General features: G+C 39.9%; 3 protein-coding genes across 20 annotated transcripts in view; all 3 read right to left on the bottom strand.

The window, feature by feature from the left end:
• Positions 1 to 769: 769 nt before the first annotated feature.
• nphp3 (nephronophthisis 3) lies at positions 770 to 24,601 on the bottom strand. 3 transcript variants are annotated; one of them, XM_079862622.1, is made up of 29 exons: positions 24,528 to 24,601; positions 24,320 to 24,433; positions 23,178 to 23,559; positions 22,234 to 22,359; positions 21,794 to 21,944; positions 21,292 to 21,444; positions 21,085 to 21,218; positions 20,842 to 21,002; positions 18,658 to 18,835; positions 14,410 to 14,484; positions 13,621 to 13,776; positions 10,763 to 10,866; positions 10,554 to 10,668; positions 8,668 to 8,811; positions 8,054 to 8,151; positions 7,847 to 7,949; positions 7,684 to 7,766; positions 7,328 to 7,466; positions 7,076 to 7,240; positions 6,803 to 6,897; positions 5,980 to 6,102; positions 5,704 to 5,893; positions 5,382 to 5,623; positions 4,009 to 4,084; positions 3,757 to 3,884; positions 2,497 to 2,737; positions 2,199 to 2,324; positions 1,978 to 2,093; positions 771 to 1,381 (listed from the first exon to the last, which is right to left on the bottom strand). In XM_079862622.1, exons 3-29 carry the CDS (start codon positions 23,499 to 23,501, stop codon positions 1,216 to 1,218), a joined length of 3,912 nt encoding a protein of 1,303 aa, XP_079718748.1. In that variant the 5' UTR covers positions 23,502 to 23,559; positions 24,320 to 24,433; positions 24,528 to 24,601; the 3' UTR covers positions 771 to 1,215. The 3 variants fall into 3 exon arrangements, with proteins under 3 accessions (XP_079718749.1, XP_079718748.1, XP_079718747.1); XM_079862623.1 differs by having other exon boundaries at positions 770 to 1,381; positions 23,178 to 23,556; positions 24,320 to 24,597; XM_079862621.1 differs by having other exon boundaries at positions 24,320 to 24,597.
• Positions 24,602 to 54,863: 30,262 nt separating this feature from the next.
• Positions 54,864 to 57,000, bottom strand: LOC307153318 (uracil nucleotide/cysteinyl leukotriene receptor). Of its 2 annotated transcripts, none has more exons than XM_079862694.1 (2): positions 56,884 to 57,000; positions 54,864 to 56,426 (listed from the first exon to the last, which is right to left on the bottom strand). In XM_079862694.1, exon 2 carries the CDS (start codon positions 56,394 to 56,396, stop codon positions 55,452 to 55,454), a length of 945 nt encoding a protein of 314 aa, XP_079718820.1. In that variant the 5' UTR covers positions 56,397 to 56,426; positions 56,884 to 57,000; the 3' UTR covers positions 54,864 to 55,451. The 2 variants fall into 2 exon arrangements, with proteins under 2 accessions (XP_079718820.1, XP_079718821.1); XM_079862695.1 differs by having other exon boundaries at positions 55,089 to 56,423; positions 56,884 to 56,944.
• A 3,847-nt stretch (positions 57,001 to 60,847) lies between these two features.
• Positions 60,848 to 60,948, bottom strand: part of kiaa1217 (KIAA1217 ortholog) — a 128,810-nt gene continuing 128,709 nt past the window's right edge. For all 15 annotated transcript variants that reach the window (XM_079863249.1, XM_079863251.1, XM_079863239.1 and 12 more), the window contains one exon: positions 60,848 to 60,948. This exon is cut by the window's right edge. The gene's annotated coding sequence lies outside the window, so the exon portion shown is untranslated.

Raw genomic sequence — 60,948 nt, 5'->3', positions numbered from 1 at the left:
CGGCGCGGCAGCGCGGCGGGGAATGCAGGCTCTGAGAAGAATGCCAGGCGAGTCCGCAGAGTCACCATCGGCAAAAGCTCGCAGTGAGGGCAGCCGCCGTCAGCGAGTGCGAGCGCTGCATGGTCCTCACCCAGACAGGAGACGCAGACGACATGGTGGTCTCCCTCGGTGAGTGGGGCTCGGCACGAGCCGCATGAAGGCATCTTTAAAAAGACGCAGCTCTTTTAGGGGGTGAGTGTCGCAAGGCGAACACACACACACACACACACAAGAACAGTAGAAGGTAATGAAAGGATATGCGTCGGAAAGCGCAGCAGGTACGGCAGTAGAAGGCGGCGTTGGCCAGCGGCTTCAAGTGGCTCGTCCCGCTGAAGTGCTTGCCTCAGACGACGCTTGCTTCCTCGTGATCCAGCGATGCGTGCGCTTCGCTGAAGAGATGAAAATCAAGTGAATCAGCCTTTTCGAGCTCCTTTTATAGAGGTTAGCCACACCCGTCTCGGCGGGAAATGGCAAGGAGGGCGCGAAGCGCCCTCATTGGCCTGACGTCATCTCAGGCCTCGCTCGATAGGCTTATGCAGTTGCCGCAGAGCAGCCAATGAGCGAGCAAGCCGTCTCGCCACAGCTGACTACTGCTGCAACGCGCTTTACATGTATGAAAATTAAGGATAATTTTTTGCTTCAGTATTTCGTGAAAAGAGACTTTTCCCGTAGCGTTTTGATAAAAACGCAGTACGAGAGGACTCTCGTAAGAGAACACCATTCTGTTCATGATGATTTCACTGAACTCTATTTTACAACACCTCATTGCGTAACAGCAGTGCACTTGAAATGTCACTGGTATGCTGATGCGATAGAGTGATGTGTTACAACAGTAACACATCGCTTTCAACAGTGTGTGGTGTATGTGATGCACATACAACACATACAACAGGAAAATCACAAGTATAAAATGCTTACTTTCTCAGGTTTTGCCTTTTTGACAAAAGAGCACCCAGTGGCAGTGAGCAATACATTTGAAACACTGATAGTTTATACTGTAAATTACAGTAGGAATTGGAACGGAGTTGGATCCCAATGCATATTTGATTGTTCCATGTAGACTTCACATGCCTGAGGCATTCAAGCACAGGCCTGAACATAAGTGTAGCCGATATGGATTCATTAATAGAGGCCAGAGTACACCGTAGTTAAGTGTAGAGGGGTCCCGTTCAGGTGTCACCTTGAGGTGTGAGGAAGGGCAGGGCTCCGTAGGCTAAAGGTGTCGCCGCTGGATGAGTGATGTGAGGGGGCCTTACCACACACCAGAGACGGCTCTGCCTCCTTTATTTCCATTGCTCGCTTGTATAGTTCAGCAGCTTTCTCGAAATCTCCCTCTTCATAGCTGAAAAAGAGAGTGGTTGCAATGGTGCTGTTACTAAGGTGTTCTGGATAGTTGCCATGTGGCTACTTACTGGTCCAAGTCATGATGGATATGGTTTAGACAAGACTTTTGCTCTGTTATTTACATTAAAATATATTATTTACAATAAAATAAAATATACAACAATATTTCCAAGGGACAGCATAATGAAAACAGCAGGGGGCCTAATACAGACCCTTGAGGCACTCCATATTTAAGTGCTGTAAATATTATACTATTTGAAAAGACTACAGACAATGCCAACCCTGATGAAGACTCCAGATGATGCCAACTTTGGATCAGCATTCAAAACTATCATATTAAAATGTCATATTATCCTTACATTGTAATATTACATTATAGCTGTACATTACTGTCATATCGACATTACTTTGATTCGCTCATCAGTCTGATGACAGAATACTTCATAACTGTAATACTGAAAGAAGCATTTTCTGTAAAGCTGCTTTGAAACAATATGCATTGTAAAAAGCACTATACAAATAAACTCAAATTGAATTGAATTAAAATGATTGTGCCATGAATTGGCACAGCTGAGCTAATACAATATGGCACACCTTAGTACAGCCAGGTTTTTCAGAGTCTCTCCGACACGCGGGTGCAGTCGGCCAAGACTGTCCTCATATACCTTTAGAGCGTGCTCATACAAAGGCAGTGCATCACTGTGCTGCTTCTGCAACATAAACACACATCCCATGAGTCACATCATCAAATAACAGAGTGGACCGGATACGTTTTACAAATAAACAGGAGGCCAAAACCAGACATGTTTTCTCACTAGTTGGCAGTAGAGCACGGCAAGGTTAACCAAAGCGGTGGCCACACTGGGGTGTTTGGGCCCGAAGCTCTTCTCTCTGATCTCAAGAGCTAGTTCATACAGAGGAACTGCCTTTTCCAGCTTCCCCTATCACACACGCACACACACACACACACGCAGCCAATTAAAAAGGGTCAGGAATTCATTAACAATATTAAAAAGATAAAACATTGCAATAATAATCTATGCATAATCGCCACTTGATTGCTACATGTTCTGCAGAGCTGGTGTGTTGTGAGTCTTTCCTGTGGTTTCTCACCCTGCGTTTGTAGAGCATTGCTAAGTGTTTGAGGGTATAGGCAAGAGATGGGTGATCTGGGGCGAGCGCTCGTTTGCGGATGTCTAGTGCTTTTTCGTACAGCTCCTCTGCATTCTCATACTCCTTTCTTTCGCTGTGGAGCGAGGCCAGGTTGTTCAGAGACTGGGCACAGTCGGGGTGATCCGGCCCCAGCACGCGCTGACGCATCTCCAGGGATCGGGTCAAGAACATCTTTGCGGCGCTGGGTTATAAAAAACCAACATGTTAAAATGCCTATTATATGACTGCAAATGGGAAATGCATATTGTAAATAAACTACTACTGGTTTACAAACTCATTTAATAAAACTCAAGCCTTTTCAGAAAAGGACACTTCTTTTCAACTGTCTTCAAGGCACATTTATGTGCCCAACAAGTGCAATACAATACTCAAGTTTTAATGCTCCTCTTTTTAGCCTCACTGATCTACTTGACATTACATTATTATCTCTTCACCAGAGACTGAATTGAGTGATCATTTATTATGTATAAGGCTGTATTATTAATATCAGAGCATTTTGGTGTTGAGTAAAGAAGAAACTCTGAATCTCACATGACCTCCTAATACTCAGAGAATGGTATGTCATGCTATGATGTCACTGCTGTGATGATTCCGTGATCAGATGACATGTGCAAAGCTTTTGTGAGTTCTACAATGAAACTGTGCTTTGCACAAAGAGCTTTTTGTGAACAATCTTCTTTGAAGAACAATCAAAATGGCAATGTCCTACAATTGGTTTTCAGGTGAGGATAATGGTCAACCAAAAGACCAGGGGTCATTGCTTGAGAATAATTTGCACTCAGATGTAAATGAACAAGGGTTGTAAGCCATTCGGACCAATCTGTTATTTGCGAGAAATACAATAAACAACTGGTCTCGTGGGTATGGTTTTTTGACCTTTGAACACTGCCTTGATACAAAAAATGCCATTGAGGTTCAGAATTTTTAGGAGATATTCAAATCTAATCAATATATAAATGATATATAATCAATTTGTATCAAGAATAGTTGCATTTTACTGATATTTGTAATGCTACTGAAATGTTGGTAACGTGAACACTAAAGTGTGTACAAATTGTTTTAGTGAAACATTTTATAACACTAAAATATTTTCCAAGACAAATAGTTATTTTACAGGGCATTTAGATATTTTTCTTATTTTCCATGACTGGAAAAATGAACGGCAAAATCCCAGATCTTAAAATATAAAGATTTACTCACTCCAGGTTGTTCTGTAGGTAATAAAGCACTCCAAGCTCATTTAGAGTCTTGGCACAATCTGCTGAGTCTTTGCCAAGAGTCAGTTCCTCCAACTGCAGTGCCCGTCGCTTCAAAAGAGTGAAACCAAACTAGAGAGAACACACACAATTACAGTATAGGAATGACAATTATATGTTTTTCACTTCTCTGAATTCACACTCCATTGAGTAGGACCAAAATGTCCCTAAAAATTACTATTTGACCTTTACTCACCATGTGGCCCTTCTGTCGTGCTGTCTTCTGTCTGATCTTGACTGATCTCTTTCTCAACTTCTCAGCCTGCTCATATCTAGATAAAATTTTACACATTTTACACAAAAATATTAAGAAGGAAAACTGTTTCGACTGTTTTAGAATGATTTCAGATGGATCATTTGAGAATGAAGACTGGAGTAATGGCTGCTGAAAATTCAGCTTTGTCATTTTAATAAATTACATTTTAAAATATATTAAAATAGAAATTAGTCATTTTAAAATGTAATAATTAACAATATTGCTGTTTTACCATATGTTTTGCCCTTGGCGAGCATAAGATACTTCTTTCAAAAACATTAAAAAAAAATCTTTAGAAAAAAGCTTAGCAACTTTTGACCAATGAATTTTCATGATTTTCCAGTTATCTATAAATATAGAATATACAAAGAACAATTTCTAGTTTATGAAATATTTGACATACTAAAACAATTTATATTAGCTATTTTTAAGATTTCCAGGCCTGTAAATCAAAATGAAATATCCTGATATTTCCACATTTACTAGCTTTACATGGTTCTTGAATTCATTTGCTGGCTATATAAAGGGTTTCAGTTTAGTCACCCATTTCGGACAGGGTGCTGCCTCAGAAATAGTTCCCCACATAGACAGAGAGGCAGCTCGCTAGATTTAGAAACAAAGTGTCTGTAATATATATATATGCATACCAGAGTATGAAATTAAATGTGCAGTAAGCGATTTCTGAGAAACGTTGTTGAAAGTAGATCGGACTGAGCACCAAAACACACTTGTAGCCAATCAGCAGTAGGGGGCGTATACACTCATGATGAGGGAGGAGAGAGAGTGAGAACAGGGAGATTGAAGAAAGACTGTAGAAAGAGAGATGCCTTAGAGACATTACAAAAGAGAAATGGTCAGAGGAATATCACTGGAAAAAGAAGGGCTATGATCAGGCATGAGCTTTAGGACCCGTGTTAATATTAGAAAAGCTTTTCAGCCCCGGAGAGACCCAAGCGGAAATGCCTGAAAACAGATGCAGAGGTTGCTTTGTTTCTGTTCCTTATGAGAGTAACACTAGTTTTGAGTGTCATCTCCGCAGCTGGTGTGCTGGAAAATATGAATAACAATGCACTATGTAAATTTTTTGTTCCTCCTTGTCGTTCATTCATCATCTTCGCATTCATTTTTGTGAAGCTTTATTTCGCTTCGTTTCTGCTGTGATAAAGAGACACTTGCATTGCATGTTTGTGCATTTTGGGGGCGGAGCAATGAAGGGAGGGGTGTGGTTGTTTGGATTGTTTCCAAATATCAACAGTGTTCAATTATGATTCTCAGAAATCGTTTACTACACCTACAAGAAAAAAGTTGTGTACTTGTTTTGTTTCTGGTAGAGGAGCGAGAGCGAGTCTAGTTCTCTAGCGACGGTGCTGTGTTCGGGGCCATAAGCGTTTTCACAAATCTCCATAGCTTGTTTGTAGAACTGCTCTGCGTTTCCAAATTTCCTCCAGTGGACGTAAACCCCTGCCAGCTGGTGCAGGGACTGAGCCACACTCGGGTGGTCCGGGTCCAGAGCCGTCTCACGGATCTCTAAGGAGCGCTGCAATGGGGCCACCGCCTTGAAACAACACATTCACATCATTTATACACGCTTTAAAATTAAATACAGATGACCATCAGTCTTTTTGTCTGCATCACCTGGCTGAGCAGTCCCAGGTCTTTGAGGAAACGGCCCAGCGTCTCGTACAGGTTGGCCAGTCGGCTCATGCTCTGCTCACTCTCACATGTCTTCTCAAACTCCTTCAATGAGTCGAAATACTCCGTCGCCATCGAGCTCTTATCCTTACCAACAAACTGCCAGTACGCCAGCAGCTCTGAGAAATGACCCCTAAGAACACACATCAGACAGATGTTATTTCAGACACATTTAGAGACATACAGAAGAAAATATAGAGCAGGAACATGAGAATGCACCTCTTGTAAAGGTTTTGGGACACGAACAGGTTCAGCAGACTCATCTGGAGTTTACTTCGATCCTCCTGCTGCTGAAGTAACCATGGCAACTCATCAGCCACCCTCCACGTCACTCGGTCTTGCCTGAACCGTCAAAAAATATTCGACAAAACAATTTAACATGGCAGCTATTTTTTAGATAAATGCTTTGTTCCTAGACAATATCAGGCATGTGATCAGCTTAGGTCAGAAAACCTTTTTACCCCCATTCAAGATGACTATGGACAATAATAACGACAATATCTAACAACAACAATGATTTTAATCATATAAATATTATTTTTTTACTTTTTTTATTATTATTTAATTATCCAAATTAAATTGCTACTGCAATAATACTATTGTACTGTAAAATAAAAATGTAATAATTATTGTATTATTATTATTATTATAATATACTTTTATTTTACAGTACAATAATATTATGAACCAAAACGCAATGAGACATTATAAAACACTTGATCATGAGGTGCTCGCTTGTAAATAAACATGATACCATTTATAAAAAAAAAAACCAATTTTTATTACATCCCTGCAATACACATAAGGCCTGGTTTCACAGACAGGATTAAGCCAGGATTAGGCCTTAGTTCAATTAGGGCATAAAATAGCTTTTATAAATGTGCCTTAGAAAAAAACATTACTGGTGTGCATCTTGAGACAATACAATGATGAATTTAAGGTATGTCAGTGCAAGTTGCTTTTCAGTTAAAACAGCTCAAACATGCATTTTAGTCTGGGATTTAGCCTTGTCTGTGAAACCGGGGGTAAGAGATGTTCTTACTCCAGCTGTTGACTAAAGAACTGGATGATTTTCTCTCTGTAGGATCCACAGCATTTGCCCCCATCCAGAAACTCTTGGTTGACCGCTTCACAAGCCTGGAAATGATACACGGTTGAACATACAGTACACCAGCACAAACCAGTTTCACTTTAATTTACTTCTGTTTCAGTTATTTCTCCGTCAATGGGATGTGAAAGTGAGATCTTCACCCAAGAAAGATCACAGTACCATATTTAGGACATTTTTGTACAGTTAGGTCAGAGACACACACACCTGTGGGTGCTGAAAGCGAATGAGTCCACAGGCGTAAGTAATGATGAGGAGTCTCTCCAGATTGTAGAGAAGTGAGGTGAGAGCGGGAAAACTGAGGTCTGGGAACAGCTCCAAAGCCTCTGATTCACTGATGCCGTTGTGACTGGCACATACCAGGCACAATAACTGCATGAGGAGAAATACAAATTAATAACAGAAAACAGTAACTTGTGCACTGAATCGGTTTTTGAGTGATTCTCTGCTTCAGGTCACCTCTTTCATGATGTTTTTTTCCTGATCTGTGCTGAGTGAGTCTAGCGCCAACTTCAGGCCCAGTCTGTATAGGGATACTGTGTCTTGACACAACGCGCACTGTTGTAGAGTCATGTCCAACGTCCAGGAGGATCTGGAGCTGACAGATTAAACTTAAATCTTTATTTTTTCATTCCCCCACCACTCCATAAATACACTGACTTATATAGATATGCAAAAACTGATATACATAAAGAGAACTGCACGCACACACAGAGCCATAAATACAAATACCAAACAAGAAATATATTTTAAGTAGACACAAATTTACAAACACTATAAAAATCCACAATCCACTCACTCACACATCTACTTACTGTGTAATAAGTCTGGCCAGTAGAGAGATATAGAGTGCATTGCATGTTGCAGCTGAACGACAGTGTCTCTCCAACTTTTTTTCCTGTTTGACAGCAGTACAGACAGATACTCAAACGCCACATACATAAACACAGACGAACACAGGCTGACATTAATGTTTACCTGATCTTTGGTGAGCTTGAGATCGGTGTTCACACACTCTGTGCTGATGACACTCTTCACCTCTCTAGGATTGAGTGGGTCCAGGTGCAGTGTGGGCCACAATCTAAATAGTTTTGTATGTTTTGTGATTGTCTACCAGTGTATATTATTGTATACATTCATAATATCTGAAATTAAATTAGTTATGCGTGTTTGTGCATCACAGACCTCCATGCCTGTGGGCAGGTCTCCACATTAACTGACACCAGAACTCTCACATTAGCAGGAAGAGGATCAATCAGCCACTTCATGTGCCGCTCGGCATTCTGGGAAATTCAAAAAATGACAAACTGAATCATGCTGAAGAACATTATTAGATATTAAAATTTGGGCAGATAACGATATGCTGATAATTATTTTTATGCTATAATCAACAACTGACAACTGAATTATACTATTTTTGCCTAAATAAATTAAAAATAAAACACTAAAAACGAAATAAATCATTTTAAATGCTAAAGTGAATTTAGGCAACATTATAATGTACAGTATAAAAAACAATAATTAAAAAAATGTAACAAATGTAAATGTAAAAATAGGAGGGAATAAGATAAGATAGATAAATAGATCAGATAAATAAGATAGATACTTGCTGAAATCAATTAATCTATCTATCTATATAAGCAATTTTAGCATTATGTAAACTGTTATGACAAAGTGACAGTGTAAAATCAATCAATTTGAACTCATGTAGGTGTTTAGTTGTGTTTCTTTAGTAGCAGAGATCTCTAAACATGATCACACCACAGCTCAATGAGGAAGTTAATGTAAGGAAGCGTTACCTGTATTTGGTCAATGGAGTCAATGATGATTATAATGTTTCCATGGTGGCGTGCGGAAAGTCTCTCTAGCCAGCGTGGGAACTCCTCGAGGATCTTAGAAGGGTCCATCGAGAGGCCGGAGATAGACCAGAAATGCTGGAGCAGCTACAGGGATCATACAGGTGGAAAAAGTGGTTCAGAGGAAAGTTTTAGGTTCAGTTAACTTAAATTTAAATTTAAGCTTAAATTGTGTGCCTATAAACCCTTTATATAACATTCACCTCTACACTAAAACCAAACCCTTTACAGGAGACTAAACCACCACCAACGAAAACAGGTTAACCTTATTAAATGTTAGACTTCCTCTTTCTGCATACAATGATTTCTCAGGGCTTCAGGTTGTGACAGGGCTGCAAGTATATTTCAAGAATATTTTAACAAGATACTTCATCGCTTCCTGATTTTCCATTCATTCTTCTGAATTCCTTGCATGACTGGATGGATCTTGTGGTTATTTTCACCTTCCCATCTAACAAATTTCATCCACATTATCAGATTCTGAAGAAACCTTTCAGCTAAACATTATTTACACCTGGTGATTCTAACAGAAGTTGTTTTACTTTTAACTTTTGAAGTAATGTGTAGACTATAAATTGTTTGGGAAACAGTTCACCGAACAACAGTTCAAGTGAAATCGAAGAACAAACTAGTGTGATATCATTTCGAACAAAATCAGGCCAAAACAGCTGGACAAACAGTTCACAGTTCCGGAAAAGTTCACTCCGGCTGGTAAACACATTTGAACTACCACTGTTCTGTTACAATTAGGTAATAGGTAGGTGTGCTCTGATTTTTCTCCAGTTCATTTCTTCTGTTCTTCAAGTAAACACATGAATACACTGGAGAGCCGCTTTATAGTAAAAACTGAAGTTGTAATTCTAATTGCAAGAGACAGACACTTTATTTCATGTTTAATACTGTAAAACTGCTTGCTTTTAAACAATCTATTGAATAAAGTGCTGTATAAATAAACATGACGTGACATTACAGACGAATTGCAGAGCTTGTGCAAACATAACCACTTTGCTATGATCAGATGCTTACTTAACTACTGTTTTCTCATAGACATTTATAATATTACAAAATAGTTTTATTTCAAATAAATGCTTTTAGTTTTAACTTTCTATTCATTAAAGAATCATGAAAAAAAAAAAAAATGTATCATGGTTTTTAACACTGATAATAATAAACGATACTTCTTGAGCACCAAATCAGCATATTAGAATGATTTCTGGAAGATCATGTGACACTGAAGACTTGGAGCAATGGTTGCTGAAAATTCAGCTTTGTCACAGTAATAAATTATATTGAAAATATTAAAATAGAAAACAGTTATTAAACTATAACTAATAATATGTAACTTTTTCTGTTTTTTTTTTTTTAATCAAATAAATGCAGCCTTGTTGAGCACAATAGACTGCACTACCTGAACGGTAGTGTAATTGTAATGTGCATAGTTTCAGCCCCTGAGGGACATTTTTTAAGATTAACAGAACATTTTACATGGCAATATTTTCACAGATAGACAAGCTTGTATACATGCATATAAGAGCATTAACCCAGGGTTTACGAATGTACAGTGAGAATGTTGTAAATCAACCACCTAAAACCAAGTATGAACAGTGTGACACAAGAAACCCAGGATTCTGGTAATGTTAGGGTTAAATATGCCAATGGTAAAAAACAATTCCAGTGCAAATAGCCTCCAATAGTGCAGGCTGCATGTAATAAAGCGCTAGTTACAAAGAAATTGATTCTACTGTCCGCCTCTGTTCTTTTACAGTTTAAAGAGCCTAACAGAGTAAAATGTGTGTGTGTGTGTGTGTGTGTGTGTGTCTGGATCTCACCTTCACTGTGAGGCGTTTAATGATGAGCACAGGGTCTGTGCTGGTAGAGAGCGGACGTCCCGTGAAGTGATAAAGAATGAGGGTATTGGGAGAGTGTTTCTGCTGTAACTCTATCCTGCATAGAAATGACAAATTGTTTATTGTGTGATAATTGACATAGAGAATTATTGTGCAATAATACCTAATATTTAGAATTAAGATGAAATAACCAATTAGCCAGCAAAAGAGATTTGCCCGATCCGGGTGCACCAGACACCAGCAGCGGTGGAGTGGGAGGAGGGGCGGCTACCATGTCATTGAGTCGGTCGACATACTGTGAAAAGAACCAATATAACATTCAACTCATAGAATTTATACATTTCCTGCCATTTGTGCAGTTTATTTAACATTCAGTTGCTCTGATACTACTTTTACCCATCAATATGAGTAGCACTTCCAGCTCTCATCAATTTTTCACAGATTTTTTTTCAGATTTCTTGTGAGTCTACTCATTAGTTAAAATACTTTATCAATAACTCAATTATATATGGACCAATAATGTGATTCTTTCCATTAATCAGAGTAAGGACGCAGTAAGAAGTTTACATGACATGAGCAAACCTCTTCACTCCTGTTTACATGCAATTTTCATTATACTGATTATCCGCTAAGAATTATGGTTGTTTTTAACATTATTGACATTTTCCAATGCACAGCACAAACGATGAACTCACATACAGTAGGTGTGTTACTGGCCACTGTTTTAATATACTTTTGTTAAATGCAAAACATATTTCTATGGACGTATTGGATTTTTTCCAGTGATGACCTAAAATGACTCCATTACAATGTTTTTGACCATCAGTAAACTGCATTATATGCATGTCGTGCAATGTTGTCAGCCTAAACTCAGTTTCTTCAGCACCCAAAAATATGTGATGCCTTTTCTCACAGGAAGCATGTGTAAATCCAAAAATTATACGCGGAGGAAGCGGGATGGAGGGGGTTCCAGAGGAGTATGTGGAACCGGAGACAGATGTAACCAAGTAGGGGATGACAGAGGTAAACATCAAGGCGCTGACAATGGAGGGAGGAGCCAGGTAGGATGCGACTGAGGGAGGAGCCAGAGGATGACCTGCAGCAGAGCCAGGACAAAAGCCCACAGCAGAGCCGATTGAGGGAGAAGCCAAGATTCAGTCAGGAGCCTGATCAACAGAGGTGAAGCTATAATGAGTGGAGTCCCAGGGTGACACGGAAGGCCTGGAGGGCCAAGGCGGAGCCTGAGGGATAACAGACCACAGTGGAGCCAAGAGTCAGCTCAGAGGCTCAAGGTGGAGCTTACGGACCCTCAAACCAAGGCGGACCTGACGGTTTGAGGTTTCAAACCTTAATCTGAGCAGCAGGGTAGAACCACTGAAGGAGCCAAGGGGCTGAAGGGAGACAGTAGAGGCGAGGCCAAGGAACTGGTTGGCGAGGCAGGACTATCTTCAACAAAGGAGACTTGGAGCTAGACAGAACCAATGTTGATAAAGGCGACTTGGAGATAGGCAGAGCCAATAGCGACGAAGAAGACGTGGGAATGGGTTGTACCATCAGAGACAAAGACGACTTGGGACCGGGCTGAACAAGCAGAGACGAAGATGACTTGGGACTGGGTTGAACCAGCAGAGACAAAGACAACTTGGTGTTAAGTTTAAGACATAAAAAAAAATGTGTCCATGCACATGTATACCTCTGTGCTGAATATTGTTTAAGATTACACATGACTGTTTACCGAAAGGAAAAAGGGGACTCTTATTATGAAGTTCCCGGAAGTGCGGTTGTTGTTGGTTGAGCACGAACGATGTAGAGTGAAATATGGTGTACATGAATAAATGGGTGATTGATTAACTTCTGAAGTGTGTCTTTAAGTGTAACATTGGGACCGGGCTGAACCAGCAGAGACGAAGACGACTTGGGACCGGGCTGAACCAGTAGAGTTCAGCTGGCTGAGCTCTAGGTCCAGAATGGGGCGTAGTCCACATCAGCGAGCCAGACAGTCTATGGGGATTCACACTGAACCAGCACCCACTCCACACTTGCGGTGGAGCTTCCTTGAGGACCTTCCATGGGCAGGCGTGCCCTTGACCAGTCGGGATAGTGAGGAACGTCTGATCTCAGATATCCCTCTTGTGATCCTCGAGGGAGTTATCTCCCTGCTTGAGAAGAAGCAGGCGGACTGCAGTGCAAGTATATCGATATTTCTATTACTCTGCTCGTCTCGACCCTGCTCTGCCTGTTCTGTCTGACTGATTGCTCCACTGACGGTCTACCTGCTGCCAACCTCAGCCTGGATCTGATTTTGCCATTTTCCTGAGCAGCGCCAGCCCGAGTCTATCGAGGCTTGTTGACCCGTTATCTACATTTTCTGTTCACTGCTAGTTTATTCAATAAAGACGGTCAATCTTTGCTTCTGAGTGCTCAGTCACTGACCCGACACAAATAGCGGGGTCAGTTAAAATATTTGCAGTGGGCCGCGGAAACATATGTTTGGTTGTGTGAGCTGTGAGTTGAAAAAGGTTGGGAACCACTGAACTTAAAGAACTAAGGGCTTAAATACTGTACACAGAGGATGGTAATCAAAGAAACAGGTAATCAGGTGAGAACTAATCAGAAAGGATGGAAACAAACTATAAACTAGAACTCAAGCAAAACGGTGACAAGAAAATCCAAGAGAATGAAACTAAACGGAACATAACATTGTCACAATCATGTCTTGTTCTATATAGTTTCAGTGTTCTTTATGTTTACGAATCTGCGCATGACCACGTCACAAAGCAAAAAAAGTCACAAACTCATGTACACTTTGGTCAGAATGGAATCGATTCGATTACAGTGTTTACATGCCTGTTTATTGTGATTATAATCAAAATATGCCACATATTTTAATATGATTATGAGCTTAATTGCTTCAATTTGATTAAAGTATTGTGTTTGCTTGAGGTAGAGTTTAATCACAATATTACCAAAATTATATTATAATCGCATTATGAGGGTGCATGTAAACTCAGTCAATAATGATCAATAAATAAAATGATAGAGGCCATGCCTTCTGGAAGCTGTATTTTGCAGCAGCGCTGCAGGCCTGCTGGAATGCCTCGATCTGTTCCTGCTCATCATGAAGATCCCACAGCACATCACCAGAGTCTTCCTCTTCCCTCTCCTCCTCCGCCCCACTCTCCTCTAACTCCAATCCCAACAACTCCTGAAGACAGAGAGAGAATCTTCTAAAAAATAATCTTTGTTGAAAATCAGGCAATCTTACAAGGAAGACAAGTTCCTCTTTCAGGACCTCAAATAGTGAACCACACTCTAAACAATGTTTATATTTTTATGCAATGTTTGGTTATTTTCAAAGTGGTTTTTATAACTTAGCTGTTGTGTTGGTGGCTGGGTCAATTTTATATTGTAGAAATGATATAGAACCTCAAAGTTACCCACTACCTGTTTTTCAATGCCAAACCAGACTGAGCAGTCATTTTCACTTACCAGTGCAATAAGGCTGATCCTATTGTAATTGTGTGTAGGCCTAAAAACATATTCAAGTTCACTGCATATAATTATCATACAGTATATCAAATATTTGTAAAATAATAAACATTTATGAGGTAAAATGATCCCAGCATATTGGCTGACACTGATAAGCAATGAGTAAAACCTTATAAGTTTAAACCAACATCTGTGTTGCCTAATATTTACCAAGTTTTAAGTTAAAAGTTTAAGTTGACATATTTATAGTGCATTATCACTTTATGTGAGTACTTACGAAGTTTCAACATATTTTTAACCACAACACCCACTTGTAAGTTCCTGTGGGTGTGTGTGTGTGTGTGTGTACCTGTTTGATAATTCTTTCAAGTTGAGAGAAGATAAGATCAGCTCCTTCCTCTACAGACCCTGCATGATCCACTACCTGCAGAAAACACGCAGCAAAGAATAATTAATTAACCAAAAACAATTAATAAAAGTGAACTGCACACCTCAATATCTTATATCCATTTTTGGAAGTAAAAAAGAACAAATCATCTTGTTATTTACGACACCACATTTGATGGATTTCATTTTAATAATTATGTTTCTTCTCAGATTTTTGTTATCAGTTATGTACATTAGGGGTTTATGTTACATCTTATGTTGTTAAATTAATAGTTATTGCATTATTTTAGACTCATGTGTGTTACCATGATGGTGTTTTGTATTTGAGTGCATGCCACTGTGTGCACCTTCAGTATCTTAGTATTTTCATCAACTTCTGAAAAAGTATTGTGTGGCTTTCTCTTTACCACCAGTGTTATTATGGTGGTTGCCAGTATATGTTAGATACAAAACAGATTTTAGTAGCAGTGTGGACTTGCTAATTCAGCAGAAAAGGGCTGCAGAATTTACCGTTTTTTTAAAGCTTTGAAGTGTAAAATTTGCAGGTTGTTCTGCAAATATGTTTACATTTTTACTGTACTAGTGCAAAATGCCCGTGCAAAATCAGTTTTTGTGTGTGTTTTTAATAATTGTTGGTTTGGTGCCCGAGAAAGAGACTGTGAACGCATTGAATAGGAAATGTTTAGTTGGTGAATAGCATAGGCTACTATTACACAGCAGCGATAACGTTAAGCGCACCAGAATGAAATATAATATTCAGAAGTAAACAGCATAGCTGACTTACAGATTCAGTTAACATCCACAAATGAATAAGCGCGTCGATTCAGGGAGCAGTGCAAAGTGCCCGTGCAAAATCAGTTTTTGTGTGTGTTTATAGTAATTGTTGGTTTCTTGGTAAAGAAAACACATTTTTACTCAAATTAATCAAAATGGATTTATCACGTTTTGGAACCAAACTATAATATTCAGAAGTAAACAGTGTAGCTGACTGAGTGTTTATGTCAGAATGTTTATTTTTAAACCACAACCTTCTTGGGGCTTCTTTGACCGATACAATTAGATTTTTACTGATTAGTCTGGCAACCACAGCTGGCAGATTTTTTTCTGTAAAAACAGATTTTTATTTACAGTATATGCAATCTAAAAAAAAAAAAAAAAAGAAAAAAGGACTTTATTCAATGAGTCTAAGTGGTCATAAAAAGTCACACATTGGCTATATATATATACAGGTGCTGGTCATAAAATTAGAATATCATCAAAAAGTTGATTTATTTCAGTAATTCCGTTAAAAAAGTGAAACTTGTATATTATATAGACTCATTACATGCAAAGTGAGATATCTCAAGCCTTTATTTGTTATAATTTTGATGATTATGGCTTACAGCTTATGAAAACCACAAAATCAAAATCTCAGAAAATTAGAATATTACATGAAATCACACAGTAATTACACAGTAATCCCATGGTCATTGAACCAGGTTTTGGTTATTTTGGCAGTGTGGGCCGGTGCAAATCCTGCTGGAAAATGAAGTCAGCATCTCCATAAAGCTTGTCTGCTGAAGGAAGCATGAAGTGCTCTGGAAATGTCCTGGTAGACGGCTGCGTTGAGTGGACAGCACAGTGGACCAACACCAACCGATAACATGGCTCCCCAAACCAACACAGACTCTGGAAACTTCACACTGGACTTCAAGCATCTTGGATTGTGTGCCTCCCCATTCTTCCTCCAGACTCTGGGACCTTGGTTTCCAAATGAGATGCAAAATTTGCTCTCATCAGAAAAGAGGACTTTGGTCCACTGTGCTTTATTAAAACCAGATTCAACGCAGCCGTCTACCAGGACATTTTCAGAGCACTTAATGCTTCCTTCATTTCCCAGCAGGATTTGCACCTGCCCACACTGCCAAAAGAACCAAAACCTGGTTCAATGACCATGAGATTACTGTGTAATTACTGTGTGATTTCATGTAATATTCTAATTTTCTGAGATTTTGATTTTGTGGTTTTCATAAGCTGTAAGCCATAATCATCAAAATTATAACAAATAAAGGCTTGAGATATCTCACTTTGCATGTAATGAGTCTATATAATATACAAGTTTCACTTTTTTAACGGAATTACTGAAATAAATCAACTTTTTGATGATATTCTAATTTTATGACCAGCACCTGTATATATGAGGACTTCAGATGCAAAAGCCTCTAAGTACCATCTGAAATTTTCTTCTACATTTTTATCAAGCTTGTATGTTTATGTTCAGTTATTTCACTTTAATGGCAATGAAAATTACCTATTAATTGGCTTTTGCATCTGAAGTCCTGAAGAGAGAGAGTGAGTGAGTGAGTGAGTGAGTGAGTGAGTGAGTGAGTATATATATATATATATATACACATATATATATACACATATATATATATACACATATATATATATACACATATATATATACATATATATATATATACACATATATATATACACACATATATATACAAACATATATATATATACACATATATATATACACATATATATATATATATATATACACACACACACTCACCTAAAGGATTATTAGGAACACCATACTAATACTGTGTTTGACCCCCTTTCGCCTTCAGAACTGCCTTAATTCTACATGGCATTGATTCAAAAAGGTGCTGAAAGCATTCTTTAGAAATGTTGGCCCATATTGATAGGACAGCATCTTGCAGTTGATGGAGATTTGTGGGATGCACATCCAGGGCACGAAGCTCCTCTTCCACCACATCCCAAAGATGCTCTATTGGGTTGAGATCTGGTGACTGTGGGGGCCATTTTAGTACAGTGAACTCATTGTCATGTTCAAGAAACCAATTTGAAATGATTCGAGCTTTGTGACATGGTGCATTATCCTGCTGGAAGTAGCCATCAGAGGATGGGTACATGGTGGTCATAAAGGGATGGACATGGTCAGAAACAATGCTCAGGTAGGCCGTGGCATTTAAACGATGCCCAATTGGCACTAAGGGGCCTAAAGTGTGCCAAGAAAACATCCCCCACACCATTACACCACCACCACCAGCCTGCACAGTGGTAACAAGGCATGATGGATCCATGTTCTCATTCTGTTTACGCAAAATTCTGACTCTACCATCTGAATGTCTCAACAGAAATCGAGACTCGTCAGACCAGGCAACATTTTTCCAGTCTTCAACTGTCCAATTTTGGTGAGCTCGTGCAAATTGTAGCCTCTTTTTCCTATTTGTAGTGGAGATGAGTGGTACCCGGTGGGGTCTTCTGCTGTTGTAGCCCATCCGCCTCAAGGTTGTGCGTGTTGTGGCTTCACAAATGCTTTGCTGCTTACCTCGGTTGTAACGAGTGGTTATTTCAGTCAAAGTTGCTCTTCTATCAGCTTGAATCAGTCGATCCATTCTCCTCTGACCTCTAGCATCAACAAGGCATTTTCGCCCACAGGACTGCCGAATACTGGATGTTTTTCCCTTTCACACCATTCTTTGTAAATCCTAGAAATGGTTGTGCGTGAAAATCCCAGTAACTGAGCAGATTGTGAAATACTCAGACCGGCCCGTCTGGCACCAACAACCATGCCACGCTCAAAATTGCTTAAATCACCTTTCTTTCCCATTCTGACATTCAGTTTGGAGTTCAGGAGATTGTCTTGACCAGGACCACACCCCTAAATGCATTGAAGCAACTGCCATGTGATTGGTTGATTAGATAATTGCATTAATGAGAAACTGAACAGGTGTTCCTAATAATCCTTTAGGTGAGTGTATATATATATATATATATATATATATATATATATATATATATAATAGACTCTTAAGCATTTGCCTTTTTAAATCTAAACAGTGACTTGGGCCAGGCAGCGTGTGTGATAATGAAATAGAGAAGTTTATAGATAAATAAGTTCTAAATAAAATCTAAATGACTTAAAATACCAAAAATACCAAATTCTATTGTTACTACTACTTCAGGAAAGTAGTGTTATACTGTATCATAAAAAATAAAAAATAAAACAACTTTACACTCTTACTGTGCTTTACTTCAGTACTCTTTTTTTCTGAAAAGCTTATGAGGGTAAAATCTTAGCATCACAAAGCTGGTCTGTTCCAGTGTGAGTGCAGTGTGAATTGTCCTTAAAACTTCTAAAACTTTCAAGAGAAATTGCATTTTTAAGCTCATTTGAATCATTTGACTCAACCTTGAGTTTGGCACTTTTGTCAGCTTTGTTAACTCTCTCCAGCAGGTCTCTGGTGGCTGGACTGAGGGTGGACACCTCCTCCTTTTCTCCTTTTCTGTCACCCGTTCGCAAATACAGCAAGAGAGGACGAGAGTCTGGTGTCTTCACAAACGCCTCCTCCACATCCTCTACAACACAACTAAAACAGCAAAACAGTTACATGAGATTCATGTCAACGATAACATAAAAAGTGAAAGAAAGATTTTTATTTTAACGATCTAAGCACAAGCGCACGGCCCAAGTGCACTTAGGGTGTGTCCGAATCCACTTTTGCTAGTTTAACGATGGGAAAAATGGTCGATGCGCCCGGCGCATGGTCTAAAAGTGTTGTACCTATTCTCTTAAAGGTCCCGTTCTTCGTGCTCCCATGTTTCAAACTTTAGTTAGTGTGTAATGTTGTTGTTAGAGTATAAATAATATCTGTAAAATTATAAAGCTCAAAGTTCAATGCCAAGCGAGATATTTTATTTAACAGTAGTTGACTACAACGAACGGCTCGATTGGACTACACCCCTCTACTTCCTTCTTTAATGACGTCACTAGAACCGTGTTTTGACTAACCTCCGCCCACAGGAACACAGGCGTATTGATGGCGAAATGTCAACAGGCGTGGTTGATGTTTATCTATAATCGGATACCGCAACAGTTTAATTCGAAGTTGTTAGTTTGCTCTGTCCATTTCACCACGGACTGTTTTTCTAACCTGGGATAATATCAAGCAGGCTTCTCTCAGCGTTTCATACTGACGAAGGGGGCAATTTCAGCTATATTCCAGTAAGAGAAACTTCACATCGTTTCTCTTAGTAGGATGAAAATAATCTTACTTAAACTGTGATTAATATACAGAAAGCGATCAAAGAACAATCAGTTTCCAATTGCCCAAGCTGTCAATCACACAGCGCGAGTTTATCTGGACACTTGCCAAAACTCGTTATGAAATCAATGACGCTGTTACACTGCACAACGAAGCGCTTACTGTATTTATATACCTAATGTTTGCATGGGTGAAATCATTAGTGAGAGTGCAGAAACTGCGTTGCAATGATAAGATCTTTTTTCACGCGATCAACAGACTGTCATCTGCTCAATGCTCATCACTGCAACCTTTTATGTGATTGAAATAGATCTAAATACTTAAAAAACTTCTCACGATTCGTTAATCCCGATAGCTGTAATAGTAAAACGTATAATAGCTGTAATAGTAAAAGTTTTCCAGATAGTTCCACATGTAATGCCAGATATTTCATATGCAAGCATGTCAGCCAATCACAGCAGAGGGCGTTTACACTGAAGTCTCACAGCAGACACGCCCCTTCAAACAGAGCGTTCTATTCAGGGGATGAAATCAGGCTAGGAAATATGCCTTTTATTTCTAAATTATAACAATTTTTGATCTAAAAAACATACTAACATTATAAGGGCACCCCAGGAAACATTATAAAATAATAAAATAATCCATGGAATGGGACCTTTAATGAGTAATGGGTGTGTTATGGGCGTAATGCAATAAACCAATCTAAGTCTCATCTCCCATTCCCTTTAAAAGCCAGTTGCACTCGCGACATGGCGGATTGCAATTTACATGGCGTAATTTGCAAGTGGAAAGACTGAACGCGTCTCCAGAGAGGAAACGAATCTGCTCGTGCGTGAGGTTAAAGCACGCAAGCAGACCATCTACGGGAAAAGTCGGATTCCACCATATCTTTAAGCACACAATATTAATCTTTTACATTATAATCCTTTTATTTTTAATATTTGGTTAGTTTGTGCGCTGCTGCGCGTCCCTGTGTGTTTAATGAGCAGAGTGTACGCGCGTTGTGCACCCACCCATAGGCTCAGATTACTAATGTGTCCTTTAAATAACAAAAAAATATAGACTGCACCATTGACTTTAGACCAGGTTTCAGTTGGTCAATGGTGCAGTTTATTTCAGTTGCCTCAAAATAGCAACGCGCAAACAATGTGCCAGAACACACCTCGTTTTCAGACCAGCACGGCGCACAAATAGGTGCAAATGCATTTGCTATTTAAACAACGTGGAGCAGGACATGAAAATAACTGCGTCGGGCTAAAACTAGCAAAAAACACTTGCATCGTGCCTAGTGCTGCATTGGGCCGTGTGTATGATAGGGCCCAGAGTGTCACCTGGATACTGAAGACTTGAGTAGCAGCACACACACAGAGCTCCTCTCGATCTCCTGCCTGCGTTCAGCAGCATATAGAGCGGCCTTCTCCTCAGGAAATGACACGTTCAGGCAGAAATGACCCAAACCCTCACAAAACCTCTGCAGCCTCAAAGAATGATTCTGAAAGAGAGAGACAAATAGATGCAGCTAAAACGTGAGAATGAGTGCATTTAAATAAGAGGTGTTATCGGAGCACGTGTACCTGTATAAAGGTCTGCAGCTCTGCTTTGGTCTCCTGTGTGTATATGAGGTAGCAGCGGACTGTGTTACTCCACAGAGCCTGAGAGACGTGAGGAGAAACCTGCAGCAGACTAGCCACGGCTGCATCCCAATCATCTGAAACACACAGGCACGAACATCAACACATACACAAGCACACCTACACACACAAACACAGGTGCAAACTCACCTCTGCTGACATTGGCAAACGGCCCCTCCACGTCGATGAGACTGTGGGCAAACTCCGGACCTCTGTGTGTCTGCTGTAACTGCATCATACTGCCCATAGATGGCTCGCTGCCCAACACACCACCACTCCAGTCCTCACACTGAGTTCCTGCGGCTGCACACAGAGTATAGCACTGCAATAAAAGCTTGGATGGTTCGATTTAAAACTTAGGTTTCGCAATAAAGCTCCAATCTAGAGTTTTGTGAAATTATGCTTAAAGATATTTAGCGGTACAGTAGAAAAGTTGTACTTTTTTAATAAATAAAGAGATGGATGGATGGACAGATAGATATTTTTCAAAAAAATATATAAAAAATAAATAAATAAGATAACCTAAGAGTCAACTTCCTCTTTCAAAAGAAAAGTGTTGTCAGTGCAAGAAATCTACTTTACTCATCATAATTTTATTCAGAAGGTGTAAAAATATAGTTTCCTTTGTGAAACTTATCAGTCACACTCTTACTAGTGACAGTGGTGTGGTTGTCATCTGAATCCGAGTCTGCTGGATCATAAATCTGAATGCCTTGAGCCTGCAGCTGTTGAAGTTTTGACTCCAGATCTCGTTTTGCCCGCAACAAATCCTGAATTTCCTTTTCTTTAGTCTCCCGAAATATCTGCCGGGTGATTTAGGGCAGAGATGAAGATGAAGGAAAGGTAAGGTAAAGAATCAAAAGTCCCTTTCAAGGAAAGTCTGTTTCGGGCATCCAAGACAAAGTCCTATCTATCTGAATGGGGGAATCCTGAAATCTCAAAAACTGAAGACTGAAACTAGAGCAGCTACAGGGTAAAGAGATAAGACTAAAAAAAAGGAAAAAGAGGGGGCTTGGGCAGATTTAGAACTGTGCAAGGTACAAATGTCAGTTCTTAATGTTCCTGTGTAAGAGAGAAGAGAATGATTCACACCTTAAACTGCCGTTTGACCTTGTCTCTGTCGTGCTCAAAAGTGGCAGCTCTCTCCATGGCTTGATACTTCGCCTCCAGGGCACTTTCCTTCTCTCGAAGAATCTTCTGGTAAGTCTTCTGAAGAGCCTGACAACCAGAAAAGGATATCAAAATGAAGGGGAAAACATTATTAAAAGAATTAAATTCTTGAAAAAAACTGCTTCACTGCTTTTTCATATTTGAAAAACTTTTGTCCACCAAATCAAAGTCATGTGTTGCAACCAACATGCAGAAATCTGCTTTAAAAAATAAATAAATAATAATCGAAAGATGTTGACCTTTTGACCTAAAAAATGCATATAAACTTGTTTTACTTATTCAAGGTCTGAAAACATGGTATATTTTTGTTTTAATATGACCAGTTGTCATTTTCTGCAAATAAATGCTCTAAATGGCAATGTTTTTACTGTCAGTATTTCATAGAATAAAACAAAAATGTTCATTTTACTCAAACGCAAGCATAAATAGTAAATCCAGAGAAACTGACAACTTTGCAGAGGTCTCTTAATTTTTACCAGAGCTATATATATATATATATATATATATATATACACATTTATAAATTTCATATATAAATTTTACCTTGAAAAATATGTTATTTAAACCTTTATGTATAAAAAAGATTAAGCTGTGTACACTCAAATGCATAGTGTACATTTTCAGAGCCATTCAATTTCAGGAAATTCATTTTTTCTTGAAGATGGTGTGAAAGTTTTGCAAAGGCATATTAAAAAACGAATAGAAACAGTGAATGGATAGAAAAATTTATTGAAACAGCACGTCCAAGAATTTGCCATTTGTTTTAAACTAGATTTTTAAATTATTTTTCTTTATTTCTTCAGCCACCACTTTTACTTGCCATTGACCCACATAAAAAAGTCAGATTATCTTATTCTCTCTCAAACCTGCAGCTCAGCACGCAGCCTCTTGTTCTCCTCATCCAGCTTGGCTTCCTTCTTCTGCATGGAGGCGATCTCATTGTTCTTGCTGACCCTGAAGATCTCGTATTCTTTCCTGAGGCGCTCATACTCCGCTGCATACTCCAGTTCCACCGATCCGGTGGATTTGAAGCTGGCGCCGATGACACGAGGCCCGCGGCGGAAGGAGCTCCGCAGCAGACGTGCTTTTGGCTTCACCTCCACCGGTATCTCGCATGCCTCTCCTCCCTCACCACCATACGCATCCTCAATCACCTCACCGGGGCTCACCAGAGAAGACGCCGTACCCATAGCAACTGATGAGACGTCAGTCAGCTAGATCACTCTTCCAGAATGTGCATTGCTGCTTCTGTTGGAAAAAGGAAACACTTTTAATTGTTAACTTTAAGTATAATTTCAAAACTGTATACCAAAACATTAGAGCAGCAGGGATGACATGTCTTGTTTTGTTTTGCTTTATTTAAGGGGATATCATGGCCCGGTTTCACAGACAGGGCTTAGATTAAGCCAGGATTGGGCCTTAGTTCAATAAGGGCATTTAAGTAGCTTTTATAAACTTGCCTTAAAAAAAACAAAACAATGACACTGACATATTTTAAGATACAGTGCAAGTTGCTTTCAGTTAACGTTAATACATCTCAAACATGCATTTTAGACTGGGTTTAGGCCTTGTCTACGAAACTAGGGGTAAATATCATATTTACAGCAACTGTATATGTTTGGTCTATGGTTAATGCACTATGCATTCATTTTTAAAACTCTTTTGTTGTCATAGCAAAAGTCCATAATTCTTTTACCAAGTTAACGTAATGGAAATATTTTCAGTACAGTGGCTCCAAAAAGACACCTAGGCTAAACCACACTTCTAAAAAAATACAAGTCATTATAGGCTACATACTTATGGTGTCTGTCTCGCAATTGTGATTATAATAAGATGGAAACAATTATGAGACGTTGTGGCGAAGTTATGCAAACAGACAATATCCCAACAGGACAGGTTAACACGTAGATTTCTACTTTTCTTTACACTGTCATCAAAAACAAACACTTTTATTGACTGCATATTTTTTTATAATTGCATATTTAAAGTAATAAAGCTTAAGCATCACCTTAAAACTGCGGTCTTGAATCCTGCGGTCATCCTGGAGACGACAGAGTGAAGAAAAAATTCTCCACCCAACCTAGACGATGAAGGAGATCCAGGACGATAAACCTGGACAAAACTGATATCGATCTTAAGACCCGAAATATATATCGACACGTAACGTGTTCATAAACTCTGCTGGCATATCAGGCATAAAGGTAAACAAATCATACCGATGCACACGTTTTATCCCCACTGTCTTCCTGACAACCGCGTTACTAGGCACGCCTTCTTCTACGGGTCCACAGTGTGACCAAAAAGTTAACCTGAAGCATTTTCGTTAAGTAAGCCTCGTGTGAATACAAAACTACATACTTTTGCGTGTGTAGCTGAAGAGTAGACAATATGGTGCGTTCAATTCTTCCTGGGAAGATCGTATTTACGATGTGGGAAGTCGTGTTTACGACGTCAGGTGAGTTCAAGTCACTTTCGTTGGAGTAAGTTGGTGGTGTCCCTTCTTCACAAAAATGCAGCAACTTTTTTAACACTATCCTTCTAGAAAATGAAAAACAAAGAATGTGCATCAGTGTGTTCTGCTTTTTAATGTTTTTAATTCATTTATGAAGCCACTGTAAGCTTTATCGTTACACATTGTTATTACAATACTAGGCCTATCATATTTTGTGCAGGCAATTAGGTTAGTTGTATGATGCATTGTGATCAAGTCAGACGGAGAAGCTATGCATCAAAATGATTTTGTTTAAAAGTAAAGAACAAAAAACAATAAAACAATGAATGGTTAAATACATTTGTAAGTAATAATCAGGGGTGCACATAACTTTTTTGGTCTGATTCTCAAGGGAGCACCTGGAGATGCTGTCAACATCACAAATAAAATAAGTAGTGCTTCATGTTTTTCTGGTAAGTCTAACTGTATTCAAGTACAGACATTGAATAATCAAATGTAAAATAAGACTGTATAGTTTTCACTGTATAAATTAAATATAATTAATGTAATTAATTATTACAATTTATCTTTGTTAAAGCTACAAAAGTGATTTTCTCCTCTTTTGTTGTTTGATTAACGTTGGTGTTAACAAACAGCTGCAGGTATATGAGGCTGGTGTGTCACTTTAAGACGAATGCACGGATCCAATGATACACGTTTTCTTTCTCAATCGTTTACAACACATAACCAAATGTGTTTACGATGATACTCGCCAAGACAGGCATTTTGACTTAATTTGGCATGCACGTGTCCATTTAAGCTCAAAAGAAGAGAAAGAGGCCTGAATTCGGCATTCACGTGCTTTAAAACAGCACATGAGTTCCAGTCTTGTTCTTGTGCTTGTGCTTGATGTTTAAACTGACAGGACTTAAACACAAATGCAAATGATAAACTTTCACTCTGTGATGGGTAAACGTCACAATTAATCTGTGAATCACGTGCGTTCCAAACCAGAACCAATCAACTAAGATCCCTATACTCAGAGGTGTAAAGTCCAGGGGTCAGAAAGTAAAAGTCCTGCCATATGTTTATTCCACCCATGAACTCAGCTGATTTCACTAATTAGTTCTATCTCCTGGCTGAAAAACTGAGCTAATTAGCAAATCCAGGTGATTGGAACAAAATACTGAGGAGGACTTTTACTTTCTAAACCTGGACTTTACACCTCTGCCTATACTTGACATCGCACATCCTTCGATGTGACTATCGCAGATGCACACATCGTGATATCATTGCTAAAACGTTATATCGTGCTGCACTAATCATGATTGCTATCTTACCAGAGATGGAGAAATATCCTACTCCAGTAAATAAACATGTCCATGTCCCTGTCCCTAAAAATGTTGGTACTCAAAAGTGCTTCTCTCCACGTTTTCTGGTGTGCATCATTCATTTTTACCATGCATGCGCACCAGTTATGTGCACCCCTAGTAATAATCAGTTTTTAATAGTACTGAACAAAGGAACAATAAACAAGTCCTTAACCCTAAAAAGATTTTTGTATCCTGGGGGATACAAACATTTGAGAGGTTTTGGGGAGAGGCAGTGAAAGTGTAGGTTTCATTCAGTGTGTTAGTTGTGAATATTTAGATCTTGTGATTTTGTTCATACATTCTTTGTTTATCTCACGTAAAACAACATGGCCACCTGTAGTCATGGTTCATGTCTGTGCACCTGCACAGACAAATGGCTTTTCATCTCGCCAAAACGGACAGGGCCGACTGCCAATTTAAGTCGTGCTGTAAGCAATTTTCGTCCAAATTTTTCCAACTGAGGAGCGGCAAGGACCAACTGGCCGCTGCACCGATATCACCAATGGACATTCGTCTAGACCAAGCCAAAGAGGAGGCCATTTCCCTGGTGGACTGGGCCCTCATCCCAATAGGGCACTGCAAGTCCAAGGAAAGCTAGTTCTATTGCATCCTCTATCCAGTGGAATAGTCTCTGCTTCGTGAGAGCCCCTTTGAGCAGCCGCCGAAGCACACAAACACCTGCTCTGACTGTCTGAAATGGCTAGAGCGCTCGATGTGCACCATAAGGACCCGATCCGGGCAAAGTGGGTTAAACGTCTGCTCGCCCTCAGCAGAAGGGAGAGCAGAGAGTGAAATGACTTGTGCTCTAAGTGGAAAGCACCTTGGGCACATAGCCTCACCTGAGCCTAATGATGACTTTACTGTCACTGGCTCAAACTCGAGGCAGGAAGCGTCCAGTGAAAGAGCCTGCAGATCACCAACTTTCTTGACCGATGGCAGAGCCAGCAGAAGTGCGGCCTTTAGTGAAAGAGGCCGAAGGTCGGAATCGTGAGCGGCTCAAACGGAGTGCCACAAAGTGCCCTCAGGACAATAGACAGGTCTAAGGAAGGAACCGTGTTGGGGCAAGGAAGGTTTAGCCTCCTGAGAAATCTGACCACCAGGTCATGTTTTCCAACCGACTGGCTAGCTATAGGAGCGTGGTATGTCATGATAGCAGTCGTGTATTCCTTGAATGTGTACAGCGTGAACAGCTCCTGTAGGAATGAGAGAATAGAAGCAATCTCACAAGACAGAGGGTCAACATTCCCAGCTGAGCACCAGCCGGAAAAAATAGGCCATTTAGGGGTGTAAAAGCAGCTGGTAAAAGGTGTCCTAGCCTCAGAGATTGTGTTCATTTCTCTCCTCCGGAGACAGCCCGTTCTGGAACAGAATATCTTCTCCCATGGAGCCCGGCACATGTATTGCTCTTACTGAGCGAAGATTGTAGGGCTGGGTAAAAAATATTGATTCTCCAATTTTAATCAGTCTTCAATTTAACTAAGCGATATCAGGGATTTCCCGAATCGATTCTTAATGTGTGTGCTTTACTTGAGAGGATGTGAATATTATCTGTACTTCGTCTCTCATCCTGAAGATATCTCCATCTTTAGAGTTGCTCCACTTAAAACAAAACAAAAAAAGACAGATCATGGTGGAAGGTCACGGTAGCCAATTGAAGCCAGCGCCGGCGAAGTTAAAGTCTGATGTGTGGAAGTAGTTCATGTTCAAAAGCAGTGGTGGTAAAGATGAGGTTGACAAAACCACTGTCGTCTGCAAGTTGTGCCCGCAAGAGCTAAGATTCTGCAACAACACAACAAACCTACAAATCCACTTTTCCAGACGACATGCTATTTCATTTTTGTGATTTTGGTCAGCAATGGCTAGATGTTGCATTTGCCTGCAAATTACAGTCTGATTCACCTCACGCTAAGAAAATAGCAGACGCCATAGTAATGCTGATTTGCAAGGATTTACGCCCCTACAGCGTTGTTGAGAGTGAGGGCTTTCAAATTCGTATTAATGTTTTGGAACCACACTGCTTAATGGTAACATGCAAGTACCTCAGTGAAATGACAATACCAAAAAAGTATGCAGAGGTTAAGGTCAAAGTCGCAGCGTCTCTCCAGTTGGCAGAAAGAGTTGCCCTTACCTGTGACAGTTGAACATCCAGGGCGACTGAATCGTATGTCACTATATCCGCAAATGACTGGACACTTGTGTTGCATGTTTTGGCAAACCCGGGCTGTCCACACCAGCCACACAGCAAGTAACATCGCAATATTGGGACATTACCCAGAAAGAACTGGCTCTGGTTACCGACAATGCTTCTTATATGGTCCGTGTGGCTTCATGTCAGTTGCTACGCATATATGCTGAACTTTGCGTCTCAAGCAGCACTCAGACTCCCAAAAGTGACCCAATTGCTTGGCAAAGTCAAACGAATTACTGCCTTTTTTCATCGAAGCAGGATCGACAGCCATACTTTGAAAGTCAAACAAAAGCTACTGGATCTCTCATATGCTGTAGACAGACATTGTAGCGGTTCCTGGAACAGCAGCCAGCCATATCCACAGTACTGCTCTCACCTGAGGTTCGACGAAGTGAGAAAGAACTCTGCACGGCAGCAGAAGATGTAGTGAAGGCTCTGAATCCCATGAAAGCTGCCACACCAGCCATGAGGAGAGCTCACCAAATTTTTCAGTCATTTGTCCTCTGCATGCACGGCTGTTACAGGAGATGAGAATTGCACCAAGTGACTCCACAATAATCAATCCACTATACATGACAACCTAAAGTCAAGGTATGTTTACCGATTTTTGTTATTATTAGTGTTGATTTATAGATCCTATGTAGAATAAATATAGATTACAAACATTAAATACATTTACAACCATATATAGATTAAAACAATCAATTTAATGCAATCAGCAACACTTTAATTACTATATGTGACTTTGACTTTTGTGTATTGATGTATAACTGCATATAACAAAAAGTGATTTAAATTTGTGGAATCACCTTAAGATATGCTGGCCTGAAGTAAACATTGTATACAACATCAGCACTAGATCATCGTTTTAAGGCCCTTCCTTTCTTGTCTGAAGAGGACAGTGACAACATATTTTCAAGACTGATGAGAGAGAAATCGTAAGCCTGGAGCAAATGAAAACACTGAATGCAAGTTGTACTAGTGTAGAAAGAAAACAGTGTTTTATGTTTATTTTAATCAGAACTTCCAAATGGTATTGTCTTTGTGATGATTTATTATTATTATATTTTACATTTCATTTGTAATTGTTTTATTTTTAAACAGCAACTGATGGTGCTTGTGGTGAAGTCAGTGTGCCTGTTCAGCAGAATGACAACTCCTTGGTTCCTCCTGATGATGTGGGAGATGCAGAAGCCCCCACATCACCCAAGAAGCCAAAGACATCTGTACGGATGGATCTCCTTGAACCAGTCTACAAAGCATCAGCCTCAGCATCAAAGAAACCTGTGACTGAAATGGTAAAAGAGGAAGTAGCAAGGCACAGGGAAGTGAAACCTGTCCTACTTTCTGAAAACCCACTAATCTGGTGGAAGATGAATGCAGAAGAGTATCCTCTTTTAGCACAACAAGCAAAGCGGTATCTCTGGCAGCCTTTGTTTCACGTCCTTCATTTGGCCTGTTTTGAAGGATGCAAAGGATGCGAGTCGGTACTGAGCTTGTCTGAGTTTATTATGAAATGTAAGACAAAAATAATATTTTCAGACATGAATGCATAGATGTTATCATTTGTTTTGCTGTAAATTAATCGCTAACACTAAACTGACAATAATGTTAGCCACTAAGAGAGTGCAGACGGCTGGCATTCACTGTATTGCATTAATAAAAAGCCAGTTAATATAAAGATTTGTAATACAAAGTATTTTTCCAAAATTATGTTTTAATAGTATTTTTGTGCCGTGACCATGGGGGCGGGAACATGTTTGACGTAGCGTCTCATTCTAGCGGTTAATCGCCGAGGAGGACACAGACTAGGAAGGATTGAACTAAGGACACATGCAGTCTTGGAAGGATGCAGCCTTCTGTTTGAGAAACAACCTTGCTTTTATTGCTCTAAGATTATCGTCGGATAGCTGCAGGGGAGAAGCTCTTGATCATCCGCTGCTGGGGCTTGATTCGACAACGAGTAGAAAGGCTTCTTATCTTGTCTTCTTCAGAGTCAGTGAGGAGATGATCTTCGCACTTGAAGGAGAAAAATTCTGACGATATTAATGAATTAAATTTTTACATTTCTCATAGTCTGTCTGTAAATGTTTGTATCTCGGGATACGTTGCCCTTTTAGGTGTAAACAAGACTCCCCCGAAATCAAAATTTAAGTTTTTTGTCTTTTCAGACAGACTTCTGAGGCAGCGTAACAGTTTAATGATCACAGCAAAATAGATCGAGCTTTGGTGAAAACTAAGAGAATATTTAATGACTACAATAATAATTTCTCGCTAAAAATGACATCATAAGTGGAAAACGTTAAAAATATACTTTTACACACAAACTGATGGCCAGCCGCAACTTCTGTCACAGAATGGAAAGTACAGGATTGTGGGATATCAAAAGCAGCGAAGGATACATCTATGCTGCCTCCAAAAATGTATCAAATGAAGGAATCTCAGGAGACAGGAAGTGAAGCTAACATTGCATTCGGGTGTGCCTTGATGCCTTCCTACCTTGAAATGCTTCCTGCGAAGGCAGCATTTATCAGTTTTCGGACGCAGCCAACGACAGCCAAGCTCAAGTTCAACGGCTCTATTGAGCCGTTATTTTCTCTGTTGAGCCGTTATTTTCTCTGACCATGGCTCATGTCCTCCGCACCGAGGTTTCATGTCTGCTGGCGAAAGGGGCTATCGAGATAGTCCCCGCATCTCAAAGCGAGTCGGGGTTTTACAGCCGTTATTTTCTCATTCCGAAGAAAGATGGCGACCTGAGACCCATTTTAGATATCAGACATCTGAACAAGGCCCTCATGTCACGGCCGTTCAGAATGCTTACAACCAGACACATCCTAGCGCAGATTCGCCCGGGAGACTGGTTCTTTTCAGTGGATCTAAAAGACGCTTACTTTCACATCCAAGTGAACCCCCACCACAGGTCATTCTTGAGATTCGCCTTCGAGGGGCAGACATATCAGTACACAGTCCTACCATTTGGACTGGCACTGGCGCCTCGTACATTCACGAAGTGCATGGATGCAGCTCTCTCCCCCATGAGACAGCGGGGAATGCGCATTCTGAACTACCTCGACGAACTGAACTCATACTGACTCAGTCAGAGGCGGAGTCCCATACTCACAAAACCTGGCTCCTCAGCCATCTAGAATGTCTCGGGCTCAGGGTAAACTTTTCCAAGAGTATACTGTTTCCCAGCCAACGTATCACGTTCCTGGGTACAGTCCTCGACTCCGGACTTATGAGAGCATGGCCCACCAGGGACCGGGCTCTGTCAATTCAGTGGCTCGCCGCGTCGTTCAAGGAGGGCTCCTATGTACCCCTCCGAACGTTTCAGAGGATTTTGGGCCTTATGGCTTCAGCATCATCAGTACTCCAACTAGGCCTACTGCGTATGCGTCCTCTTCAGCTGTGGCTAGCACCTCAAGTACCACCCCATGCATGGCGCTCGGGCCTCTTGAATATCAGTGTAGACAAGCGCTGTATCAGAGCTCTGGACCCCTGGAAAGACACCAGCTGGTACCAGCTGGGTGTGAGCATGGGTTTGGTCTCAGAGAGGAGGGTCATTTCGACAGACGCTTCCAACCTCGGTTGGGGAGCCCTGTACGAGGGCAGGCCTGCCTCCGGCCTCTGGTTGAGCTCGGAGAAACGCCTACACATCAACTGCCTCGAGATGAGAGCGGTTTTTCTAGCCCTAAAAACCTTCCTCCCATATCTGGCGGGACACCACGTCTTGGTCCGCACGGACAACATGGCAGTGGTCTCCTACATAAATCGCCAGGGCGGCCTCAGGTCCCGCAACCTGTTCGCCATAGCCACACAGCTACTGCTATGGGCTCAAACCAACCTGCGCTCACTCAGGGCTGCTCACGTGCCAGGCACGATGAACACAGGAGCAGACATGCTGTCTCGGGGCAATGTTCCCCCGGAAGAATGGTCACTCCACCCCCAGACGGTTCTCCTGTTATGGGAGGTCTTCGGGAAGGCAGAGGTCAACCTCTTCGCCTCAGAAGACAACTGTCACTGCCCAATCTTTTTCTCAAAGAGCAGGGACGCGCTGGCACACAAGTGGCCCAGCCTCCCCCTTTATGCGTTTCCTCCGGTCTCGATGCTCCCCCAGGTCATCGAACGGATCAGGAACACCAATTGCGCAGTCCTACTTTTAGCCCCCCTCTGGCGAACCCAGATTTGGTTCCCAGAGCTAATGCAACTGTCTGTGACAGCTCCGTGACCAATCCCGGTGAGGAAAGATCTCCTTATGCAGGCAAACAGGACTATCTGGCACCCCCGTCCCGACTTGTGGGCCCTCCATGCATGGCCAATCAACGGGTACCCAGGGACCTCCCAGAAGGTGTCCTGAATACCATTATGGAGGCTAGAGCTCCATCTACTAGGCGCCTCTACCACCTGAAATGGTCAGTGTTCTCCAGCTAGTGTTTGGCTCGGAACCTCGGCCCACATACTTGCGAAGTACCAATGGTACTTTCCTTTCTCCAAGAGCTACTAGACACGGGACATTCCCCCTCCACGCTCAAGGTTTACGTGCCAGCTATCGCACCCTTCCACGTGCTGGTGGCAGGCTCTTCCTTAGGAAAAAGCGACCTCATAGTTTGCTTCCTTAAAGGAGCTAGGAGGCTTAACCCGCCTCGGCCACCCTCAGTGCCGGCTTGGGACCTTTCTCTGGTTCTACGGGCCCTTAAGGGGCCCCCCCTCGAGCCTCTTCAGTCGGCTGATCTAAGACCCCTCTCTCTTAAAACCGTCCTGCTGTTGGCACTGGCGTCAGTAAAGAGAGTGGGGGACTTACATGCGCTCTCCATGAGCGCCTCCTGTCTTGAGTTTGGGCCTAATGACTCTAAAGTCTTCCTTAGGCCAAGACACGGATATGTGCCAAAGGTGCTCTCAACACCGTTCAGAGCCCAGGTTATTTCACTATCTTCCCTCCCAGTTTCGGGAGAAGACAGTGATGCTCTCACGCTCTGCCCTATCAGAGCTCTGAGAATATATTTGGAGCGTTCGGCCTCTTTCAGGCAGTCTGAACAGCTCTTTGTCTGTTTCGGGGGCCGCACCAAAGGGCTGCCGGTCATGAAACTCACACTATCTAGATGGATAGTGGATGCTATTGCTCTGGCATATACCTCACTGGGCCTTCCGTGTCCCATAGGTGTAAGAGCTCACTCCACAAGAGGCATGGCTTCCTCTTGGTCATGGTCCAGTGGAGTCCCTATCGAAGACATCTGTGGGGCGGCCGGCTGGTCCACCCCGTCCACATTTGCAAGGTTTTATAACCTAGAGGTCCCTGCTCTGCAGGCACGAGTTCTTTCCATCTAGGCCCTGGCTCTTTGGACCCAGGCCAGTGTGGAACTCAGACACACTGTTGTGACTTAATTTACATGTGGGAATAATATTCTAGGTCCCTGGCTTTTTCGACCCAGTCCTATACATATTTTTGAGTGGCTTTGTGCTTCACTTTATTCTTGTATATCATTTTAGACCCGACGTTCCGGTCTGTGATATTCAGACTACTCTGTCATAATCCCGGGGCTACCTGGATTTTCAGAGTTGTCACAGGCGAATAGCACGGCGTTTTAAATTGGGTTCCCAAAGCGTTTGCAATGCAGTACGAGAGAACGTTTTCATAAGGGAACGTACTTGGTTACTTGCGTAACCTCGGTTCCCTTAGAGATAAGGGAATGAGTACTGCGTTGCCTTGCCGTGCTATTTTGTTCATATCAGGTGTTTCGCTTCAGTCGATATAGACCTGTCATATGGCGAGTTTTCTCTGAATTTATACTCTCCTGACGCGTCCAAATTGGCGCGCTCGAGTCTGGCAGGGCGCCAAGCGCTCCTATTGGATCGCACGCTCCTGCTCACTCGCCATAGGTTTGTGCAGTTGCCGCAGCACAGCCAATCACCTCGCTTCGCGGGTTATGATGCTCTTGCTGTGCAGCTGCAATGCGTTTTAAACGTCTCGGTTACTAACGTAACCTCGGTTCCCTGAGATGAGGGAACAAGTATTGCGTAAGCTATCTTACGCTATAGGAAAACTCCTTTTCTCGAGAATATTGAAGCAAATCTTTAAAACGCAGTGCAGCTGCACAGCATACACGAATGAACGGACAGAGCGGTCATTGGCTGTGCTGCGGCAACTGCACGAACCTATGGCGAGGCGGCTCAGACGTGCAAACCAATGAGGACTCTTCGCGCCTTAGCACGTCAGAGAGCGCCAGAAAAGGGCGTGGCCGAAGGCTATAAAGCGCCCATCTCGAGCCATGTAACTCCAGATGTTTAAACGACTGAAGCAATCCCCAGGTAAAGCACAAAGCACGGCGGGTTACGCAATACTCGTTCCCTCATCTCAGGGAGCCGAGGTTATGTTAGTAACCGAGACGTTCCCTTTCGAGAGGTCTCTCGTATTGCGTAGTCTCTCGTACTTCGCTCATGTAGTGGCCCGAAGCAAAAGCCTGGGGCTGTAAGAGTAAAGTATGAACCCAAGCCAGTCAGTGACGGGCTTTAACCCTCTGAGGTCGACAAACGCACGGGCGCGTTTTGCTGGATTTTCTCCACATTGTAGCACTATAAACTTAAATTACTCCGTCATTTATGGTCATACAGAAAAAAAGAAATATAAAAAAAGAATCTGTGATATTTTTCCTTTTGTATGTGTCCACTTACAATCAAATCAAAACATTGTGCTTTTGTAAAATAAAGAAAATAAACAGGGTGTGCGTTCTGCCTCTCCGTCGTGGTGAACTTTTTTTTTTCTTGAGCACGTCTATAAACTGAAACAAAACTCAGCGAATACTTGTCACACATTTATGAGCCATATACCTTTATAAACATTTAAGTGTGTACTTTTAAATGATCGGATTCAAAACGAAAACAAATATTCTCTGTTTAAGTAATTTGTATAAAACCAACAAGATGTCCAGCTTCTCAAACGCTTGCTCATTACAGTTAATTTGGCCACGCCCACTCGCGCAAAAGATATTCACATGCAAATCTCCACATGGAACGCGAAGTCGCTCATTACCTCAACAACAAAACACTTCACTTCACTTTTCGTCGAGTTTGAAAGACGTGCCTGAGCTTACATTGGATTTAGGCTACCTCAGAAGAAGAAGAACGTGATTTGAAGACAAGAAAGATGTAAGGTAAGAAATTCTTACATATTAGTTTGTTATTGTTGCATAAATGTCACGTTGTAGTTCAACTGTTGCTAGATATATGGGGAATATTATAATATTTAGACCCGTGTTTACTGTTACTGTGTTTGTGGATAGGCCTATCTGCTCAAACGTAGATATGTATATGGTAACCATAATGTTTTATATTTGAGCACGATCGCGTTTGAATGTATCATATTTTGGATAGCGATCGCGTTTGAATGTATCATATTTTGCAGCGCGATCGCGTTTGAATGTATCATATTTTGGATAGCGATCGCGTTTGAATGTATGATATTTTGCAGCGCGATCGCGTTTGAATGTATCATATTTTGCAGCGCGATCGCGTTTGAATGTACTGTATCATATTTTGGATGAAAGCAAAACGCACCAAACGGCTTCATGTTTTTATTATTATCTCATTTCATGTCATCATAACGGATGGAAACATTTGAAGTAACATGATAATCAATATATTTTTCTCTAGCTTAGTTGTTACTGAAATCTTTTGGAAGATTTATACTGCTATAGGTTATTTATTGTTATTATTATTTTATCCGCACTGCACATATACCTTATGCCTACAAGGCACAACAAACCTGGTGTTCATTATATTATATATTGTTGGAAACATTTGTGTGTGTGTGTATTCTGTGAATTTTAAAAAGGAATTTTAAAAAGCAATTTTAACCAGAAAAATCTCATATTTATTTCCAAAATCGTGCAGGCCTTTCTCTTGATATCAGTATGTTCACTTTTTTTTTTCAGGGCCCAGATGCCACTGAGGACTTCAACATTCACATGAGTCTCTGTACGTGAACATGGTAAAGTGAAAATCTTGGAAATGAAAGGTATGTACAATGTTTTTAGGAATGGCACAAAGGTCTCTGTCTTTGAAGTGCTTTTTTGGCATTTGTTGTGTATCTTTGGATTATGTTGTGTTGTAAATAAATCCAAACAATTTAAAAGCCATTCTTTTTTAAATCTCCTCATTTACAGTATTGTGCAAGGTTGCTCAGAATGATAGGGCCTGATAGCTTCTAATAGGGCCGTTAGGGGAGGTTCTTTGTCTTTCTCAGGTGTGAAAAGCTTACATATTAATGTAAGTTGTGTTTTCACACAAAACACGTCGTAAAATTTTTAAATCAATATATTGTCTTATCTGAATGAGCAGTCAGGGTGATTTTCACATAGTTTTGCAGCAAATATTCTAGGTTACGTCATACAATTTTCAAAAGTCTTGTGAAGAAATAATCAGTATGGGTTTCATGGCCTTATTTCAGTGAGAATTTTTTTTTGTATTTTCACAAACCACGCATAAATGTCATTATCTCAAAACTACAAACTTTTACATACATGCTGCTGATATATTATTGTAGCAGAGTTTGTGCTGAATACAGTGTAATTAGACTTTAGCCATGAAAATGTCACAAGTAACAGAAATAACCAGAAATGTCAGAGCATGTCAGAACACCTCTAGGGCCCAGAAAACAGCTCAGACCTCAGAGGGTTAATAGGGTAAACAAAGGTGGGCCTAAGGAGGGCCACACTGTATGATGTAATATATATATATATATATATATGTATGAAGGGGTTTTGTGCTTACACATTTTATATTGAAAGAACCCTAGTATGTAAATTGGGAAATTCCAAGTTATAATACCTGATAAATGTGGACAGCGAGGCCCAGCCAGCCGCCGCACAAATATCTTCAATGGGTATTCCACTCGACCAAGCCCATGACGAGGCCATGCCTCTAGTGGAATGAGCTCTGATGCCTAAGGGGCAAAGAAGGCCCTTAGACTCATAAGCCAGCGCGATAGTGTCAACTATCCAGCGCGATAATCTCTGCTTTGAGACAGCGAGCCCCTTGGTGCGGCCGCCAAAGCACACAAAAAGCTGTTCTGACTGTCTGAATGAGGCAGAACGCTCTAAATAAACTCTGAGAGCCCTGACCGGACAGAGTAAATTCGCGTCTCTTTCGTCCTCTGGTGAGGAGAGAGCTGTTAGGGAAATAACCTGTGCTCTGACGGGGGTAGAGAGCACTTTAGGAATATACCCATATCTTGGCCTAAGGATAGCTCTGCAGTCGTTAAGTCCAAACTCAAGACAGGACGTGCTCACTGACAGCGCGTGCAGATCGCCCACTCTCTTAACTGAAGCGAGCGCCAGTAAAAGAGAGGTTTTGAGCGAGAGATGCTTCAGGTCTGCAGACCGAAGCGGCTCGAACGGGGCGCCCTTCAGCGCTTCCAGGACCGTGGAGAGGTCCCAGATAGGCACAGAGGGGGGTCGCGAGGGATTCAGCCTCCTTGGCGAGACTCAATTTCCCCCTTTTTCTTCCCACAGCTAGGAAGACTTGGGAGGCGCAGGGTCCAACACAATCCTGGGTCGGGGTCCCCGCCTCTCAGGGAACTGCCGGCGCTTAGCAGAGCGAGAGCGGTTACGGACTTCAGCCGCTGGGCGTGGCTGGGAGACCGGCGGCGCTGCTCTCACGTGCTGAGAGGGCGGCGGCGCCTTCCTCTGGTGACTCGAGGAAGAGCTGGAGCATTTGGGGAGAAAGTGACGCATAGCCTGCAACGCCTTCTGAGCCTCGGTGTAACGCTCCGCAAACCCTTTGACCGCTGGGCCGAACAGACCGGCGGTGGAAATAGGGGAGTCGAGGAAAGCTACCTTGTCTGCGTCCTTCATCTCCGTTAAGTTTAGCCAGAGATGCCGCTCAAGCACCGTCAAGTTAGCCATGCTTCGGCCAATTGACTGAGCTGTAGCTTTAGTGGCTCGCAGGGCCAGATCTGTGGCGCTGCGGAGGTCCTTAAAAGCTTCCGGTTCAGGTCCAGACTCGTCCAATGTGCGGAGAAGTTTGGCCTGAAAAACCTGGAGGACGGCCATAGTGTGTAGTGCCGAGGCAGCTTGGCCGGCGGCGGTGTATGCGCGACCGTCGAGAGCTGACGTGGTGCGGCAGGGCTTCGATGGATGCAAAGTTTTGGCCTTCCATCCCGCAGCGGTGGGTGGGCAGAGGTGAGCGGCCACCGCCTCTTCGAGGGGGGGGATCGCCTTGTAGCTTTTCTCCTTAGCGCCGTCCACAGAGGAGAGCATCGGGAGAAGGAAGGTTTTAGGCGAGCTGAGTGCGGTGCATTCCATGACTTAGTCAGCTCGTCATGTACCTCAAGGAAGAAGGGGGCGGGTCTCTGCTGAGGGGCCAGCCGGCGCCCCTGCAGGAACCACTCATCCAACCTGCTTCGTGTGGGCTCCTCAGGCGAAGACCAGTCGAGCCTGAGGTCTTCAATGGCCCTGGTCAGCACGCGAACAATTTCCGTGTCGACGGAAATCCTCGCGCTAGCTTGTGTTGACGGCGCGGGGTCGGAAACGGAGCCCACCCACTCAACGTCGGATGCAGCGAGAGAAAGGCTGTCAACCTTATCCTCTTCCTCGTCCGAACCCCCGAAAGAGACGAGACCCGCCGCTCGGAGAGAGGGGCGCTGATCCGCCCATGTGAACAGGACCGGCGAGGGGGTTTCCTCCGGAGAGAGCGAGACACGCGGGGAGTGAGCCGGCGTGTGTTCGCTTGTCTCCGTCCGCTCTGGCATCCTTTGCGAACGGCGCTTCTTTTTGCGTGGCTCAGTCAAAGGGAGAGAGAGAGCGGGAAGTGCGGGGTCGTCTGTGAAGACGGCCAGTCGAGCCCGCAGGGTGGAGAGATCCAGGGCATCGCACTCAGGGCAGCCGCCCTTGGCGAGCGCAGCTTCTGCATGGTCGCGTCCCAGGCAGGAGATGCAGAGGATGTGCAGGTCTCCACCGAAGAGAGGACATCTGCACGAGGCGCAAGAGGTGCGAGGCATTTGAAACAACGCCTCAGAAATTTCTCTTTTAGATTGTGACGCAGCTGCGAGCACACTAAACAATTGCGTTTATAAAGGATATAGCGCGCCGGATGGCACAGCAGAACAGCGGGTTGAAGGCGGCGACGGTAGAGCCGGCGTCCTCAAACTGCGAAGCAGGTGCTGATCCGCTGAAGGCTTTTCGACGGCGGCGTGTAGCTTTATTCCGGAGGTCAGCGAAGTTGAGATTCGCTGAAGGAGTAAAAATCTGGAGTTACATGGCTCGAGATGGGCGCTTTATAGCCTTCGGCCGCGCCCTTTTCTGGCGCGCTCTGACGTGCTAAGGCGCGAAGTGTCCTCATTGGTTCGCGCGTCTGAGCCGCCTCGCCATAGGTTCGTGCAGTTGCCGCAGCACAGCCAATGACCGCTCTGTCCATTCATTCGTGTATGCTGTGCAGCTGCACTGCGTTTTTTAAAGATTTGCTTCAATATTCTCGAGAAAAGGAGTTTTCACATAGCGTAAGCTAGCTTACGCAATACGAGAGACCTCTCGAAAGGGAAATAAAGGCTTCAATATTCTCGAGAAAAGGAGTTTTCCCACAGCGTTTGCAACGCAGTACTCGTTCCCTTATCTCTAATGGAACCGAGGTTACGTAAGTAGCCAAGTACGTTTAGTGACAACATGTTAGAATGTTTACATCTGGTAAGCTACTTTTTTTTCACGATTTCAATTCAATTCAATTTCTTGTGATTTGATTCAATATTGACTCATTTGGATAAATATTAGGTAGGCTACACAAGATAGGCTAATGTTTCTCAAGAAAAAATAAAATCTCACCTAATGCTGTAAACATACAGAGAGCCCTATCAGCTGGTATTATTTAGGGTTAAAAATAATTCAAATTAAATATAATGAATTTTTTTAAAATTATAATAACAACTTTATTTAATGATATAATAAATATGTAATATGGTACACATATTTAGCAAAATACTCTCTAGCTCTTTTTTTATAGCCAACTAACGTGATATTATGGTCATTAAATGGCTTTCCTGAGGTAAATGTTATGTGACATAATTGTTCTCCAGCTGTTTTATTGACCTCTTTGCGCGGTTGAAAAACGCTGATTGATCGATATTATGTATGAGGAATATACATTTCGATAAATTGTAGGCTACTGTATCTTTCAAAATTGTTCATTAGTGTTTATTTACTAGATGATCGGTTCACGTGCCGCTAGGGATCTGTCACGTCACATTACAAGCGTCAAAACGGTAGGGTATTTATTGTTTGAATTTCGTAATAAAATTGACAGAATCTAAGAGCTTAGATTTTTTTATATAACATAAGTAACCTGCTCTGTCTTGTCTGTCGGTCTCCGTGTCCTCTTTGCTTCGGGATTTTTCTGTGCGTGAGAAAATGGATGTGTGGCGTAAGAGCTTGTGAAAAGTGTCTCACGGTCAATGCGTGAGAGTCGGCAGCCCTAAGGATCTTATAGCTGGCATAAGAATGAGCTCTGGCCTCTTGATACTATATTCTGCAAGCGTACACTGTAAAAAAAAAAATCGTAAAATAACGGTAAAAAGTCTGGCAGCAAAGTTGCCAACCACTTACCGTAAAATTAAAGTAAAATATCTTAATTCCAATAAGTCAAGTCATCTTCATTTATATAGCGCTTTTAACAATGTAGATTGTTTCAAAGCAGCTTTACAGAGATAAACGTATAATTTAAGGTAACAGAGATTGTTTTGGCTTTATAGCGGTTCTTTAGTAAAGTTATTTTCCAGCTAAGGTTAGTTATGATTGATTCGCTTCCGTCGCAACAATCATTTGTTATTAAATTAGGGGCCGCTAAGACGACACCATTCTCTCTACACAGACTTTAAACGTGAACCTGTGAGAAACGCTGATGGCGTTCACATGCGCATTAAGAATTGGTTCTATAGTTATGTGCGTTTGAATATATGTACGCAGGTTTGTAATTCCCTACAAACCAAGCCTAAACAAAGTACTGGTGTTTCCTTATCATTTTTGATACAGAATTTTATTTTATCAATTCGGGGTAGATACGCAAATTGAGTTTCCCGACAACGCTTTATTTGTAGAGTGGTAAAGGGATCCTCCATAGGGAGAGACTAGTTGGCACTTCAGCACTGCGTTGTCATCGGGTCCAGGCGAAGGTCCTTCATCAGATCTGGATACGGCCTGGATCCGGCAGGCTGCGGGAAAACGTTGGGATAAACAAAGACACTAAAATTAGCTTAGATGCCATTCTTCTTATGATGTAACGAGTACATCAGGATTTATGGGAAGTGTTCCCGGTTCCATCTGACCTAATCTATGCAGCCTAATATTGAATTATAGAAGTCTATAATGTATTATGTGAAAGCTAGGTCAAAGAGATGTGTTTTTAGTCTAGCTTTGAACTGACAGAGTGTGTCTGCTTCCCGGACAATGGTAGGAAGGCTGTTCCAAAGTTTTGGTGCTAAATAGGAAAAGGATCTACCGCCAGCAGTCGATTTTGATATTCTAGGTATTATCAACTGGCCGGAATTTTGAGATCGCAATAGACGTGAAGGACTATAATGCGTTAAGAGCTCGCTCAAGTACTGCGGAGCTAAACCATTAAGTGCTTTGTACGTGATCAGCAATATTTTAAAATTGATGTGTTAGCGATGTTTAATAGGGAGCCAGTGCAGTTTTGACAGAACCGGGCTAATATGGTCATACTTCCTGGTTCTGGTAAGAACTCGAGCTGCTGTGTTTTGAACTAGCTGTAGTTTGTTTATTAAGCGTGCAGGGCAACCACCCAGTAGAGCATTACAATAATCTAGCCTTGAGGTCATGAACGCATGAACTAATTGTTCAGCATTTGTCAATGAGAGCATATGACGTAATTTAGATATATTTTTAAGATGGAAAAATGCAGTTTTACAGATACTAGACACGTGACTTTCAAATGAAAGATTGGTATCAAAGAGCACACCCAGGTTCCTAACCGACGACGAAGACTTAACAGAGCAGCCATCAAGTGTTAGACAGTATTCTAGGTTATTACCTGAGGACGTTTTGTGTCCAATAATTAGAAACTCTGTTTTTTCAGAATTTGCAATAAAGTGCAAAAACTATAATTTTACAGAATTTTTCATTAAAAGTTTTAGAAAAAAAATACTGTTATTTTACAGGTTTTTCCTTGTTTGAATTAAGATATTTTACCTTAATTTTACGGTAAGTCGTTGGCAACTTTGCTGCCAGACTTTTTACCGTTATTTTAAGATTTTTTTTTTACAGTGTAAAACTTTTATTTTATGGATTTTTCCAATATTATAATGACCAAACACCTTTAATAAAGTTATGGCACTAAAAGTTCTACTGAGAAACACTGTTATTTTACAGTATTTCCTAAATTATTACAATCAAACACCAAAGTGACGGCACTAAAAGTTCTACTGAGAAACACTGTTATTTAACAGACCTTTCCTAAATTATAACGATCAAACACATTCAATAAATTGTCAAGACGTGCTCAAGAATGTAATAAAACAGTTTTATTTTAGAAGACAAAATAAGTCTGTAAAAAAACTGTATAAAACTGATTAAAATCATCTCAAACTTTAATTTGCAGCACTTGTGCTTACATATAATTTAATAGTATTTAAACAATGTAAACTTGTAATCTAAATAAAATGGAATTATTCAGACCCCTGGGGGTCACATAGTTCTGATATTAAATATTATATGGTCTTTACATTCAGAATCCTTACTATACAAGTTTATTAATAAGTTAAATCAAAACATACAACAAAAGTGTACCAGAAGTGACAGATACAGCAAATAAACAATCCAGCAAACGGCCAGTAATCAGCTTGGTGCATCTGGGAAGAAGAAAAAAAAGGACACACTGATTCTCTCAAAATGATTTCAATTATTTTTGTTTCCTTTAAACAAGCTTAATACATTTTTATTTAAATTGTCTATTTGTCTTCTGATTTGTCTGGTATCTAAAACTTATGTCGATTGAAAAATGTGCATCACCAAAAGAAGGAACATGTAGATTCACAAAAATGGACATTCTTTTCCAGAGGTATCATTGCAAGGTAAACGCCTAAAAATGCCAATTTGTATTACAAAATAAAACCAACAATATTTGTATTAACTGGAGGTGTTTTCAGACTGCTGTGAAATGGATAATGAGGGCCTTTCTCTCATTCTCCAGGGAATTAAATATGATATGTGTTTAAAAAAAAAAGGTATATTCTCATTGTGTGAGATTATTAAAGTACTTGAGATAGTTCACCCAAAAATGAAAATTCTGTCATCATTTACTCACCATCATGTCTTTTCAAACCTGAAATGTCTCTCTTTTGTCAAGCATTAAAATTAGATATTTTTGAAGAATGTTGGCAACCAAAAAATGCATAAAGGTTTGGAACAACATGAGGGTGAGTAAATTATTTGGGAGAATTTTCTTGTTTGCCTGACTGTGAACTATCCCTTCAGTTCATGTGTGCCAAACTCCTGGAGGGCCAGTGTCCTGCAGAGTGTAGCTCCAAACTGTTTCTGGTTATCCTGGGGATCTTGATTAGCTGGTTCAGGTCAGTTTAATTAGGGTTTGAGCTAAAATCTGCATGACAGTGGGCAAATTCCAATCAAAAGTGAGCATCCCTATGCCCTGGGTTTTTTAATATATGCTTAGTAAGGGGCCGTTTACACGACTCAGTTTCCAACTAAAATCGTCTCGGTCTAAACTACTGAAATGTGAATCTGTGAAAATGGTAAATGCATGCATATTCGTATTATGTGTTTAGTCTATAGGCATGCGTGTGTGAATGCGAATGTGCACAGGTGTGGTCTTTCTTTACAGAGTGACATCACCAGTTACTTTGTGGCGTGGATAAAACAGCGATTTAGACGTTTTCGCCGATCTGTGTGAACGGGAATCGTTTTAATAACGTTGTCATCTGTACAAAGAAAAAACGTTTCTGTTTTTAGTACATCGTTGTTGTGTAAAGTTCCTAAGTTTGTGTGTTCTTGACGTCTTTTCTTTGAACCCTGCAGGTAGTTACATTTAACGTATCTATTAATAGTTTTACCTATGGAACTTTATATGAAATGTATGATGAAAATGTGTGTAATATAGCAAACCCAAACAAACAACTCAAATTATTCTGTTAAATTGAACTCTTCCACCATATCTAGTTTTAAAATGAATCACTGGGACTTGCCATCCTAGGTCACATTACCATAAATATAAAATAAAATTACTACAAGATAAAATTACTTCAGTTAATTTACCATTGCATGTACCCTTTGCTAACGCATTTGTGGAAGGGGATTCTCCCCTCATTTACTCTCCCTTATGCCGTCCGAAAGGTATATGACTTTCTTTCTTCAGATGAACACAAATTTTAGAAAAACTAAACTAGACTTTTAGAAAAATGATCCATCTCTTGTGTTCGTGTGACGAATAATGCAAGTGAATAGACAACAAAATGCTGAAGGTCAAAAAAGTCCAAACACACATCCTGACAATAATCCAAGAGCATTGTAAAGCTCATATGATAAGTGCAGAAAACTTCCTGTGTGAACAACACAGCAGGCTGTTTGTAGGCTGTATGTAGTTTCTGGAGCATGCACTTGCATTAGGCTATATCGGCTTACAATAATGGATAATTTGTCAAAAAATCTCTGTGGAAAGAAAGTCAGATATACATCTGGGATGGCACGAGGGAGAAAAAAAAGAGAGAATTTTTGTTTTGTTTTATATACTGCAGTGGATACTTACTAGTGATGGGCTTGTTTCTCTGTTGGTGCCTGTTCTGCTCCGTAAACATTGTTCCAAGGCTTGATCTAAAAAACATATTTTTTAAAAAGTTAAAAAGTGTGTTAATTATTACCTGTGTGTTAACAGACTATTGATCTGGGTGACATAAGACCCTTTTTTAACATGTTCCTTAAGTGTTAAATAAATCTGGAGAACCCTTACTAACATTAACCAGAGTTTTGCTATACTAACTAAATGGTAACAAAGTATTGTAATCAATCCACCATAAAAACATGGTTTCTAAACTTTTACTATAATAAAAACAAAGGTTAATTTATCAAAGGACCCTGGGAACATGTCCTTAAAAGAACAGCTCATCCAAAAAATAGAGTTCTCTCATTATTTACTCCATGTTGTTCCAAAACTGTATGAATTTATTTTGTATAACCTTAATTAAAGGGGTCATATAATGGTACATGCACTTTTACAAGTTGATTGTACTGAAATGTGTGTTGGCAGTGCCTGTACACAACCATCCTATCATGATAAAAATCCATCCAGTGGTTTTGTTTTAATCTCCTTATATGTTTGACCCTCTCTGAAATCAAGCCGTTCGATATTATGACGTCACAATATCCAACGCCCCTCCCGCGATTGTTGAGTGACAGCCGTGTTTCAACACAAGACCCGCCCTGAGCGAGCTGTGACAGCCTTCGTCATAGTAGGTGCCATTGTTGATATGCTGGAGTAGAATGGCGTCTAAGCGATTGTGGTGTTTCTTGAGTGTAATAACGAACACAGCAGTCATTCTGATGTTCCTGAATCCGATCCGATGAAGACGCAGTGGCTGAGTTTGTTTTCGAAGGGAATTCCCCACGGATCACGATCAACATCAATGCTTTCATGTTTGCGCGAATCATTTCACCAGACTGCTTTATAAACGAGGGTCAGTACGTTGTAAAGCTGGTTTTACTAAGAAGCTGCTCCTGAAAAAAGGATCTGTACCAACTATTCGTGTTCCTGACGCACCTCCAGAAGAAGTGAGTGAGTGTAACATTTTATTAATCTTTATTAATCTTTGCAAATCGCTTGCTGCACGCTTCACAATGAATGCGGCTATTTTTACACTCAGGGTACATTACGGCATGTTTTCTATGTACGACGATCTCAATATAATTCATAATCCCATGTTTATAATAAAAAACGCGTTATGGATATGGTGGTATTGTTTTTGAAACGGTGTGCGCACAGAACAGAGGGCGGGGCGAGCAAGCTCATTATCATTTAAAGAACCAGGCACTGAAACGGCGTGATGAAAACAGAGCTGTTTTTGACCAGGTAAAATGAGTGTTTTCTTACAATACTAATGAGAATTTTTAATTAAAGTATATTACAAACTTTTAATTTAGACCCTAAAGAATCATATTAGCTTGTACAAAAATGGCATTATATGACCCCTTTAAGATGTCTAGAGAAATGCCTTCATTGTTTTGTTTTGTTTTCCCATACAATGGTTCCAATGTTGTTTTATTCCCAACATTCTTGTGTTTCACAGAAGTCATACAGGTTTGAAAATACTTTCATTTTGAAAGGACATTTATTTTTGAGTCAGCTACGCCTGTAAACTCAAGAAGATATAAACAAAAATATTGTCTGGAGGGTTTGAGCAGTGTGCCTTTGAGCAGAGTTTACATGTTCTGTCTCTATTTCACGTGTATTTTAATATAACAATACTCACCGCATCTGAAGATCATGTGGCTGGATCATATTTATTCCCAAAATTCCTGGATCATGAGGGAAACACACACATACAAGGCAATATTAGCTAGCCTATTTGTATATTAGCATTTTACTAACAGAGACATTTGCGAAAGCGAAAGATTGCGAAAGATTGTTAGTATGGATATAAACCTTTAATCACCTTTAACTACATATTTAATTACACAATTGTATTGTAATTTTACACAACTTTGTATGTAATTTAAAAAAACAGAAAAATACTGTATAAATAATACAGTAATTGTCCTGTGAAAAAAATAAGAATTACTGTAATTTGTCATTAATGATATAATCCTTAAATTAACAGTCAATTAATTAATTTACAGATATTGTTTGTAATTTTACAGAGTTTTGAATATAATTTAAAAATATAGCTGCAAGCAGCCATTACCGGGGCCAAGCAGAATAAGACGACAAGACATGCCAACATGTCTGAAAGTGACAGACCAACTGCAACAATGAGCAATTAAAGACATTTAAAGAGGATTTTAGGCAAAATGCCTGAAAAATCATAGAAACAGTAAATAAAAATATGATTTAAAGGGGTCATGAACTGGATTGTTTTATTATTTTATAATGTTGCCTGGGGTGCCCTTATAATGTTAGTATGATTTTTACATCAAAAATTGTCATAATTTATAAATAAAAGCCATTTTTCCAAGCCTGATTTCAGCCTCAGATTTGAAAGCTCCGTTTTAAGGGGCGTGTCTGCTGTGAGACTGCAGTGCAAACGCCCACTGCTGTGATTGGCTGACATGCTTGCATATGAAATAGCTAGTATTACATGAACTCTCTCGAAAACTTTTACTACGTTTTTACTATTACAGCTATCGAGATTAACAAATCGTGAAAAGTATCGTTTAAAGCATTATATTTAAATCTATGACATCGCATGAAAGGTTGCAGCATGATGAGCACTGAGCAGATGACAGACAGTCTGTTGATCGCGTGAATGAAGATCTTATCATTGCAACGCAATTTTTGCACTCTCACAAATGCTTACACCAAATCACAATGCAAACACGATGTGAATACACAGTAAGAGCTTCGTTGTGTAGTGTAACAGTGTCATTATTTCATCACGAGTTTGGTGAGTGTCCAGATAAGCTCTCGCGGCTCGCGCTGTGCTGTTTGATTGACAGCTTGGGCGAATGGAAAGGGATTGTTCTTTGATCGCTTTCTGTATATAATTTAATAACAGTTTAAAAAAGATTATTTTCATAATACTACGAGAAATTATGTGAAGTTGATCGTTTAGTCACTGATGCATAAACAGTATTGAACGATTTTAAGAGAAAGATATCTGAACTTGAATAATTACACATCAGAAATCACTGATCGCAGATCAGGCATTAGAATACACATGGTTACTTACATGTTGCTGGCAGATCCGTCGGGAAATTGTGATTGACTGATTTAATAAAGTTTAACCATGCTGGAATCCGAAGGAAGCTTATGACTGTCTTCTTCCACAAACAGGCTGCACAATATTTAGTAAACAGCATGTTTATTGCTTGGAAGTAGCTCGATCCGGTTTTGCAATCATCATGTCGTCCTATGTTATTTAGCATGTTTGGGCGAATCGGTGGGCGGGGCTAAACAGGCCGTGTTGAAGTAGGCATAGATCTTCTTTTGTGGAGGCGGTGTTTTATCCTCTTTGACGTCATAGTTCCCCACTTTGAAAAACGAGTCGTTTGCTGAGCCTGATGTCTATAAAAGCTTTTATTGGACTAACAAGGTAGTTTTCAGCTCTGAAACTTACAGGATATTATTATAGTATTATGATCTCTTATATGTCAAAAGCTCAAGGAAAATTTGATTTCTCAGTTCATCACCCCTTTAATGGATTATCACTTTCGACTAATAGGTGGCGCAGTTACAAAACTGATGTGATGTGGTCAGAGTGAAGTGACAATGACACGTACAAAGTTTGGTGTCAATATGTCAAGGCATTGCAGAGATAAAGCCTGAATAGTGCTTTTGGCATCATGCTTCAACTTTGCTGCTGTGCTATACGAAAACAGTTTCGTCTATCGACACGAAATCCATAACTTGTAGTCGGCACGGTCTGGAGATGATACGATTCGATTTTGGTGAAAATCGGACAAACGGTCTAGGAGGAGTTCGAAAAAGTAGGTTTTGACTGAAAATCAAGATGGCGGACAGGAAGTTCGGCCAAATAAGGAAAACTTGGTATCTATGTTCTCGGCTTGACCCAAGGAATCTATTAAGATCAGTGGCATTTCAATAGCCAGATTTATTCAAAAGTTATTAGCCTTTTTGGAAATTTTGTTATAACTTTTGACCACTAGGTGGCGCTATTTCGAAATATTTTGAGTACCTTCAGGGGATGGTGTTGTTGGCACATTCTGAGTTTCGTAATATTACACCAGTGCATTTGTTTAGTATAGCATTTTATTTCACAAAACTGTATTGAAGTCAATGGGAATTTCATGTTTTGTTCTATTATAGCGCCACCAAGAGGCTCAGTCCCACAATTTTTTTATGTGTCCTCAGAGTGAGCCCATACATATGTGTGTCAATTTTGGTGAAAATATCTCAATTCACTTCAGAGTTATAGACATTTATATAAAAAAAAAAAACGTAAAAAATGACTGACACATGACTTTGATTGAATTTTACTACCCCTTACTATCAATATTTTCGCATTTGGGCATTGGTGTGTTGCTATCGACTTATGTTTCCAAACTTCTGACGGTGGTTTCGTCTCGATCGGACAAGCGGTTTCGAAGATATAGCCAAATGTTTTTTAAGCGCTAAATCACAATGCTACACAAACCGTAAGGCGAAACCTAGCATGTTTGGTATCGTAGGACTCGGCAAGTTTTTTAGGAGTCTAATTAGATGAGTCTCGTGAAAATAAGTCGACCACACCCAAAGTTATAAGCATTTGAAAAAAAACATTCACCACTAGGTGGCGCTGTTTCAAAACTTCTCTCGCTCCTTCAGGACTTTGTGCTGATGACCCATACCAAGTTTCGTAACAATCCGTTAATGCATTCTTAAAATACAGCATTTTAGCACAAAATTCAAAATGGCCGATATGGTAAAAATGGATATCAGTCGACTCGGAATGTCGCCCTGAATCTAACAAGACTTTTTATGATTTTATGATTTTTGGACAAACTGTTCAGAAGTTATAAGCAAAAATAGCCATTTTTCATATCTCCGGACCAGTAGGTGGCGCTGCGCTGAAACGCAGCATGTAGCCTCAGGTCATGCTTGTGATGACATGTACCAAGTTTGGTCTGAATCCAATAAAGCGTTGCGGAGATACAGCCCTACGACTGTTTTCACAAGCGCTACGTAAAATTTGTTCGAGGGTTTATCGAAAACGGTTTGACGAATCAATTTGAATTCCATAACTTTTGTCAGCACTGCCTGAAGATGATCTGGTTCAATTTTTGTGCAAATCGGACAAACTGTCTAGGACGAGTTCGAAAAAGTAGGTTTTTCAAAAGATTCAAAATGGTGGCCATATTTTTATGACGGAAAATTAAGTCATAGGGTGCAATCGAATCGGCATGAGCTCAGGAATCAGAGGAAAAAAGAATTTTGTTGATTGGCCTTACAGTTCAAAAGTTATTAGCAAAATAAAAGTTAAACTTTGGACAGGTGGTGGCGCTAGAGGGAATGACTTAGAAACACCAAAATTGGTGTATTTAATGTTGGGACTGTCCTCTATCAGATTGTCAAACCAAAACAACTTTCCGGCAATCGGTACTATTGGCTGCCATAGACTCCCAGTCGGAAGAATAATAAGAACGGGAACAGATACAATAGGTGCCTCCGCACCTTCAGTGCTTGGCCCCTAATAACAGAAAAATACTGTATAAATAATACAGTAATTGTCCTGTGAAAAAAAATAAGAATCACTGTAATTTGTAATTAATGATATAATCCTTAAATTAACAGTCAATTAATTAATTTACAGATATTGTTTGTAATTTTACAGTTTTGAATATAATTTAAAATAACAGAAAAATACTCAAAAAAATGTAGAGTTATTCTCTGTAAAATTAGGTTTTTTTTTTACAGTGACTAAACATTGTGGTTTTAACACTATAGACGCAGAAAGATTGAAATAAGTAGCTATTTTTACCATGTGTGGACTTGATGCAAGTGCTTTCTGTACTTTAATTCCAAGTTAAACCACAAACAGACCAGATACCATATATGCAGAGGGACATGTCTCAAAATTTAGAGAAGTGACAGCAGAATTTAGACATGCACATTTTCAGAGCGGATGTGAATGAAAGGTCTGGTCTGAATAGAATGTACAATGAATAAATGATGATATCAAAAGATACAATAGACAAAAATAACATTCATAAGATAAATATATATATATATATATATATATATATATATATATATATATATATATATATATATATATATATATATATGTATGTTTGAACAGATTAATCATAGAAATAACCACAAAATAAGTCATAATTTCAAATTTTCGTATACAACAAAATAAAAAAGCCTGACCATATTACTGCTAAATACCTCTGGTATTCTGCCATATTTCTACACACCCCCAACTTGTAAACATCGGGGCTTAAAGAAAATTTATATCCACTCATATTAACGACAATGTGGTGGCTTTCATGTGCTTTCAACTCATGACTTTACGTTTACCAAGAGGCTGCTGAAATCGCATACTTCCCTATAGGTGAAAAACAGTAAAGTATGTCTGAATTCACAGTAATCATAAAAGAGTAGGCAAAAAATACCTACTTCATTCTGAGATAATCTGAAGTGTATGTACGATGGACACTTTACTTTCTTATGAGGCCATGGTAGAGGATTTGTGAATTGCAGTGAAGCAACACAACTAATGCTGATAGGTTACATGATAATGTCAGGGCAGCATGGTGAATGTAGTACGTCCGGATTACATCACTACACATACTCATAAATAGAAAATACTTTTTAGTGGTCTTGAAGTAATTACTTATTCAGAATAAGTACCTACTCAAGGGAGTATGTGATTTCGAACGGAGGAAAGCTTTGGGACATATCAAGTCATAAAATTATGTATTTACTCTCTTTACATGCATCCTGTCACCCTGTCAATCAACTTGTCACAGTTAACATCCTCGACATTTCATTTAAATAAATTTCCTACCGCATTAGAGAGAAAAGCATGTTGATCTGCCAATAGTGGATCTTTCATGCGGAGAACTCTCCTCATATTTTTGCATAATGATGCATTTAAGTTATCAGCCAAACGGATCTTAATAAAAGTTCACATTTTTGTAGCACTGCAGATTAAATATAAAAAATAAAGATTTAACTGTTGATTATTAGTCACTCAAATATCTAAGGGTATATTTACACTGGGGATTTTTCAGTTAAAGACCCATGGACCAGATATGATGAATGAAGACCAGGAGTCAAGATATGCAGACAACTGAAGAACATTTACTGAAGAATAGATTACAGTTTCATCAGCAGAAGGCAGCTTCAACACTCAGCAAGGAGTTCGTAGGCCGCTACACAGCAATTATACTTTAGTCAATAAGCTATGTCATTACTTCAGGCTTAATGATTATGATTGGTTAAGACTCAGATAAATCCATTGAATTGGCTCTATCACTCTCTCTCCTCTCCACCTATAGGGATCTCCCAGTCACGTGACCCCTAGCCGTGTGTCAGCCATTTTGACGGTATACATCCGTCAGCTACTCACATTGGCTATACTGTCTATGGACTGTCTAATGGCAATAGATCTATTATTAGGGGTGGGTAATATATTAGGGAGTATATTATTATACTAATAATATAATTATTAGTATAATTGTTTTATAATTAGCCTAAATATTGCAATACTTTGCGCTACAGTATTGATATAATTGCGTGCGCAAAATATCTCGATACTGAACAGAATCGAGTTTTCCCCCACCACTATTATTAGCTTCAGCTAACTCTTCACGTCATGTCATCGCACTTATTAGCATCACAAAAATATATATCAAGTATACAAGAGGAAGATAGGAATCATAGATCCATATGAAGCACCGCAAGTTCTTTTTACAGGCATTTAATGTGTAGAAAAACTTCCTGACATTGAGTTCGGTGACATTTACAGCTGACGTTACCTTATTCACTTCCCATCACGCTACACCAGAGCTTCATTAAAAGCATACAAAAGCAGGCTATCGGTTGTCATGGACATGTTACAAAAACTGAATAGACGTAAAAAGTCAAGTAACCTTGTATAATTTCATCTCAACTTTATTGTATATTTTACATGCACTTTTATTATTTGTTTACATTTTTCTTCTTGTACCTTATATCACAAACAGTTGGAAGCCAAGCACCACCATCAGCGTTTTGCCTGTATATTGCCGCCAACCACTTGTTTATCCGTTTTGTTTCTTTCGGGATACGGTATAAAGATAGGCCTATTCCTTTTGTATGATCACGTATCTGATCGCATCCAACTGCACAGCATCGCTCGGGCATGATAGAATATCGCGACGAGCTGCAGTATCAATGTAGTTTATACCAGAGCCCGTCTCTGTTTATACTGTCTATGAGTATCACCGGCGGTTTAGCATTTTCTATTCCGTCAAAATGGCTGCTCCAAATGGCGTGACGTCACGCGGGATGTCCCTATAGCTGCGAAAGCACTGGAGCAGTTGTATGTCTGCTGTTGCATCAGTGGATGCTGCACACTGGTGGTTGAGGAGAGATCCCCTGATATGATTGTAAAGCACTTTGGGTGTACAGTAGTATATGAAAGCGCTATATAAATGCCTCATTCATTCATTCATTCATTCAATCATTAATAAACTTAGATTTCCACATATGGTTGTTCGTCAGAAGAATATTTCTATTGATTTTCTGGATGACAGGTGGTTATTTCACTTCCCCTGCGTGCATGTTGTTCATCTTATGAATGTCAGGTCCCAAGAGTACACACACAGTGATACACAGATACACAGCTTCTTCAAGGTTGGATTTGGTGGAGCTCTGACCAGGAAACTTTCCCAAAACATACTGATTAGATATACTTTCTCTCAGTAAGAGATTCAGACAATATTCGTCATTATTCTCTAGTGACTGAAGATGAAAAGTACAGTAAATGCTTGAATAGTCAGTAGTCACTGGCTTGAGTGACCCTCATGGTCAGCTAGAAGAGTAAATATATATATTTCAACAGGTGTTTGGTGCTTCTCTCACAAACATGTAAATCTCATAAGCTTGAAGAAGTCATTCAACTCGTAATAACTCAATTACCAACCACTCAAAGGATATATTGAAACGTCAGTGGATTCCGGTATCCACCCATTTCAACACAGCAACAATGTACTAAAAGCTGAAAAGTTTTTCTTTTGCGTACATGTAATATGTATTTCAGTGTTTTCACAGATTCGCGTTTTTGAAGTTTACGCGGAGATGATAACGTTTTTCAAAATGTTTCAACGCTTGCACCTTGAAACCTATTTCAAGGTTTGCGTTCTCGAGCCACCAAACACGCAAATGAGCGGGCCGGAGCACATTAAGGGTTTTCTGTTAGAACGGTGTGATGTAAGCGGCCTCTAAGTTAATAACTAATGATCTTTGCAACTGAAGTGAATCAATCAAAACTAACTTTAGCTGGACAATAACTTTATTCTAGAGCTGCTGTAAAGCCAAAACAATCTCTGTTACTTTAATTTCCTATTTTCACTGTAAAGCTGCTTTGAAACAATCTATATTGTTAAAAGCGCTATATAAATGAAGGTTACTTGACTTGACTTAAAATTACTTGAAGAGATTTTCACGTTCTTTACAACAAAACATTACATACTGTCATAGCTAAAGCATTAGCTTAGAAGCAGCTGTATTTTTATAAAACCATACGTTTCCAAGTTTCTAAATATCCAATGGCAACAGCTCACTTATGTATCCCAAAAAGTTCAGTCAAAAAATATGCACAATTCAGGCAAGTTTTATGACTTTGTGACCTGCATTTTAAATATTAAAGCCATTTAAAAAAAGGATATTGAGCCATATTTTTTTTTTTAACAAAGTGGGGAAAAATAAGCCATATTTTACTTTTTGGTTATTCCTTTCCAAATGGGAAATAAAATAGTGAAAATGTACACAGAACAATCAAGCATGCAATGCAATTAAAATAAAACAATTACATTTTAAAATTCAAATAAAATAAAAAATAATAATGACCTTAAAGAACCAAACAAAATGCAACAGTGGTGTTTAAAATATGTTTGTTAGGACATTGAAAGATTTTGAAAGAATATTTTATTCGGATCTAAAAGTGGCATATACAAAAATGATATATGATAAATTAAATATTGATAAATGAAAATGCTAAAATAAGTTAAATAAACACATTGTCATGTGTTTTACAAGATGACAAAATCTCATATGACAAATGTTCTATGAGATTTTGTCATCTTGAAATCTGGAAATGCGAGTTCCACATTTGATACAAGTACAAGGAATAGGTTTCTGAATGAATGTAGTCATCAACCTCAATCATTATCAGCCATACTTTTATACTTTTACTTTCACTTTAAACATTTGTTTAACAGATACCGATTTTCATTGTTTCTGGAAGTTAACAGACACCATGGCCTTTCTCGTCTGATCATGCGGTGGATTGCTCCTCGTTGAGGTTTCTACCACAGAGCTGCAGAAGGGTTTCTTGGTAATTTCTAGCCAGAAAGAAGTACATGACAGGATCCAACACGCCACTCATGCATGTTAAAGCTGAGGTGATTCGATTTCCCAAATGCAGCATTTGTCTTTCGGATTCTGACCTTGACATGTCCTCATGCCGTATGATAAAGAAAAATCGGTGGATATGATAGGGCACAAATGCAATCAAGAAGTTAACCACTGTAAGTACGATCATTCTCATTGCCTTACGCTGAGTGGGCGTCCTTTCTTGAAAAGTCATTTGTTTGACTTTGCAAAATATGAGAATGTAAGAGACACTCAGGGTGACCAGAGGTATCATGAATGCAACAGCAGTGGACACCACCGCGCCGGTGGGATTAGTGGACTTCTCCATGTACAGCTGTTCGCACACTGTGGCATTCTGCCATTGTCTAGTTACTTCTTTTTTGGAGAACAGGACAGGCACCATGGAAATGGTCACCATGACCCACAAGACTGCACAGACCACTTTGGCATTCTTGGTCTTTCTCAGATTCTGAGTTTTGCATGGTAAGACGCAAGCCAACAGACGGTCTACACTGATGCAGGTCATAAAGTACATGCTGCAGTAGAGGTTGACGAAGAACAGGAAACCCACCACACGACAGGACCCTTCACCAAGAGGCCAGTGACCGTCTGACATGTGGTAGATCACTCGCATGGGGAGCACCAGGACGTAAGACATGTCCGCTATAGCCAGGTGCTTCAGAAACTCTTTGGATGGGGTGTTGTTGGTGTTGTTGTGGCAGAACACCCAAAGTGCCAAGGCATTGCTCGGGACTGAGAGGATGAAGATGACAATGTAGAAGGTTGCGAACAGGATGTTCTCCTCATGAGTGCTGAGGTAAATCCCCTCCACTGAGTGATTCGACATGTTGCACGTCTATACTTTGTGACTGATCTGCTGTTTGCAGAACGGCAAAAGTCAGAATAAGTATCACAGTCAGGTGTTAGTCACAATCAGCAATATTATTTTCTCAAGAACTACAGGAAGTGACACAGTGTGGGTAAATGGTTTTTAAAACATAAGAACATATTTCATTGAAACATATTTCTAAAATATATCTTTGAAATTAAAAGATCTATTTATATTATATAAAACTTATCTATGATAATACTGCATGCATTATTAGTATCTGAAACCACATCAATAGCAAGAGAGAAAAATGTTCAGGCTATTTTTAGGTGATAAGGTGTGAGTGTGTATACACTAAAAATACCCTGAAGAATTACATATATATGTATATACATACACTGAACTTCAAGTCAACCAAATATTCAGTAAGGTATGTTACAATCAATGCAAAATGTGAAATATAAAAATCTAAGAAAATATTTTGAAATGTCACTGATGTACTTACAAGAAGGTTTAGAGACGTCCTCAGCAGTCAGCACATAATGATAAACACCTCGTTTGGTTTGTGACCAACTCAGCTGAATGTCTGTGCTCATATCTGTTTCCTCATTTAGTCATATATGCATTGACTTCATGTAGGAGGTATCACACAAAGATGACATGCAAAGATGTGTGAACTCCTTTAATGTAGAATCAGCCCTTTCACAAAATTCCCATTAACACACATCACCCTCTACTGGTCACTTTACCTGCTCTATGTGATCATTACAACTTCATAACTTACACTTCATAAGACAAACCTGGCATAGTTCAAATACACTCTCAGAAAAAAAAGGTACAAAAGCTGTCACTGTGGCGGTACCTTTTCAAAAGTTACACCTTTGTGCCTAAAGAGTGCATATAAGTCCCTCAAAGGTACATATTGGTACTAAACGTGTACATATTAGTACCTAAATGGTACATATTAGAACCCTTTTGAAGGGTACTGTCCCAGTGACAGCTTTTGTACCTTTTTTTCTGAGAGTGTATACTGTAAAGTTGAAGAATATACAGTAAAGTTGAATTGTGTGTGTCAATCCAGTTAGGTTTGGTTATAAAATAATTGTAAGAAAGCTTGTCATATATTGGTCACTGGTCACTCATTTCTGTTTGTTCATAAGGTACAAATCTACTCCACCTTCACTGCCTCTCCATTTTGAAGGATTGGTTTATTGTTTCTGCAGACTCACTTCCAGCTTTTTTTATATCATTAAATTCTAGATCTGTCACTTTCTGCTGCAAATCAGCTAAGTCCAGACTCCTTGTTATTATTTTATTACTAATCTCTGGAAATGTTCAGCCTAATCCGGGCCCTGATAGCCTTAAGATTATGTGATACACCTGAAGATTTTAAATCAAGGTCTGGCGTGGGTATTATTCACCTCAATGTTCGGAGTTTAATGTCCAAATTGGATATGGTTAATTTATGGGTCAGGTAAACTGATGCTGACATCAGTTGGGGTGGGGGGAGGATCTAACTTCCATTGTCTAACTTCCGCATCTAACTTCCACTGTAAACACATGTATGATGCGAAAACAAAAACATTGAGCGAAATACCAGAGTGAACATGGCTGTGAACGACTTTTGCAGATTATGTGAAGTAAATCTACGCATCCACGGTACAATCAGTGTCTACGTCACGGCTCTCAGCCCGCCCTCTGTTCGTTGATTGGCCGGCTGTTTTCAGCCCGGAGGAAAACGGAAAGCTATTACGCTGTCTCAGACTGGGTACAGAAGCGAAATGAAATTGAGCGGAAGTAAGAAGTCTGACGTAGTCAGGCTAGGGGGGTGTTGCTATTTATATCAAATGTAAATTCAACTCTAGTTTAGTGCTCTCAAAATCGTTGTGTAAACAATTAGATTTCAGGTTGGTTGGTTGTTATAGAACTCCGTCTGCATCAAATGACTCTTCATCTACACTGTCAATTTGTCATTTGTTAAGTCAAGTTATTTGTAATGACACTACTGTTGTTGGTGATCTAAACTTGGACTGGCTAAGGCCGACATCAGATGCTTTTAAAGAGCAGTGTGTCAATTTAAATTTGACTCTATTAATTAACTCTCCTACTCGACCAAATCCTTTCCGGAGAAATCATCACTCATTGATTTAATCCTGACCAATGCCCCTTTTATGCACTCGGCAATAGGTGTTTTTGCCAATGATGTGAGTGATCACTGTGTGATTGCTGCTGTTAGAGATACTAAGGTGCCCAAGTCTGCACCTCGTATTGTTAAATATGAAAATGTTTGTTGAGCAGGGTTTTTTATATGATTTATTTTATTTTGACTGGAGTAGAATTGCCTTGATTGATGATGTGGAATTAGCCCTGACTTAACAGACATGCTCCTATTCGTAAATTTAGAATTAATGGGTGGGATAATCCCTGGTTTACTTATGAGATTTCTAATTTGCTCCACGAAAGAAATGTAGCCTGGGCAAAAGCAAGGAGATCAGATACTGATGCTGACTGGTTTGTTTTCAGACGGTTGCGAAACAGATTCACTTCACTTTTCAGAAGCTAAGGCTGAATTTTAATTATCTGGAATCACTGAGAATCTAAATGACTCAACAAAAATTCTGGAAAACTATTAAGTCATTATCTGCATTGACTAAACCAACAGGTTTTCCGTTTTCTCTAGTTAAGAATGGTGTGTCTATATCTGACAAAGTAGAAATGTTACATTTTTTTAGTGAGCATTTCATATCATCTGGTTTCTTGTTTGATTCTATAGTGTCGGAGCCTGTAAATGACACCTTTATTACTGCCGACAAAACTTTCAGTTTTAGCTCCTTCTCTTTTGCTGATGTTCATAAAGCCCTGAAACAATTGAATCCTCAAAAACCTGTGGGCCCTGATCACTTAGAACCTTTCTTTTTGAAATTAGCTGCAGATATACTAGCTGAACCTCTGACTCTTATGTTTTACCACTTTTGAAAGGAGGTGACCCTACCTTGCCTAATAATTACAGACCCATTTCCAAACTTTCAGCATTGGCCAAAGTGTTGGAATCTTTGGTTAGAGAACAAGTGAAAGAGTATTTAAATGCTCAGTCAATTTTATCAAAGCATCAATCTGGTTTCAGGAAAAAACACAGCACTACCACTGCTGCTATAAAAGTAATTAATGAAATAGTCAAAGCACTTGATGATAAGAAAGCACTTGATATGATGTCTCTGTTCATTGATCTGTCCAAAGCATTTTACACTGTTGAGTGTTGACCATAGCATACTAGTTCAGAGACTGATCAGTATAGGTATGTCTCAACACTCTGTAGGCTGGTTTATCAACTACCTCGCTGACAGGACTCAAGCTACGCAAGTTGATGGCCTAACGTCAAAATATGTATCAATCTGTAAAGGAGTCCCACAGGGCTCTATTCTGGGGCCACTTTTTATATAAACTGTCTGGGGGAAAATGTCCAACATGCATTTTTCCATTTTTATGCAGATGATACGGTTATTTATTGTTGTGCAGCTACCATTAGGAAGGCGTATGAATGCTTGCAAACTGCTTTCGATAGAGTGCAAGCACAGCGTTATCAATTAAAGCTTGTACTTAAGAAGACCAAAGTAATGTTCTTTTCAAACTCAAGGAAAAATGAGTTAGACCTGAATATTGTTACTGATCAGGGTAAAACAGAGGTAGTTTCATCTTATAAATATTTAGGATTTTTAATTGATGATCACCTTTCTTTTAAGCTTCATATATAGAATCTAGTACGGTCCCAGAAAACTATTTCATTGAATGTAACTCAAGCCCAGACAGAGTTGTTCAAAAAGGCTTTCATGTTTGTTGCACCTTCGACTTGGAATGACCTACAGAAAACACTTAAACTACAGTGTCTAATTTCCTTAAATGATTTTAAAGGTTATGTTAAAACTATAGAACGTGAGTCCATCCACAAGTGCAAATGTTTTAATTAATGGCACTTTTTATTTAACTGAACTGCACTTGAGTTGTCTTTGCCTCTTTTCTATTTGTTTTGTGATTGTGTGGTCAAATTTGTTCTGCTATCTTGGCCAGGTCTCTCTTGAAAAAGAGATTTTATATCTCAATGAGACTAACCTGGTTAAATAAAGGTTAAATAAAAAATAAAATATAGTGTATCGGCCATAAGTTTGGACATTCCTAAAGTATATGTAATCTGTACAACACATTTTAGTATAAAAGTAAAGTCATCAGAACTATAAATTAACACAAGCATGAGGATATTACCAATATTTGACACAAATCAAAACTTTTATATTTTTGATTTTTCAAAATAACCACCTTTTGCCTACAGCTCTGCACACATATACATTCAGTAAAATGTGTCCAAATGTACAGTTCCCAACATGTTTACAAGACTGTCACTAGAATGTCATTACTATGAAAGTGTAAAGGTGTAAAAGACAAAATATGTGATAAAAAACACAAGTCACCCAAACTATCTGCCAAAATGTTTAATAGAAGGACTTGCAGTGTTGAAGTGGAGAAACCATAGCCGAGAGGCCATGTAAACGACAAGCATGCAGAACTTTATTGTTTT

The sequence above is a fragment of the Squalius cephalus genome (genome assembly GCF_949319135.1).
Source record: "Squalius cephalus genome assembly, chromosome: 25".
NCBI classification, from domain to species: domain Eukaryota; kingdom Metazoa; phylum Chordata; class Actinopteri; order Cypriniformes; family Leuciscidae; genus Squalius; species Squalius cephalus.
This window is presented reverse-complemented; position numbering and strand designations above follow the sequence as displayed.

Coding starts and splice junctions, on each gene's coding strand:
- nphp3 (XM_079862622.1), bottom strand. CDS start 23,501: ATGGGTACGGCGTCTTCTCTGGTGAGCCCCGGTGAGGTGATTGAGGAT. Junction 4,085..5,381: donor CTCTACCAGAAACAAAACAA/GTACACAACTTT, acceptor AATTTTATCTAG/ATATGAGCAGGCTGAGAAGT. Junction 3,885..4,008: donor CACGACAGAAGGGCCACATG/GTGAGTAAAGGT, acceptor TGTTCTCTCTAG/TTTGGTTTCACTCTTTTGAA.
- LOC307153318 (XM_079862694.1), bottom strand. CDS start 56,396: ATGTCGAATCACTCAGTGGAGGGGATTTACCTCAGCACTCATGAGGAG.